Source organism: Myxocyprinus asiaticus, chromosome 24, assembly GCF_019703515.2.
Source record: "Myxocyprinus asiaticus isolate MX2 ecotype Aquarium Trade chromosome 24, UBuf_Myxa_2, whole genome shotgun sequence".
NCBI lineage: Eukaryota > Metazoa > Chordata > Actinopteri > Cypriniformes > Catostomidae > Myxocyprinus > Myxocyprinus asiaticus.
In genome coordinates, this window is record NC_059367.1 from 37,476,485 (window position 1) to 37,548,573 (window position 72,089).

Here is a 72,089-nt window from a genome sequence, read left to right on the forward strand (position 1 = left end):
TTTATTTATCTTGGTTATTGTTTATTTATAAATATACTATTGATCACAGTTAGTTCATGTTAAAAATACATTAATAAACAAATGTTAACATATACTACTTTAAATGTTAAAACAGTTTTAGTATATGTAAAAATTAGCATTAACCAAAATTGATTAATGCTGTTTAAAAAATGGATAGCTCCAACCCTGAATTGTGATTGGGTTATACTGCATTTTTCTTTTGTTCTAAATAATAACTATCATTTAGAGTAGTTGTCAATCAATATAGGGTTTTTAGTCACAACACAAATGATTTAACTTTTATATTGGTAACATCCATAAAATTTGGTAACTTGCAATTGTTTCCTTAAAGGGATAGTTCACCCAAAAATGAAAATTCTCTCATCATTTACTCACACTCATGCCATCTCAGATGTGTATGGCTTTCTTTCTTCTGCTGAACACAAACAAAGGTTTTTAGAAGAATATTTCAGCTCTGTAGGTCCATACAAAGCAAATGAATGGTGGCCAGAACGTTGAAGGTCCAAAAAGCATATAAAGGCAGCATAAAAGTAAACCATAAGACTCCATTGGTTACATCCATATTTCCAGAAGCAATATGATAGGTGTGGGTGAGAAACAGTTCAATATGTTTGTCTTTTATGCTATAAATTCTCCTCCCTGCCCAGTAGGTGGCGATATGCACAAAGAATGTGAATCACCACAAACAAAAGAAGAAGAATTTGAAAGTGAAAGCGGAGATTGATAATAAAAAATGACTTACATGTTGATCTATTTCTCACCCACATCTATCATATCGCATCTTAAGAAATAGATTTAATCACTGGAGTCTTATTGATTACACTGACGCTGCCTTTATGTGCTTTTTGGAGCTTCAAATTTCGGTACCCATTCACTTGCATTGTGAGGACATACAGAGCTGAGATTTTCTTCTTAAAATCTTTGTTTGTGTTCAGCAGAGGAAAGAAAGTCATACACACCTGAAATGACATGAGGGTGAGTAAATGATGAGAGAATTTTCATTTTTGGGTGAACTATCCCTTTAATGAGCTATTTGATCTAACCCTTAAAAATTGTTTTGTTGTGGTAAACTAATTTATACTGGTTGATTCAGTGATGTTAAAAAATATATTTTTACTTGAATCAAACCAGTTAATTTAAATGTTCCCATGTGAAGCACATTATTAGGTTAACATTAAGTCCATCACAATAAATAGATGACGATATGCCTCTCTGATTTACATTTTCTCCTCTCTTATCTCTCCCTGTGTCAGATCTCTTTCCAACAACAATCTACAGGTTCTTCCCAGAGATCTCTTCAAACACCTAGACATCCTCACAGACCTGTATGTACTCTTTCGTTCTTTCAACAGGGGAACATTTTGTATATCTTTTCATGGTATTTCTCTCTTCACTCTTTCCAGAGATCTACGAGGGAACTCGTTCCGTTGTGACTGTAAGATCAAATGGTTGGTTGACTGGATGGAGAAGATCAACACCTCAGTTCCAGCCATATACTGCGCCAGTCCTTTTGAGTTCCAGGGCCGACGCATCCATGACCTCACCCCGCGTGACTTCAACTGCATCAGTGCAGGTAAGCTCAATTAGTCGATCTAGTGCATAATATTTAAGATCAGCTAAATCTAAAAGCTATCTGAAACTGTTATGAAATTTTACCTCTGTTTATGTAAAGATAATTGATATTTGGCAAGTTGACATTTTCAAGGAGTTTCAACTGTGTCCTGCTGTGTGGCATGCTCAATTTCATTTAAAACTTTTTTAAACAAGATTATTCAAAATTTTTAAATAGATGAATACAGTGACAAGACAGAGTATGTGAACTCTTTGGAATTACCTGCATTTATGTATACATTTGTCTTAAAATCTGGTTACAATAATGAACAAACAAAATCTGTTTGAACTAATAACACACAAATTATTGTATTGTTATTGTACATATTGAATAATGTTGTGGACCATGCTTCACAAAAAAGAGATCTCAGAAGACCTACGATCAAGAATTGTTGCTTTTCTTAAAACTGGAAAGGGTTACAAAGTTATCTTGAAGAGCTTAGATATTCATCTGTCCACAGTTAGACAAACTGTCTATAAATGGAGATGATTTAGTACTGTGGCTACTCTCCCTAGAAGTGGCCGTCCAGACAATATGACTCAAAGGGTACACCGCAGAATGCTCAATGAGGTAAAAAGAACCAGCTAAAGACTTGAAGGAATCATTGGATCTGGTTAACATCTCTGTTCATGAATCTACTATACTGAAAACATTAAACATGCATGGTGTCCATGGCAGGACACCACAAAAGAAGCTGCTACTTTCCAACAAAAACATTGCTGCATGCCTGAAGTTTGCCAAAGATCACCTTGACACTACACAACACTATTGGGAAAATGTTTTGTGAACTGATGAAACGAAGGTTCAATTGGTTGGGAAGAACACGCAGTACTACGTATTGCGTAAAAAAAGGGCACAGCATACCAACATGAAAACATCATCCCAACAGTGAAGTACGGTGGAGGCAGCATCATGATTTGCGGCTGCTTTGTTGCTTTAGGGCCTGGACCACTTGCCATCATTGAGGGAAAAATTAATTCCCAAGTTTATCAAGATATCCTACAGGATAATGTCAGGGTGGCTGTGCGCCAGCTGAAGATCAGTAGAAGCTGGGTGATGCAGCAGGACAATGACCCTAAACATAGAAGTAAATCCACTACAGAATGGCTTCAAAAAAAAAAAAAAAAATCCACCTTTTGGAGTGGCCCAGTCAGATCTTAACCCAATAGAGATGCTCTGAAATGACGTCAAGAGAGCCGTTCACACTAGACATCCTAAGAATATGGCTGAGCTGAAGCAGTTCTGTAAGGAAGAATTGTCCAAAATTCCTTCTGAACATTGCGCAGGTCTAATCCGCAGCCACTGGAAACGCTTGGTTGAGGTTATTGGTGGCAAAGGAGGATTGACCAGTAATTAAATCCATTAAATAATTAAATATTTTTCCACAGCACTGTGAATGTTTAACGGGATATGTTTAAAAAACATGAAAGATTATAATTGTTTGTGTGTTGTTAGCTTAACATTGTGTTTTGTCTATATTTGTGACTTTGATGAAGATGAGATCACATTTGTTGACCAATTCATGCAGAAAACCAGCTAATTCCAAAGGGTTCACATACTTTTTCTTTCCACTGTATATATCTTAATTCTTGTGGAATTTTTGAATGTTTAAAAATTCATTTTTCTCAAGCTTGGCCATTTAAAATAGTGATGGCAAAAATGTTTATTAATGTCTTTGCATGTCTGCATTATTTAACAAAATATCTAACCAGTTTGCCTTACTATACTGTAAACAGCACAAATATTTTTTAGCAAAAAATAAATAAAACCACCTGTGGTTACTATGCTAGGACACCTGTTACCTTGAGGGGAACTGACTTCATGCATCCACTAAAAATCACCTTGAGATCAGTTTGCTAAAAGCAATTGAAAAAAAGGCCTAGCATAATTCGTTACACATACCACTTGGTGTAATATTTTGTTATGAAATGCAATTAAATTCAAACCTTTTAAGTTTGGTTTAAATGTTTTTAAAAGTATCCAGATTCTTTTGGGGGGCACTGTACATTGTAACCTAAAATCATGATGTTGAATAAAAAACGTTAATGGACATGTTATATGTTAACTACTCATTTGCAGAGCTTTGTCACATTGTTCGCTGGAATAATACTCTTCCTCAAATCATTGCATTTACTCTGATATGAAACCTTTTATTAATCCAGATTTTGCAGTATATGAGACATACTCCTTCCAGTCTCTGTCTGTGGAGTCATACGAGTATAACGATGACCAGTATGTGGTTTTTGCTCAGCCCAACACTGGAGTCTGCACCGTGTTTATTTGGGATCATGTGAACATGCTTTTCAAGACACATTACAACATCACATGTAAGTCAAGAACTACAGAGCTGTAATTAGATTTTTTTATTGCTTACTTGTTTTATTAGATAAAAACCAGTACAACCAAGTCGGTGGACTTTAATCAAATTAATTACATGCTGATTAATTAATCAAATTAATAATGATAACTTATAATGATATAGACAGTATATAGGCCATATATATTGCGTTATTGTGGCAGATGAGTAAATTATTGATTAGATACCACAAAAAGTGGCTTTAGAAGTAAATATATTGTTTGTTTTTATTCCGATATTACTGAACATGAGCCTACTTTTGACAGCAATCCATTTTATAATTGAGATAAATCCATTTTGTGATATTTTTGTTTGTTGGTCTATGAACATATGAATCACACCAACACTTTTGGAACATCTCACTGGTTTTGTGTCAAATTTAAAGTAGACACTTTGTGTCTCAAAGACTTTGGTTTCTTGAGGCGCGCTGACCCCCAGCTGCCCTCTTCCTATATGGCTCGTAAAACTCGAAGTTACATGTACTTCAAGATTGAATTTCTGCGATAGAAAATAATTAATGTTATTTTGGAATTTACTATTTAATGATTAATGTTGTAAATTTTTTAACGTGCTATTTTTATATATATTAATAACACTAAGTTTACACGTTAAATCGACAGTCCTAAACATAATTTTTGGTGGTGTAATAATAGTGTTTGGTGCCAGTGAAATGGAAGTGATTGTACATTTCCATGTCTCACTGTTTGTGATAAGCTATAAGCTATGAGGGAATTTACATACCTTATTTTACAGTTATATAGCTATACGGAGAATCAAAAGTAAGCATCCCTATGCCCTACTCACTCCAAAGAGCCTTGAAGAGAACTCTGAAGGGAGTGTGGCATTAATGTCATGTACCATACGCTAACAGTGAACGTCAAATGAAACCTTCCATTAAACTGGTGGTGAAGGTTTAATGTGAACATTATGGGACAATGTTCACAAAAACAAAATCTACACCTCTCCTTTAATGTATGCCTGCATTAAACAGAGTATTATAGGTCTTTAACCAAAATGTAAAAAGTAATTTAAAAAATTTTAAAATAATCTACCTTCACCATATAGTTGACCCTTAGCTGATGCATGCCATCTAATTTAATTAGTGTTTTAAGCTAGATGTTTGAAACCAACATACAAATCCACCACTAAAGAAAAACACACATTTGTGAACTTTTGACTCAAAACCTTTTAGTTAACCCTCCTATGGTATTTAGATATTTTTTACCTAAATACATTTTCCTCATTTAATAAAAATGGTTTCAATACAAGACTTGGTGACTTTTCCTCCATTTGCAATCTAAACATTTAAAATAATAATAATAATAATAATTGGGCTTGATTCGATAAGTATTAAATGGTCGTAAAAAAAAGTTATATCTTTGGTATTCGTGGTCAAAATTGACTGACCATTGAACATTAATGGGAAAGACCAAAAAACAGAGCACTTTTTTATCTGTCAAATACAATCAATAAATCAGCTACAATACAGAAAATAACAGACATAAATTACAGGGTGAGACTCTAAAACATCCTCAATGCAAAACATACACACCCACTCTCACACAAACACACACAAATGAACTGGTGAGACTATAACACACTCGCAATGCAGAACACAGACACACGCGCACACACACACACACACACACACACACACACACACACACACACACACACACATGTTGGTGCAGCTATCATTATGAGGACTCTCCATAGACATAATGTTTTTATACTGTACAAACTATAGATTCTATCCCCTAACCCTAACCCTAAACCTAACCCTCACAAAAAACATTCTGCATTTTTAAATTTTCAATAAAACATCGTTTAGTATGTTTTTTAAGCGATTTGAATTATGGGGACACTAGAAATGTCCTCATAAACCACATTTATAGCATAATACCCTTGTAATTACCAGTTTGTAACCTAAAAAAAAGTCCTCATAAACCACTTAAACCTGCCCACACACACACACACACACACACACACACAGAATGAGGGCATCAATAAGTGGAGTGCTACACCCATCTTTTGGTCATTTTTGGCATTAAAAGTCATCTGTTGTTTTCCAGCTGATGATAGCAATCTGACACACTTGACATTATTATGCATTTACTTTGAGTTATTACATTTTTATGTTTGAAATATTGGTAGAAAAATGCTTATTCTGTGTCCTCTCTTTGTAACACCATGGTTAGGTGTGATTGCAAGCATAATGACATTAACTGCAAAAACTGACACTTCAAATAAATTTAAAAATGCTAAACTTTGACAAATAATAGTTTGATAATGTCTAAATATATATCCAAATGCATATCTTGTGATAAAATATAAAATAAGTTTACAACAAGCCATCAGACTACACAGTAGGTGGCTACAGCCATCTACTGGCTGTTACTGGCATGACATGGTTTTCAAGTCATGTTAGTTATATCTTGTTCACCAGATGGCAGAAATTTGCCTACAATTTATGTCACATTCTCATATTTTCTTCATGTTTCAATTTATATAAGTGTAGGTTCTGAATAAAAAATAAATAAATAAATAAATAAATAAAAATTCAAATATTTTGTTATTTGTATATGCAAATTAATTGTACAATTTAGAAATTGTAAATTTCTTTTGGAAATTTATGTAAATAACATCAAAATAGCATAAAATTGTATTGTTCTTATTTCAAGGAAGAAGAAACGGTATCATTATCATCATAAAAAAAAGGGTTACACATCTGACACTTCTGGTCAAAAATGACCGCGAATACCAAAGGGAGTTGCCATTTTACAATACCATAGGAGGGTTAATGAGATATATAACCCCTGTGACAACTTACCAGGTCTCCCCTACTACTCAAAATTATTGTAATTACCACTCAAGATGTCTCGAAATTCATATGTGTTATCTGCATTTTAGCTCGTTCTGCTGTCTATTGTAAATCTGTGGTTATCAACAACGATCTTTACATGGTTGTGGCCCAACTCTTTGGAGGATCCCATATCTACAAGTATGTCTATTTACACTTTTGTTTATATTATAGACTCTATTGTGGACACTCATATATTGTCTGAATATATTTAATGTTTACCATCATAATGTAGCTCTAGAGAAATATATTTTCTGGTCATTGTTTATTATTAGTAATTGATTCTAATACCTCAGAATTTATAAATTATTTATTTTCATATCAATATTATTATGACAACTGATAATGTTGTTGTTGTCAGATGGGAGGAGGGCCCATTGCGATTCGTCAAAATCCAGGACATTGACTCCACCCGTGTCCGCAAACCCAACTTCATTGAGACTTTCCAGATCGAAGGAGACTGGTATTTCGCTGTAGTCGACAGCTCCAAAGCTGGTTCAACCAGCTTGTATCGCTGGAACAATAACGGCTTCTACTCACACCAGTCTCTCCATCCCTGGCACCGGGACACTCATATTGACTTCTTAGAGGTAGATGGCAAACCTCGCCTCATACTCTCTAGCTCCTCGCAGCCCCCGGTTGTGTATCAGTGGAACCGCAGCCAACTGCAATTTGTCTACCATTCCCAGATCACTGATTCAGGTGACGTGCAGATGGTGAAGCACTTCTGGGTAAAAAAAGTGCTATATCTCTGCCTCACACGCTTTATAGGAGACTCAAAGATCCTGCGCTGGGACAACCAACGGTTTGTAGAGATTCAAACCCTACCGTCACGTGGGTCTATGGCTGTGTATCCATTCAGCGTTGGAGTGAGGCAGTACATTCTGCTGGGGAGCGATTATTCGTTCTCTCGGATTTATCTGTGGGACGACCTCACACAGAGGTTCCAGCCTTTCCAGGAACTGAACGTGCTAGCACCTCGAGGCTTTAGCCTAGTCTCTGTCGACAACAAGGATATTCTATTAGCGGCAAGTTTTAAAGGAAAAACTATGGCATACCAGCATCTAGTTGTGGACCTCAGTGCAAAGTAGGCTGCTGGAGATGTTGAACTGGGGTCTAACGGGCCATTCAGACCGAACACGTTCTTGTGTTACAAAAGCTAGACACAGCGGCACGCATAAAATAAAACACAGGAGTCTTAAGACACGCTTTACTTGACTGGGCGCTCCTGCGTGATACTCTTAAAAAAAACAGCTGGATTCGGCAGACTGGTCAATGACATCCGTCTAATGCATATTTATATATAAAAAAGACAGTGGAAAAGGTTCAGATGGACACAAAAACGCCTCCGGTGTGAACGGCCCTTAATGGAATATTGCGGGTTCAAAACAAGTTAAGCTCAATTGACAGCATTTCAGGCATAATTTTGATTACCACAAAAAAATGTAATAAAAAAATAAATACAAATAAAAATCGACTCATCCCTCTTTAAAAAAAAAAAAAAAACACAAATCTGGCTTACAGTGATGCACTTACAATGGAAGTGAATGGGGCCAATCTGTAAATGTTAAAATGCTCAGTTTCAAAAATATAGCCACAAGAAGTAAACAATATGCGTGTTAATATAATTTTAGTGTGATAAAATTGCTTACTAACCTTTTCTGTGTAAAGTGGTATCAAATTATGACATAATGCTGTAAACCCTAAAAAAAAATGTAAAAATTAATTTACTTAAATTATACACAAGTTTTAAAAGAAGAATTCATCTATGTGAATTTATACAATTATAAGCTTCACATTTTTGCCTTTAAATCCTCCAAAAATTGGCCTCATTCACTTCCATTGTAAGTGCCTTACTGTAACCTTGATTTTTGCTTTTCTTTTAAAGAAAAGGAGGGATGAGTTGAAATATTTTTTTATTTTTTATTTTTATTTTTTTTGTGGTAATCAGCATTATGCCACAAATGCTGTCGATTGAGCTCAACATGCATGAACCCAGAATTTTCTTTTTAGGCTGTAAATGTATAAATGCCAAGGATTGCAAAGGTCCTACATTTCTGCTTGCACACATTAATTAATTCTGTCATCACTAATTATCCTCACTGACACATTAGTTCACATTAGAGCCATTACTTACTGTAACAGTGACCAAATCCATCATTCACACATTGGACCTCCAAAGGTAAACATTTGCCATGTGTATTGCAATGTCTCACTCCAATAGGTTGTACATTGTTTAGCTGTTTAATATAAAAAAGTGAAATTCTATTTTTTGACAGATGTTACACCATGATTCATGTATAAGCATAAAGTGAATACATCAGCTAATACTTGTAGAATAGTATGTGTTTTCAATAAAAACAGCATGTACATTTGCTTTTACCAGTTGAGCCAGACTGTTAAAGAAATAAGGCTTTAGCTTTAAGGCTTTATCTATGCACAGATTATTCTCTGAAAACGCTGGATCATTGTAGTTGGAAAACAATATTTTGAATTACAAATTGGTAGCTATTTGTAAACACTCTGCTGTCATCAGCATGTACTGCAATAAACAACTATGGTAACCATGGAAATAAAGTTGAAAAATCTGTTTTATTTTGCACAGGAGTTAATTTGTCCCACAATCTGAACCATGCAGTTGTTTTTTTTGTTGTTGTTGTTGTTGTTGTTGTTGTTTTATGAAATGAATATTTTCTGGCTAGGTTCTACTTTGTCTTTATGGGAGGCAGCTTAACCGAATTGGCCTGACTGTTCTGCTTCTGCTGTTTTTGGGCAGTTGAACCAAAGGCAGAAGATGTTTGTTCTTCCTTTGATTTCTTGTAAATGTAGAAAAGTAAAGAATCAGGCCTTCTGCCACACAGCCTTGAAGGGGACACTTCTGTTGATTTTAGTTTCATTAAGGAGAAAGAATTCTTTTGGCGCTGAGGCACTTTTGGAAGATGATTGAAGCCAATATCTTCCTCCTCCTTCTGGATCAACTCTTGGCTCTGACGCACAATTTCAGGAAGATGAGGTATAGTATTATTTTTATCTTCCTCTTTCTTTCGCCTTTCTCCAGAAGAACTCTCCTGTCGCAAGTGATTGGTCTGCAGCACAACTTCTGGAAGCCTCGTATTGGCATTCTTATCTTCTTCTTTTTCCTTTGGCTTCCCTCCGGAAGAATAATTATTTTGCCGCAAACGATGGGTATGTGGCACAACTTCCTCATTTTGCTTGGTGTTCTCTATGGAGGAACCATTCTTCTGGAGCAACCGTTGCCTCTGAGGCACAGCTTCTGGAAGATGTTGTCCCAAGTTGCCTTTTTTATCTTCTGCCTTTTTCTTTTTCTTTTTCTTCCCCCCAGAAGAATTACTGTTGTGTCGCAAGCACTTCCTCTTAGGAACAACTTCTTGAAGATGCTCCAAGCTGCCATCCTCCTTTATATTTGTCTCCTCTTCAGAAGATGCACTCTCCTTGAGAAACTGGCTCTGAGGGTTAGATTCTTGAAGATTGCCTTCGGTTGTTTGCTCCCATATGCCAGAAGCATATGTCTGGTGAAAAATCAGAGATGCATCTTCTGTATGATGTATCAAGCAATTTTCATCATTCTTCTTCCTCCTTAAAAAATAATCAGGCTTGACCTGAGGCAACTGTGGTTTGATTGTTTTGTCTTTGCTTTGCCCCAAGCCTCTAATTACAGAGTTGGGGACATGACCATCAGGTGCCAATGGCCAGATGGGGACCACCTAAGAGAGGGAGAAAAAGGGTTCAGTACCATCTTGTATATAACATTTAAGCCAGTGCTCAAAATGGTAATAAATTAGGTGGTGATACTCTTGGTTGCATATAGGCCGTTTTGACCGCATCATCACGTAACATTAAAGACAGTTTTGTGTGGACTTTGTGACAATACAGAAGATATTTCTTATTAAAGGTCATGCAAGCACACATAATGAATTGCTGTTTTACATTGGATTGCCACAGACTGACGAGATTATTTAATTAAATGTTGCTTTTAAAAACTTAAAAACGTAGTTAATGCATCTACATTGTCATTAAAACTGTCTTGCCCTGTTGTGTGTGATTTCTAAAACTGTCACATGTAGGCTTAATTTTGTTTCTTTCCTTAAATGTGATGTATGTAACATTTTTTTATGTCAAAATACATTCTACTATCCCAGTTTATTGTTCATTGACAACTATAAGTAAGCCATTCGTGTGTTTACCTCACCCAAAAGTATAAACACTGAGCTTACCAGGCACTATCAAAACATTGATGTTTATATTTTGAGTGACCTGCTCAGCTCCACCCATCCCTTTCTAGCGCAACCTATAGCGTGATTATGGGGAATGGCTACTTGAACTAGCTGTTCAGCTGGGAGAGGAAAATAAATTTAGCTTCGCCTACAGGTGTTAAATCCAAAATTCGAAGACTTGCTAAAAGGCAGAGACAAAGAACGGAGGAAAACCACAGTGAACATTGGCGTCACATTTACAAGGTGGATGACACACAACACTTACCACCAGCACCAATGATGAGATCACTCAGGCTAACGGGAGTGCCAATAACAAGAAGTCACGCAAGTCTCTAATACACCACTATCTCGCCTAGGGCGTCAGAATGGTCAGAAACAGCGTTGTTGTTACGCTTACTAGTTACCAGAAGTACCATCATACCTCATGTGCTGGATCCCCCGCACCACACACCCAGTTGCCGTTTAATCCGGCAATGTAATCGGACGACCTGATTCCTCATCCACACTCATCCAGTGTGCATGTTTTAGTGGTATTTTTCATTACGACGTTAAACGCTTATCACCTTTTATTTAGTACCTTTTATTATTCTGAGTCTCTAGAGTTTACTCAGAATGGTGCCAAAAACAAAAAACCATCCAATGTGCGGCAGTTCTGCGGATGGAAATGTCTTGTTGATGAGAGAGGTCACCGGAGAATGACCAGACTGGTTCTTTCTGACAGAAATGCTACAGTAACTCTGATAACCACTCTGTACAATTGTAGTAAGCAGAAAAGCATCTCAGAATATACAACACGTCGAACCTTGAGGCGGATGGGCTACAACAGCAGAAGACCACGTCGGCCACTTTATTAGGACCATAGTGTTCCTAATAAAGTGCTCAGTGAGTGTATGCTTGGTTATCGCCAAAACTCTCTTGATTTTGTTCTAGATTAATAGTCGTTGGTGGTTCGGTTGGACTGAATGAATGCTGGTATTCTAGCAATGATGCCATGTAGTGCTGTCTCGGAAGCCTGTCGGAAACCAGTTTGCGGAGGTACCTTCGTACGCAATGCTGTCAGTGCTGTAATTCACTGACTAAAAGGTCAGCGAGGCAACAAGGCAGGATTCGGACCCAGCCACATGGGAAGTTCAATTCATTTTCGTGAATCTGAGTGTTTGGACAGTTTGTGTAAATGAACCAGTTAAAATGAACGATTCACCAATTCACTTAGCCCAATCGTAGAAGTCACTGAGTCTTCTTTATATATATATATATATATATATATATATATATATATATATATATATATATATATATATATATAAAAGTGGTTTATTAGTTGTATTAGCTGTAAATAAATTCGTTCAATTCAGTAGGCTGTTTTATCAAATTATTAGTTCGTTATAATGTTGCCATAATTCTGTAAAATATAGGCTATAGTCGATTTATAGTGGAATTTAATAATAGGCCTATATTTTGAAAGTTAGCTACATTATTAAAAACATTTTCTTCCTTTAATAGCTTCAATGTATAGATACTGTAAGTTAGTCGCGACGTCATTTTTCTGTACTTTTTTTTTTTATTACATTTCTTTATTTATTGTGCAATAGAGTGAGAAGGCTCATGTTTGATCTCGCATAGGGCACCATGACTAAGCCCGAAAACTGGATAATGCTGCCTTCGGAGGCTGTATACAGAGGTAGGATGAAAATAAGATGCTTTTCGAGCTGTTCTGAGATCAGTTTCCTTAAGGGTTCCATTCATTCAAAAACGCTGTCGGTTAAGCCGTTAAATGATTAGGCAGCAAGTCAGCTGCCTACGTTTTCGGATGCATCCCACGGTACGGAATACTAGCACTGATTAAAGCTGCCATACTGTCTTATGAATGCATATAGTTTGCCTTCCGAGTATACATAGACTAACCATATTCGTAACCGGACGTGTCCACCTCTTCTTGTTTATGTCCTGTAATGTAGACGGTGGATGAGGATGGTGTATTCCGCTTATTCTATCCATCTGAGCTATAAGAGCTGCTTGCATACAATGAGTCCCAGAAGAACTTAGAGCAAAAACCAGCGAACCAGCCCTTACTGTACTATGACGTCAGAATTCTTCTCTTAGAATCTTTTGCGTCATGAAGGACAGCTCTTGGCAACAAGTGCCTAAACGCCTGCTAAAATAATCTTTCAAGTAAATAAGGCGACAAGATCACTATTGAACTCAAATTACCATCTTAAAAAAGCGCTTTTTGCTTTATTTTTATGTTGTTCACACGCACTATCGCGTTGCATTATGAAAAAGCAAGCTTTGTGAAGTTAACAAAAATTCATTTGACAGGAATGGTAAAATTATCATACAAGGTATTAAATGTTAATTTACTGTAAAATGTCATTAGTTGACTTAACTTAAAAATGTGTGGAAACGTATTACCTTGTAGGAAAATTCTAATATTTCTATTTAGTTTAAATTGTTTTTTTTTCTTTATAACAATAAACAGAAATAATTTAGTGATTAGTCCTGAAGCTATCACACATTAATAATGTCTATTTTCTAATTATTTGCAAGAAATTATGCTAAAAATAGTGTCATTTAAGATGTTTAAATGATGTGTCAATTTATGTTTCATGGGTATAATAATAACAATAATGTAAAATTAGTTCTAAGATATTGCAGTTTTAATGACCTCACTGTAAAAAATGTCTGTAATTTTACGGTAAAAGACTGTAAAAATGCTGCAGTAAAAATAAATAAATAAATAAATTGGTTAACCGTAGTTGCTGTAAAATATACGTAAAAATTGTGTATATATATTTGAAAAGACAAAACATGGGGGTCCTGGGTAGCTCAGCGAGTATTGACGCTGACTACCACCCCTGGAGTCCCGAGTTTGAATCCAGGAGCGCTGAATGACTCCAGCCAGGTCTCCTAAGCAACCAAATTGTTCCAGTTGCTAGGGAGGGTAGAGTCACATGGGATAACCTCCTCGTGGTCGCTATAATGTGTGGTTCTTGCTCTCGGTGGAGCGTGTGGTGAGTTGTGCGTGGATGCCACAGAGAATGGCATGGGCCTCCACATGCGCTATGTCTCGGCGGTAACGCGCTCAACAAGCCATGTGATAAAATGCGCAGATTGACGGTCTCAGATGCGGAGGCAACTGAGATTCGTCCTCCACCACTCAGATTGAGGTGAGTCACTACGCCACCATGAGGACTTAGAGAGCATTGGGAATTGGATATTCCAAATTGGGGAGAAAAAAGAAAAAAAAAAAAAATGTAGTTTTACAGTAAAATGTTGTAAAAAATTAAAATTTAGATGTAAAAAGTATGATTTTCCTGTATAATTAATGGTAAAAATGTATATTATGTTTAACAAGAGAGTACATGTACTTTTTATGGTCAATTATTGGTAAAATTACAGTAAAAAAGAAAGTAATCGGCTGTTCCCAGAATTCCTATGACCCACTTCATTTCATTAAATTTTATGGGAATAGTTGTTTCTTCTTATTTTTAATATCAGTTATGTACATTGGGGTGTTCTTTGTTATACTTGATGTAGTTTATTTAATGTTTACTACATTATTTTAATTTCACATGTGTTACCCTGACGGTGTTTTGTGTTTGTGTGAGTGATACTGAGCTCTGTCTCTAAATTTTTCTGGTCATTGCTCCAGGAAGGGTCTCTATTGATGAACTTATGTCAACATGTGCCTTTCTGTAATTACTACGGTGATTAGCAATACCTTATAAAGTAAAAAGCAGATTTTTACAGTTTCAGGTTAATATATTAAGTTTATAATTTAATAATATAAACGACGGTACTGCACTGTAAAAACAACAGTTTTAAACTGTACAATTTACAGGTTGTTTACATTTTTACTGTTTGTTTGTTTTTTATTATTATTATTTTATTTTTGTTTTTTGTAACATAATTATTCTGGTAACCACAGCTGCCAGTTTTTGTTTTTTGTAAAAACAATGGGATTTTTCTTTTTTTCAGTGCTGCATTGGTAGGCCACAAACGTTTTTTTTTTTTTTTTTTGTGAGATTGAGGCATATAATAAAAATACACAAGTACTACAATAACAACAACATGTAATAATAAAAATACTATTAAGCTAATAACTTGGTGGTTTAATTAATGCTTTATTTGTTTGTCTGTTATTTGTCTATTTATTTATTCATTCATTCATTTATGGCATGATGGTTTTCATGTCAACATTCCTGCTTTACATTTTCTGTTGTACTGTCGGAAGTTGAAAATTATGGGAGATATCAGCAATCCAACTACTTTATATTGATATTTCATCTTTGAACCAGTGCTCAAATAAAAAAATAAAAAAAATAATAACAAAAATCAGTTCTGGTACTCCCCTTGAATTAATTAATAAATAAATAAATGTATATGTATTTGTTTATAACTATATATTATTTATCATAATTATTTAGGCTTTATAGGGTCTATTTACATAGCCTATATAAATAATGTAATTTAATTCAGCATATAAATACATTGAGATTAATCGCATTAGCAACAAAATCATGAGATTAATTATTTTTTATTACCAGCAAAGCTCTATAGATATAGATGTCAGAATATGTTCATTAATTTTGTTTTAGGTAGCCAAGATCTCGAACTATCACTACTGATGTAAGATTTATTGTGTTCAATGATGATCTTAAACAAAAAGTGAAATAAACATAAACCACTTTAATATGTATTGTGTGAATTTGTGATTTACTGTATACCCATTTTTCTAAAATTACGACTGTCCCACAGTTATCAAAACTAAGTGTAGGCTCCTGTTTATAAAGGAGACAAGTGTCTCAGTGAGGAGAATGCTTGATATGAAATATGGGACATTTGATTTGTGAAGAAATCAAAGACTTTTCAATCAATTTGACCAAATAATGCAAAAAGTGTGAAAAAAATATTATTTAATTGAGTGTATCATTATTGCGTGCCGCACCTCGGCCAGTGCCTTCAGTTCAGTCCAGCTGCGCGATCATCAGCCGAGAGCCAACCATCATAGATGTTTCACCCAAATAATCCCAGAACATCTCTTGGTAGTGGTGGGGCAGCGGTCAGGGGCGGTCCTAACCCTCCGCTACTACCTGCAGGGGCGGGTCTTCATCCTTCACTCGGATCACACCCTGCTTCAGTGGCTCCACCGCATGAAGGATACCAATGCGTGGATCACTCGTTGGTACCTGGCACTTCATCCCTTCAAATTTAAGGTGGTCCACAGGCCAGGGCCACAGATGGTTGTGGCTGACTTCCTGAAGTTGGCAAAGGGAAGGGCACTGGAACTAGTGCTGCAACTATCAATTATTTTGATAATCAATTAATCTAACAATTATTAGTACAATTATTTGACTATTCTGTGATTATTGCAAAGATTAATCATTAGCTCTTAACCGATTATTCAGCTTGTGCCCCGACTTAAAAGGTTGTATTAAACATGCTTACTAACAATAAAGAGGACAAAATCATCTTTTAAAAACACCTCTAAATGACATTCACTGAATTAGGGTAAAAAATACTTTTTTATTAAGTTTAATTCAGTAAAGAAATTCACTGCAAAAATCCTATTGTCATCAAGAGTTTTTGTCTTGTTTTCCATTTAAAATTGTCTAAAAATCCTTAAAACAAGATACATTTACTTGAGAAGCAACATATAAGATATTTAGACTTACAGACTTTTGATATTTTTAAATATTTGTATTTTTAATTTTATATTCAACATTCTCAGATAACAATTTTTTCTTCTGCAGTATATCTGCTAAAGTAAATGTTGTTTTAAAGGAGTTTTAGATATTTATATTGGAAGCATTGGAAGCCAAAACAAAACAAATCAAGAATGTATTTTGTTTCAGTGTATAATGGGGTGAAGACTACTCTCTCTCACCTTTCTGTTCACTTCAATCTTTCTTTAACTCACAAAAAAAAAAAAACTCTCTCTAACTCCAATTTTCTTCACCATAAGAAATGCACAGTGACACATATATTATGATTCAATAAGTCGCGAGCAATCACGTTATAATCTAGCTGCATTAAGCGTGCGAGCTCGAGGGATGTCACACAACTCATAGAAGAGGCGCTGCTGGCGCAGAGAAATGCAAGTTTCGGAGTTTGTAGTTATTTACATGATCTGCTTCCATATTATTTGAACTTTAATAAAGCTATAACGCATTAAATATAACTGCATTTAAGATGTAACGCCGGGGTGTTTCCTTTAAAGACGCTCGGCACGCAAGTTTTGCTTCAGCAGAGCGGCAGCTCCAGCTCCACTTATTCCACAACGAGAGTGCTTCTGTATTTACTTATTCTGTATTTTTTCATTACCATTCCATCATAATTTGCGATCTACATCACCTGAATCTGTGAAAGTTTAGAGTGCATCTGGACTGTGAGCTGTGTAATTCTGTAATTCTTCAGTCAGGCGTGAACTGCTGGGCTTCTCTTGCATGTCATCATTAGAGTTTCATATGATCTCATGTTACGTTAAATGAGATCAAACGACTATTCAACATCGAAAATTTCTGTCGACAATTTTTTATTGTCAGCGTTGTCGATAACGTCCACTAATCGTTTAAGCCCTAACTGGAGCCAGGGGGTCAGGAATTTGCTAGTTAGCAAGTCCCTGTTAGCACCTGTTGATAGATGCTGGAACTACACCACCCGATGGCAAAAAGCATGTTTCTCCATAGACAGCCATTCAAAGGTAGCCGTGTTTTATGACAAAATAAAAAAAAAATTTAATTATTTAATTGCATTATAGCACATCGCCATCCGGTGATGGATTGTTTTTGAAGGGCTCTTAAAAGCATGAAATTGATTTATATTTACCCCTATCTATAGACCTTTTTTACAGACTGTGATGACGCGTTTCTGCCTTATTTAGCAGTGTAAATCTAGCAAACTTTTTATATGATAATTTTTTTAAATATTGAGTGTAAGTTCATAACATTATACTTTTGTGATGCTCCTGTTCGACCCGCTTCGTACGGGACTTGTACCGGTGTCTCCGGCATGGGAGGCAGGTTTGCTAACAAGGAGGCTAAAGCCTCTAGCATCAGGGGCTAGTGCACCTCTTGAGATCAGGAGAGTGAGGTTTATACACATTGCACAGCTATCTATCAGCTGGCCACCGTTACACTCACCCCCCTAAACCTCACTCCCATCCGGGTCACGGCACCATTGTGACACTCCTGTTCTACCCGCTCCATAAGGGACTCAAACTGGGGTCTCTGGCATGGGAGGCGGGTGCACTAACAAGGAGGCTAAAGGCTACAGCCTGTAGTGTCAGTCACTAGTGCACCTCTTGAGGTCAGGAGAGTGAGGTTGATACACACGAATTACCACAGCTGCAAGGGGGTTTCTATTACAGCTGCTGAGACAGTGACAGTAAATTTGGCATCTTCTCCCATCTGACTGTCTTAATCCACTTCTCACTATTTTGTTTTTGTGGATATATTCTTTTGCTCTTGGAGCAAATGGGTAAGTGAAAATAATATTTGCTGTTATCTCCCATTCACTCCCATTCACCACTGTCGAAGTTTACCCTGCAAACGTTTATTTCCAAACCCCGAGTGTGAAAAGACGAGTGATCAGTCACGTGACACCCGATCCCGGAACTGAGCGCCCATGAGCAAAGATGGCAGCCTCTGCGCTAGCTGAGCACTGTTAATGAGGATGCTAATGGTTAGCTCTCTCCAGGTACTTAATAGCTCCATGAGTGGAACGCAGCACCGTAATAGTTTTCGGCCGCGAGGTGGCAGTAAGGTTCAATCAGTAGTCTTATGACGGGAAGAGGGAAAAAAAAACACTGTTGTCTTCCGGGTGACGTGTTCTCGTCATTGACATTCTGTAAAACGAATCTCTTCGTGTGCCTTTCCTCCCTCGCCTGGCCTTTAAACAGCATGTGGACTCCCGCAAATGGATGTCACGCCAAATACTAAGGAGTTTTTAGCTGAGAAGTTTGTCCAGTTGCAGGAACTTGAGGTCTGGGCTGGAACGATTGCAGAATCAGTTGTTGGCTGTCTCAAAACCGAGAGAGTTGCCTACCTAGACAGCACATGGTGCATCATAGACGTGCAGCTCACTAGGCTTTGAATGTTTTCATTCATCATATGTATCGATCCAATTATATTTGATGGATAAAACGTTTTTTGCATGGTTTTGCAGTGTATGTTGATCTTTTGAGTTTAATGGTTTATGTTCCAGACCATGAAGTTATAACACTTTAATGTGAAATACTGAGAGATAGTGCGATATAATGCATAATTCTTCCCGTTGAGTGCCTGAATGTTTACTTATTAGTTGAACCCGGACAGGGTTGTTGACATGAAATGCCAAGTAATGTCATGCAGTAGGACCAATCCTTTGTCTACGTCACACGCGGAAGTGGTGGCAGAAATCGTCCGCAAACAGAAAACTATTATCGGATTCCGTTGTTGAAAAATTATTTTGAGGGTCCCGTAGATGGCTGTGGCTTCAAGACATCAACAGAGCTGACTGGACTGAGGAGATCATTTAAGCTGACGTCTTTGCAGCAAACATTTATAGCGACAATATTACAGATATGTTATTAACTCATCATTATAATAATTGTGTAGCTAATAATATTTGTGTATTTATGATGGTTTTGTGTCGTATTTTCGTTTAATCGTCTAATCTGTCAAATCTAACACAACAGTCTAACGGCTTTCTGCCACCGCGTACTGCGCATGCGCTGAAATCTTTGTAAACAATAGGATTGGTCTATATAGACAACTTCATCTAAAACATTTTCTCATTCCTGTATGATTATTGGCCTATACATGCAGGTTATGATCTTTATAATAATTGAGAGACTAAATGGTGTATTTGTTCTATTTACTATTGTTATTATTATTATTATTGTTATTATTATTAATTGATCAAACCACATGATTATTTAGGCTAAGTGAACTGTAAATCAGCTACTAAAAGGTGATAGTATTTAAAAACTTTCAAAAAATGGTTATCAGTTTCAGAACTTTCAATATACACTTTACCATGCATTATTATGTACATTTTACTCTAAAATCGTGAAAAAAAAAAAAAAAACGGTTTGTGATTTGTCAACTACAAGGGTTCTACAGTCATGGAAAACCTGGAAATATCACGGAAGTTTAAATTGAGTTGTCTAGGCCTGAAAAACATTTTTAAATACATGGAAATATCTGTGGTAAATATCCTTTTTTTTTTTTTTTTTTTTTTTTGTAGTTATGCGCTGCTCTAAAATATTTAAGCGGCAAGCTAGATATTGCTCTTGTTTAAAGTAAAACTTGCTCAAGTCATAGAGATGTTTGTCTTTCCAAGAAATTGTCATTCACAAAATTGGTGTGAATTATTATTTTTTTAATTTTAATTTTGTATTTTTTGTTATTGTACTTAGGTTAATAACATGGTAAGATACAGAGCATACAATAATCAATTATATTGTTCAACAGTTCAAAAAGTGTGAAATACAATAAAGAACAAAAAAACAACAATAATAATACAAAACACTTCATGTGTGGGCAGGTACATGAATTTGAAAAGCTTTAGAATTTGTATTGTTTTCATAAGTTCCTGATTTTGTGTTCTCATGTTTGAAAGGGTTTCAAAATACATCTTAAGATCAGTGTTACAGAAGGTAATATATGAGGGTTTTTTCTGAGTTACTCTTGTCTTGTGAATGTAAAACTTTGCTAAATAAAAAAAAAAAACAAAAAAAAAAAAAAAAATATATATATATATATATATATATATATTTGTAGTTTTAGGAAAAAAAACATGGTTTTAAATGTAAAGATTTGTTCAGTTTTATTGTCATGTCCATTTTAAAGTCAATCCAAAACGAAATGGAGAAAGGGCAATAAATATTCAATAACTTCCACCGATGTGCTAATTGGTGTGAATGATACAGAAGCAAATTATTATCATTATTTTTTAACTGGAAAGGTCATCGAAAATGTCATTGGTCAAAAACCATTGGAACCTTGAATTACCCTCATGCACGTCTTCATGATGCATGGCAGTAATCAATGAAACTGTCTCTTTCATTCACAGCACGATGTCCGTTTCAGTACAGCAGAGAGATGTGTGGTTCCCCCCAGACTGGGAGGATGATGAGCGTATGGCTTTCTTATTCTCTGCCTTTAAAGAAAACCGAGATGTAGACTGTACAGACTGGGATGGGAAGATCGACTTCTGGAGCCCTCTGATCATTAATCACTGCAGGCGACGCGGATCAGTATGTGTGACTCTGCAGGACCTAAATGACAGTTTCAGAAGAAAGGGGACTGTACCTTTGGGCTTGAGTACTGTAATTCAGAGCATGATCAGGTATTTCACTGTCACCTAAAATAGAGTGGATTTCATTGTGGCCTCCACATGGCTTGCATCAGCATTGCCCAATACATACACTCTATGTAGTGAATTTCAACTTTGACCCTGTTGTCGCTGACCTTTCATAGAATCAGCCAATGATTACTGGATAATTTGCATACATGCAAAGTCTGTTTCTGCAGTGACAGGTCCAACTAAACACTGTAGTAATTTTTACAAATTTTTACCTCACTAATGATCTCTTTTTAGAGCATTAAGAAAAGAGATGTTGAATGTTTTATCATTTATTTTTATTAATAAATATTGTGTTTCCAAACATCCAGATAGAACTAATTAAAAATTCCCCAAAAACATCCGTAAACATTAACGTAAATCATTTTCTGCAATTAATGCATCAAAGCAATTGGCAAGACCTTTTTCTCTTTCAAGTCCAAATACATGTTTTTAGTGTTTACTGAGCACACCTCACGCTTTCTTGCCTTATAAAACCACCCTTCTGTGGTGCTTGTCATGTGGAGGGAAAAGCGGTGTTTGACACAAGCATTGAGTGGAGCGTTGATGCCCCGACGCTTAAAGTAATAGTTCACCCAAAAATTTATTTCTTCTGCAGAACACAAACAAAGATTTTTAGAAGAATATCTCAGCTCTGTAGGTCCACACAATGCAAGTTAATGGGATCCAAAGCTTTGAAGCTCCAAAAAGCTCATAAAGGCAGCATAAAAGTAATCCACTTGACTCCAGTGGTTTAATCCATGTCTTCTGAAGTGATCCAATCAGTTTTGGGTGAGAACAGACCAAAATATAACTTCTTTTCACTGTACATCATGCTATTGCAGTCTCTAGGAGTGATCATGATTTCATGATTAAACTATTGGAGTCTTATGGATTCTGTTTATGCTGCTTTTATGTGCTTTTTGGAGCTTCAAAGTTTTGGACCCTGTTGACTTTCATTGTATGGACCAACAGGGCTGAAATATTCTTCTAAATAGTTTGTGTTCTGCAGAAGAAAGAAAGTCATACACATCTGGGATGGCATGAGGGTGAGTAAATGATGAGATAATTTTTTATTTTTGGGTGAAATATCCCTTTAACAATGCATGCAAACATGCATATTTGTGCATAAAATCCTGTGTGCGAATGTTTTACACAGAAATCATGATTCATGATCATCAGTTCGCACTGAAATGTTTTCTAAATGTATGACAAAATGTAGAACCCAAATCACATGTATGCAAAAATCATAGACGCCTGGGGACCTTAGAAGCATGGAATGTGTTAAACCGAAAGGTCATATATATTTGTCCAAATGTGACATTTCTGTTGATGTTCTTTACTTTGCTCTGTATGACTTAATTTGAAGTAAAACCATTGAAATACAAAAAAGAAGAAAAAAAGGATTAACACTTGTATGCAATTATTAGTGAATGAGACTCAGTGTCTCAACGAAATTTGAAACTTGGATCAAGATGATGAATGATCATATTTATTAAAGGTATGGATTTTGTTTGTCCTTCTAGGAGTGGGAAGGTGCAGAAGGAATCAGAGTATGCTGCAAATGTAGACTTGGGCTGGTTGTCATGGGGTGTTGGACTCTTGTTGGTTCGACCTCTGAAATGGACTCTGTCTGCTCTGCTGGGCAGTGGGAGAGTTCCTCTAGAGGAGTCGTTTGTTGTGATAGATCTGGTAAAAGTAAGTGTGTCTCCAGTCAAATTGACAATCATTTAAAGTGAAATGGCAACTTTATCTCCTTGGACCAGAATAACTTTCCCTGATATATTTGTATCTAGCTCAGTTTTAGGGAAAGCTCCATCATGATTGGCATGAATCCTAATAATGGTAAATAGCTTTTAATTAATAACTGTGTTCATGGTTCTACAGCAGTGGTTTTCAACTGGTTTTGTATTAGTATTGGACCCAGATTTTAGATTAGTTCAGGTGGCGACCCAACACCGTAACACAATTTCCTTAAAATCAAATATCGAAATGTACAAATTATACCATGAACTGCATAGGTCCAACAATATGCAACATTATAGAGCACAACAGTCTGGTTCCGAAAGTAAAAATCCCACTCATTTTTCCACAGAAAAATTTATTTTCTACGATAGCTTATAAACCTTTAAAGACAGACCTATAGTGAGATACAAAGTTGTTCATCGATGGTATATGCTTCCGTTGAAGCCATCAGTCCTTGTTATTTCAACTTCATTGCTTAAAAATCGTGCTTAATTGCGTAATTCCTGGTGACCAACTACATTACCCATAATCCTTAAAACCCACACCAATCAGAGAACAGCAGCCAACAAAGCCCGCCAAACTAGTCCAGCAACGAGCGTCATGATGCACTGTGAATGACGCAATCGAGCCGGTCTTTCTACACCCTCAAACTACATATATATTTGTATTTGTCAGAATATTTCGCAGTAAACCTAAAATATTTAGAATATTGTTTCTATACTTACAATCAACAACTTAAAATCAATAGTTTAATATATTTTAATAATTTTTTTATTAGATTACGTCATTCACAATGCTTCTTGGGATTGTAGTTTGTACCCTTGTGAAAGACGGTAAGTACACCGTCTTGTACCTTTGTCTTTTTGTCAGATTTTTAAATACTTTTTTTTTGCTTCAAATCAAAGTTTGTAATGCTGTGATTCACCTTGGAGCTGGTTGGTTTGGTTCATGGCTTACAACTCTTTTATGAAGGATTTTATGAAAAGTGTGTGGAAAAAATTAATGGGAAAGATACTTTCAGAACCCATACTTTTGCGCTCTATTGAGCGTTAAGTTTCTAAAATTCTCTTGAATACTGATGGTTTCACATTCTTGGCACTCAATGAGTGTGTTTACATGCATATATATAAGAACTTTGTAGTCTGCACAAACATGTTAATGATTGATTTTTGAGGATGAGTGCATGCAACCTGTCCATGTTGGTATCTGCTTTATTTGGCCAGCTTCTACCAAGTGACAGACAAAGTGACAAAATACTGCAGTTTATTTGGACGCACAGCTTTTGACGTCAACAACAAAAGATATGGGAGGCATTTTTACCTCCCATTTAGTCTATTTATTTTGCTATCCTAATTTTACCCGATTATATGTTTAGTTGCTTTTTATTATTTGCATTTAGCATTGTTTTTTCCCTATGGTCTACGAACCCATCAGAACTGCGATGCACCAGTTGAGAATCACTGCTCTAGAGATACTTAGTATAACTCATCTTCATCTTAGCATTAACATACCCAATCTTTGAGGAGCATTCTAGGATGCTCAGAACATGATTAAAACAGTGTATATGTTATTTATATGGCCTGTAGGTAGTTATCAGTGAGAGCTGAGAGTCGGCTGTTTTCCACTTGTAGGAAAAGGCAGCAGCACTTTTGGCGGCATATCGGAGTTCTCCGTTAGCAGAGCGCTCTCTGCTGTCTTTCCATGAGATACGTGCTCTCTCCTCTCACATCTGTCCTGATGAAAGCACTCTTTGCATGGCCCTGCTACAGCTACAGAGGGAAAAACATGTCACCGTTTCACTCCATGAGGGCGAAAAGGTGTGTTTGTGTTCATGAAAGAACCTGCTTACAACCACAAAGATTTCAGAATAGAAAAGTGGTGTATTTTCTGAACAATATTGAATAAAGAAAGAATAACTGTTCACTTGGACACTTTTGGCCTCTTAAGTGACACTTAATGTCTGAATTTCATATACAGTTTGAATAAAGCACTGAGGAAGGTTTGCTATCTTGCAGTAAAACTTAAACATATCTCACATATAGTGGTGTGTCATCTTTTTAAACAATATACAAATTTGTGTATACATTTACAATAATTCTAGAGCTTTTCTTGAACTAACTTCACGTTTTTTTAGCCAATTTTTTTTTTCTCGATTTCAATTAACCAGTTGGTGTCAAGGTGACTTTTAGTGGAGGCTTGAAGTCAGTTCCCCTCAAGTTCACACAGGTGTCCTAGCAGAGTAACCACAGGTGTAGTTCATCCATTATCTATGGACTTGTTCCAAGTTTGACAACCAATAAGTGTCCAAATACAAACAATAATTTTGAACTATATATATATATATATATATATATATATATATATATATATATATATATATATATATATATATATATATATATATTATAATTTGCAACCTTACGAACTTCATTTTGTAAAAGGTTTGCTTAAAGTGTGTTTGTACTGTACTTGGTTTGGTAATATGTTACATTATTCAAAGATACATCTCTCTCTGTCTATATATTTACAGTATGTGTGTGTGTATATGTATATATATATATATACACCGATCAGCCACAACATTTAAACCACCTGCCTAATATTGTGTAGGTCCCCCTCATGTCACCAAAACAATGCCAACCCGCATCTCAGAATAGCATTTTGAGATTGTATTCTTCTCACCACAATTGTACAGAGTGGTTATCTGAGTTACTGTAGACTTTGTCAGTTCGAACCAGTCTGGTCATTCTCTGTTGAACTCTCTCATCAACAAGGCGTTTCCATCCACAGAACCGCCGCTCACTGGATGTTTTTTGTTTTTGGCACCATTCAGAGTAAATTTTAGAGACTGTTGTGTGTGAAAATCCCAGGAGATCAGCAGTTACAGAAATACTCAAACCACCAACAATCATCCATGCGATTATCTAATCAGCCAATCGTGTGGCAGCATTGCAGTGCATAAAATCAAGCAGATATGGGTCTGGAGCTTCAGTTAATGTTCACATCAACCATCAGAATGGGGAAAATATGTGATCTCAGAGATTTGGACCGTGGCATGATTGTTGATGCCAGATGGGCTGGTTTGAGTATTTCTGTAACTGTACAGCTCGGTACAATTGTGGTGAGAAGAATAGCATCTCAGAATACTATTCTGAGATGCGGGTTGGTGCTGTTTTGGCGGCTCAATTTTGGAATAATGTACAGATTTTGATCTTATGGAAAGAAATTGGTACTTTTATTCACCAAAGTGGCATTCAACTGATCACAATGTATAGTCAGGACATTAATAACGGGAAAAATTACTATTACAATTTGAATTTTTTTTTTTCAGAACTTGTTAAACTACTTCAAAGAGTTCTCATCAAAAAATCAAATGACAGCTTTGCAGATCCTTGACATTCTATCTGTCAGTTTGTCCAGATGCTCAGGTGACATTTCGCTTCACGCTTCTTGTAGCACTTACCATAGATGTGGCTGTCTTGTCGGGAACTTCACACGCACCTTACAGTCTAGCTGATCCCTCAAAAGCTCAATGGGGTTAAGATCCATAACACTCTTTTCCAATTATCTGTTGTCCAATGTCTGTGTTTCTTTGCCCACTCTAACCTTTTCTTTTTGTTTTTCTGTTTCAAAAGTGGCTTTTTTTTTGCAATTCTTCCCATAAGGCCTGCACCCCTGAGTCTTCTCTTTACTGTTGTACATGAAACTGGTGTTGAGCGGGTAGAATTCAATGAAGCTGTCAGCTGAGGACATGTGAGGACATTATTTCTCAAACTAGAGACTCTGATGTACTTATCCTCTTGTTTAGTTGTACATCTGGCCTTCCACATCTCTTTCTGTCCTTGTTAGAGCCAGTTGTCCTTTGTCTTTGAGGACTGTAGTGTACACCTTTGTATGAAATCTTCAGTTTTTTGGCAATTTCAAGCATTGTATAGCCTTCATTCCTCAAAACAATGATTGACTGACGAGTTTCTAGAGAAAGCTATTTCTTTTTTGCCATTTTTGACCTAATATTGACCTTAAGACATGCCAGTCTATTGCATACTGTGGTAACTCAAAAGCAAACACAAAGACAATGTTAAGCTTCATTAAATGAACCAAATAGCTTTCAACTGTGTTTGATATAATGACAAGTGATTTTCTAGTACCAAATTAGCAATTAACATGATTACTCAAGGATAAGGAGTTAGAGTGATGGCTGCTGGAAATGGGGCCTGTCTAGATTGGATCAAAAATGACTTTTTCAAATAGTGATGGTGCTGTTTTTTACATCAGTAATGTCCTGACTATACTTTGTGATCAGTTGAATGCCACTTTGGTGAATTGAAGTACCAATTTCCTTCCAAAGCTTTTGGCCACCAGTGTGTGTGTGTGTGTGTGTGTGTGTGTGTGTGTGTGTGTGTGTGTGTGTGTGTGTATGTGTGTGTGTATGTGTGTGTGTATGTGTGTGTGTATGTGTGTGTGTATGTGTGTGTGTATGTGTATGTGTGTGTGTGTGTGTGTGTGTGTGTGTGTATATATATATATATATATATATATATATATATATATATATATATAAGGGCTGCGAATCGATGAAAATGTTTTAACTAATAAATCGCACAATTTTCTGTGATTAATTGCAATTAATCATGGTATATGGTATATTAAAACAAACATTAAAATATAACCATAAATATATTTAATTTTTATCTTGTCTCAAAGAACTTGCAAGAAATTGGTTAGTCATCACTTATATTAATTATTCAAATATGTATATGTTAAAATGTTCAGTTTGTATATATTTAATTATACACATTTTTAGAAGTATAAATCTTTGATACAAGCAGTGTTGGGTGTTATTCAATTACAAAGTAAATAGTTACTGTAATCTAGTTACGATTTTAAATTCTTGTAATCAAATTTGTTACTGACTTTCAATTAATTTATTTACTTTTAAGTAATAAAGTTATGCTTATTTCTAATATATTATTTATATAGAAAACATGAATTATGGCCCCGTAACGAATCATTATGAAGGAAAAATGTTTAACTTGTGTGTAACAGAACGGAAATATAGACATTAATTCAAATATGTTGAAATACTTTTTCAATGAAGTAATTAGTGAAGTAGTCTGATTACAATTTCAGATAAATAATTAGTAATTTTTACCGGATTACTACTTTTAAGTAACTTACCCTACACTGGATACAAGTGCATATATACAGTACATGCCATAAAATCAGTAGACACGCTGTAATTAAAAGTTTGGCAAAATCTTTTAGTGTTTTCCAATGGACTTTTTTAATTATAGGATCAAATGGGCAGATTCAATTTATGTATATAAAGCTTTATTGGCAAGATAAACTTTAGTGTACACTGCCAATGCATTTTTAGACACTATACAGTACATACAGATATAAAAGAGATCGCTTTTGACACTGGTCAGATAACAGTGAGTGAGCGTTTTCAAGCTATACCAAGAGACACGGCAGCTTGTCGCATCACTCCCACACCTGGCTCACCACTTGCGGGTCAAGTCTCCATTCTCCGTACAGTAAATCCACTGTCGTGTTTATTATGCCCGGCACATGCGTCGCGCATAATGAATAAGCGTGCACTGCTCCACACAATCCATTTCTGTGCTAGGATGTGCAGTCGAGTCAAGCGTGTAGCCGTGTACTTCTGGAAATTTATACTGTATATGCCAATTTTAAGTGAGAAAAAAAAAAACGGATACTGCATTAATTGTTACATTTTTTTTTTTTTTTTTTTTTTTTTTTACACGTTAAACAGTCAAATATTAATTGCAGACATTTCCCAGCCCTGTTATTTATACAGTGTATTTTTAAATAACTTTCTGACTTTTGCCTCTCTGTCCATAAGCTGGTGAAATTTAGTCAGACAAGGCAGGGCCGCGTGTCTCCCGTCAGCGAGGTGGACCTGGGCATTTATCAGCTCCAGCGCAGTGAGAAACTTCTGGAGGAGAGGGTGGAGGCGTTGGGACAGGAAGCGGAAAAGTGAGCCAGTTCATCCAAATTGTATTGACATTATTTTAGTAAGATGTCATGTTCTGCAGTTTTTGCAATGCTGCTCTAGCTAAATTGTGTGTTGTGTGACATGTACAGGTGCAAACAACAGGCAAAAGCTCTGCTTAAAGAGGGGAAGAAATCCCAGGTATAAGCACACTATATATCCTTTTTGTGTTGTATACCTAACTGATTTAATACTAATAGACAAGAAAAGTGAATGCCCTTTCTATTCATGTCACAGGCCCTGAGGTGTTTACGTGGAGGCAAGCGGGTGGAGAAGAAAGCAGATCGTCTCTCTGCACAGCTTGAGACAGTGAAGGGGATTCTGGAAAGGATAGCAAACTCCCAAACCGATCGCCTGGTGAGACGCACAAACACAAAGACGCATTGACAGTCTGGTGTGAGTGACAACACACGCTGTGCACCATTACTAGCCAATGTCACCCACACTTTTTACATGCAAGACAGCAATGGATTGAAATTCCACATGCCTTCTTTTTTACTTCCACAATTTTTTCCAGCTGCTTAAAGTGTTGAAATTAAATTTCTGTTGTCATTTACTCACCCTCATGTCATTTCAAACCCATATGCTATTATGTTTTCTGTGGAGCACAAAAAAGAGAAATGTTCAAGAATATCCACGCAGCTCTTTCCATAAAACAGCAGTTTATAGTGACTACTGTTGTACAGCTTCATAAAACTACGGGATCAGAAAAGTAGTCGATACAACTTTCGATATGACCAGAGCAGAATGTGAGTTGCCTAGATATTGTTTTTGGGCAGTTCGAACATGCCTATAATGATAACATTTGAATGTGAAGTTTTTTGTTTGTTTTACTTTTTTTTTTTTTTTTACTAAAAATCATCTTATGATGTTTTTTTTTGTGTGTATTTTTGGAGTATTGACTTTGTAGGAAAATAGATGTGTAACTAGGGAAATGCTACGGTTAGGGTTGCTACCCGTCCCATAAAAATATGGGATCGTCCCATATTTAAAGATGAAATAATGAAATGATTTGTCCCATATTTAAGCTGGTCCAATGGAATAATGGCAGAATCGTTCATGATTTTCCATTTTGTTAATTTAACCTTAATATTCATTGAAAATTTTTGCCTACGGTGGGTAAGGGGCCCTCTGAAAACGCTAGGTTTAGTCCATTTATGCACCGCTGTTGTTACAGCCATCAAAGCGTTGCATCAACATTACAAGACAATCACTGTCAGACATTAAACCTTCGACTGTGAGTAATATTCCTGTATTCGTGAGTTGCTTTGGAGAGTCTTTACTGATTCTGTCTGACGCTTCTTAAATAAATAGTTTCAGTAAAAAAGGTTTAAACTGCTTGATGTCATGAACTAGATGTGTACATGCATGCGGTATTATTTTGCAGGTCTGCTATGACCCTGAAGCACTCCGGTTAAATTGAAGCACGTCATTCTGTGTTCAGGATGCGCACAAGCGGTTTTGTGCCGTTCTGTAAGTTTAGCCTTTTTATGTATTGAATATCTGTTAGTTAGCATGATGAATTGCTGCACTTAGCGTCTATATATATATATCCCCCTGAAACGCATCAGATCGGGATCACGTGACCATAACGGAGTCTAATTACTCTTAATTATCCTTATCAACGACTAGTCGACTAGTCGTTCAATCAACCGACCGACTAGTCGATTATGAAAATTGGCAGTTTTGCACATTCCTAACTCTCTTTTGCATTCCCCCGAAAAACAAAATAGCATATGGAATTTGAACAACATGAGACTGAGTAAATAAAGGCAGAATTTTCACTTTTCCTTAACATATAGACTATTTTGCTGTTGATGCACAACACAAATATCACATTACAATATTGAAGCCTATGCATTATGCATTACTGAATACAGTGTTTTTATATATATATATATATAAAATAGGTGATGCAGGCATACCAGGCTGGTGTGGCGGCTCTAAGAATCTCATTGAAGGGTGTAACTGTGGAGCGGGCAGAGAACCTGGTTGATCAGATACAGGAGGTGATGTATTCGAAATTTGCATTGTAGCTATGAATGGTTTAATACTATATGCTATGATAGTTACAATATAGTTCAGCTTTTAAATACAGGTTTTAATTTTGCATTGATGCTTGTTGTGTTAGTTGTGCGACACTCAGGATGAAGTTAACCAGACTCTTGCCAGTGGAGCGCTGGATTCTGGTATGTCACTTTCACTTGACATTTTTCACTATTCCTTGGCTGATGCTGTGTCAAAATGAATAAATCTATAGCTAATGAAAAGATCTTTAAGATTTATTATATATCACCCATGTTCTCATGGGTGTGGTGAAACTGGATTCCTAAGCTCTTATATTCTCAATTCAACACATTCATTTGATGTCATCTTTCTAATTGTTCTGCTATGATTGGAATTTCTGCCTTAAAGGCATCTGTTACTCATGAATTAATGGCGATAACGTCACCATGCTTTCACAGCTGAATTGTATTGAGCCTTAACTATAAATTCACCTTAAAAGGTAATGCTTCATGTGCTCATACTGTAGGTGGGGACTCAGAGGAGCTGGAGGAAGAGCTGAAGTCATTATTGGAGAAAAACGATGTGCTACCGGAGGTCCCCACACATGCTGTTTCTCCAGCAAGTAAAACGGGTATCTCAGATGATTTTCTCCAGTCTTTGCCCTCGGTGCCTGATGGCAGCCTAAGCATCACAGACGAGGAGTTGGAAAGAGAACTAAGTCAGCTTTCATTCTCTGACACAGGTTTCTTAGATCTTTTCTTTGAGCACTACTACCGGTATTATTTTGACAGGTTTTGCAAAATTTCCTTTTTGCCTACTTGTTAGGCTTGACAGCAGGTTGTAGATGTTGGATACCAGCATATATTTGGCATCTGAAATAAGATCCAATCAAAGTGTTATATTTGTAATATTTCATTATCAAGTTATCTTATAATGTATAGCTATACAACAGACATGAGTCTGCTGATGGAGGTTGTAAAATGTCCCTGTTTTGAATGTTTTTCTTAATATTTTTTTCTCTCCATTCCTCAGCTGTGCAGAAAGGAAACATTTCAGTTCAGAGGAGGCTCGAGCCGGCACAGTGACGTTTCAGTACAAGTATCCACTAAAATGGAAAAATTAATCGTTATACATTGAGAAAGCCATTAAATACATGTGTCCATTCATTGTAACACGCCCTTATAGAGCTGCTCAGGTTATAGTCCAAAAACCCAGAAGTCTAATTTGCCATGGGTTCCCTATGGATTGTCCTTTTGGGTTTTTGAACTTTTGTATAAAATAAGGTCTGTGGTAAACATTACTTGACGATACGTGGATGGTTTGTTCTACAACATAAATTCACGTTTTAGAGTTGACTGTGTGTAATTGATGTTGTAGAACAAAACGTCCAGGTATCGTCAAGTAATGTTTACCACAAACCTTATTTTACACAAAGTCAAAAACCCCATTATAAAAACACATAAGAAAATCCGAGGGATCCCATGGCAAATTAGACTTCCGGGTTCGCCTACAAATTGACGTCATGGCTGAACAGCTCTATTCATGTTTGTAATAGCATGTTTATTTTTGTTTTTTAAACAAAGTTTTAATAGTGGCCTTTTTGAGTTTGTAAAGTCTGTAAAATGTATTCTAATAAAAATGACAAATTATGATGCCAAATAAAAGTATATTCTTAGTGCATATTGTTTTGAGGAATGAGATGTACAGAGAGATGTGGATTTTAAATCATAAAAACAATTGTTTATATCTGTATGTTTTTTTTAATGCAAAAGAGCAAGACGTGTTTAGTTGACTAGATGCATTCTATAATTTACCAATAGGAATTATCTGACCAGCCCCTCATTATCATATTTGAGGAAGGAATACAGAAATAAATGTAAGGAAATGAAAGAAGAAATAATTATATAAATACAGAAATGTATAAATGCAGAAATAATTGTATAAATAAAGAGAAAAATGCAATGTTTTTCAATTATCAAGTTTACATTTTTTTCAGCATTTTTGTATTTCTACAACCATTTACAGTCATGGGAAAAAGAAAGTACACCCTCCTTGAATTCTATGGTTTTACGTATCAGGGCATAATAAAAATCATCTGGTCCTTAGCAGGTCTTAAAATTAGGTAAATACAACCTCAGATGAGCACAACACATGACATATTACACTGTGTCATGATTTAACAAAAACAAAGTCAAAATGAAAAACTGAAAAACTAAGTACACCTTATGATTCAATAGCTTGTAGAACGACCTTTAGCAGCAGTAACTTAAAGTAATCGTTTTCTGTACGACTTTATCAGTCTCTAACATGGTTGTGGAGGAATTTTGGCCCACTCTTCTTTACAACGTTGCTTCAGTTCATTGAGGTTTGCGGGCATTCGTTTATGCACAGCTCTCTTAAGGTCCCACCACAGCATTTCAATTGGGTTGAGGTCTGGACTTTGACTGGGCCATTGCAACACCTTGGTTCTTTTATTTTTCAGCCATTCTGTTGTAGATTTGCTGGTGTGCTTGGGATCATTGTCCTGTTGCATGACCCAATTTCGGCCAAGCTTTAGCTGTCAAACAGATGGCCTCACATTTGTCTCTAGAATACTTTGGTATACAGAAGAGTTCTTGGTCGACTCAATGACTGCAAAGTGCCCAGGTCCTGTGGCTGCAAAACAAGCCCAAATCATCACCCCTCCACCACCGTGCTTGACAGTTGGTATGAGGTTTTTGGGCTGATATGCTGTGTTTGGTTTTTGCCAAACGTGGCGCTGTGCATTATGGCCAAACATCTCCACTTTGGTCTCGTCTGTCCAAAGGACATTGTTCCAGAAGTCTTGTGGTTTGTTCAGATGCAACTTTGCAAACCTAAGCTGTGCTGCCATGTTCTTTTTAAAGAGAAGAGGCCTTCTCCTGGCAACCCTTCCAAACAAACCATACTTGTTCAGTCTTTTTCTAATTGTACTGTCATGAACTTTAACATGCTAACTGAGGCCTGTAGAGTCTGAGATGTAACTCAGTTTTTTTGCAATTTCTCCGAGCATTGCACGGTCTGATCTTGGGGTGAATTTGCTGGGACGTCCACTCCTGGGAAGATTGGCAACTGTCTTGAATGTTTTCCACTTTTGAATAATCTTTCTCACTGTAGAACGATGGACTTTAAATTGCTTGGAAATGGCTTTAAAACCCTTCCCAGATTGATGGGCAGCAACAATTACTCGAAGATCATTGCTGATGTCTTTCCTCCTTGGCATTGTGTTAACACACCCCTGCATGCTCCAGACCAGCAAACTGCTAAAACTTCAGCTTTTAGAGAGGTGGTCACACTTGCTGATGATCAATTAATCAAGGGCATTTGATTAGCAGCACCTGGCTACTACTTAGCCTCTTAATTCCTATGGAAGCAGTAAGGGTGTACTTTTCACACATGGATTCTCTATTTTGGCTTTATTTTTGTTAAATAAATCATGACAAGGTGTAATATGTCATGTGTTCTTGTTCATCTGAGGTTGTATTTACCTAATTTTAAGACCTGCTAAGGACCAGGTGATTTTTATTATGTCCTGATACATAAAACCATAGAATTCAAGGAGGGTGTACTTTCTTTTTCCAATGACTGTATGTATTTTATTCTTTTTATATTTATACCTGCATTTATGTCTTTAATTATTTTGCTATCTCCTTGCAAACTAATTTATGTTCATATATATGTATATATAATATAGGATTACATAAAACTAAAAAATAATAGGAATGCTAAAACAACAATATAATAAATTCTAAAGAAAATGTGTTTAAAGATCTCAATTTAGAGCGTTACTCTTAATCATTAAAGGGATTGTTCACAAAAAATAAAATAAAAAAAATTATCTCATTTACTCACTTTCATGCCATCTGAGATGTAGTGTATGACTTTATTTCTTCTTCTGAACACAAATGAAGATTTTTAGAAGAATATTTCATCACTGTAGGTCCATACAATGCAAGTGAATGGTGACCAGACATTTGAAGCTCCAAAACTCCCATAAAGGCAGCATAAAAGTAATCCATATGACTCCAGTTGTTTAATATGAGTTTAATATGTCTTTTGAAGGGATGCAATCACTTTGGGTGAGAAATAGACCAATATTTCAATAATCACTTTCAGAATGTGAAAGTGGAGATTTATAGGACTTAAATATTGGTCTGTTTCTCACCCACACCTATAATGTCGCTTCTGAAGATATGGATTTTACTACTGGAGTCTTATGGATTACTTTTATGCTGACTTTATACAGTACGTTTTTTGTTTGATTTTTTCTCCTTGAAAGCACTTGTCACCATTAACAAATTCATTGCTCACAAGTATTGTATGAACCTACTGAGCTGAAATATTCTTCTAATAATCTCGTTTGTGTTCAGCAGAAGAAAGAAAGTCACACACTCTGGGATGGCATGAGGTTGAGTAAATAATGAGAGAATTTCCATTTTCGGGTGAACTGTCCCTTTAAATAACTATAAGCATAAGTGTATTCTATTTTTAACACGAAATATTCAAATCTATGTATCTTTTTTTAATCTGTTTTAAAAAATGTAAAATTTCTCAAGGATAAAATATTAGTCTACTGAAACTGTTTTCATAACGTGTTTCATAACGTGACGGATTGGAAACGCGAATGACGTCAGTGTGCAAACAGACACAAGTTTCCGGTATCTATGCGCATGCGCACTGACTGGCTCTACTGCTGAACTGAACGGAACTGTTGCTCGGGAACTACCGAGAATCGGCGACTTTCATTTGGGCACACATTTACTGTGTTCACTACATTCTGAGTTACAACCGCTACATCTACGTGTTCACCGAGAGAATTTTAATCCGCGGAGTCTTGAATTTATAAACTAGCAGAGAATGACTCGGTTACGTACTCATCCGTCCTAGATTTAGCCGCACGGTGAGAACATATGCCTGCGTACATACTGATATTTATCCAATCAGACAATCCTGAAATCCATTTGACAGCTTTTTATTAGGCCGCTCTGTCTGTCCACAACAGCACATGTTAGCTATCAAGTATCAGAGATGCGTTCATTTATTTAAACGAAGCGCACAGCTGATGAAACAGATATGAACTATGGCTGCGTTTCAAAACCTAGTGAGCTGTCTACCTAGACAGCATTGTTGGGCTTTTCAGACACATGTTTTGTTTTAATTAGTACGTTCGAAAAGCTATGTAGGCAGCTCACTAGGTTGTAAGCAGTGTTGGGTGTTATGCATTACTAAGTAATTAATCACTGAAATTAAATTATTTTTCATTGAAAAAGTAAGGGATTACTCTTAATTTTTCAGTAATTTAATTAGTTACTTCTGATGTAATTGCGTTAAATACTGTATAGACTCTATTTAATGTCTTATGTTAAAATGTATGTTTTCTCATTTAATACTGCCACCTTAGATTCTTTGGCCAGTTCATTAATAATTTATTTGATTTTATATGATTTATTTGAAATAATTAAAAGAAGAGTTTCATGTCTTTCCTTGTATTTTTCATCTGGTCAAAGTTGATGAGGGTTTTAGAAAGTAATTAGTAATAAGTAATGCAATTATTTTTCAGACAAAGTAATTAGTACAGTAATCTAATTACACTGTTGAAGATGTAATTAGCGGTTAATAATTAATTATTTTTTAGAGTAACTTACCCAACACTGGTTGTAAGACACCAAATTAGACTAATACAATTGTACATCTGTCCATTACAATTGAACTGTCTCCTTGTTTCCTCATGTCAAGGTATGCCACTTCTGCTCAACACACCTGCACACACGTTAAATCCCCTGATGATGGATAACATGAAATATAAGGTAATGGAGGACTGCACCTGTACAGAGAAGAGGCTGCGCATGAAGGCTTGAGTTCATCCACCTCACCTGTTCATCCACACCAGCAATGGGAAGGCAAGTACACAGCAAAAGTGGGTTGGAATAATAAAATCGTAACGGCACTATGTTGTCAGTTCATGTAATGGATTCTCTTGGGCTCTCTGTCTCAAAACCTAGTCTGAATTTACACAGACTTAAATGTGGCACATTAGGAGGCAGCCCTCTAAGAACCGTGGTGTCTACCAAAGTTTTTAGTCTGTAAACTGAACTAAGACTGTCCACCGTTTTAGATTTCTCATTTATCATCTGTTCTCTCTATAGGATTAGTATTTCCTGCCTGTTTCCAGCATCCTGGCACTTCACCCTGTCTCCGTTGGTGCTGCCCCGGTTCCTGTTGCCTTCCTTCAGGCAGTTGCTGCTGCTGGGTCTGCTGGCTGGAGTAATGGGGCTGCTGTACCTGCTGCTGGTCACGGGGAAGGGCCAGTACAGCTGGATAAGAGAAGATAGGCACTACCACACGTAAAACACCAGTTCTGAGTTACATTATTTAGCTTTATGCTTAAAGGTGCACTCAGTAAGTTTTTGTTGATGTTTTCTTGGACTTACACTGACACCTAGTGGTGTGGATGCAGCATCATTTAAACGCAATAGTTTTCAGTAACTGATGTCAATGTAGAAATTCACTATTCACAGCCAGCCATGATTAATTAAATCCCTGAGTGAAAGTGTCCAATAACAGGACGATTACTGACATTAAGCGAGTAGTATTCGACAGGTCATGTGATTCTAACATGGCCGCCCCCATGAGGGGACCCTCTCCATGTAGAACAAAACTGTAAGTAGTCATGGTTTTAGATGTATGTTTCAAAATTACAATTAATTTCTGTTGAAGTAAAACTTTTTAAATGAGGAAAAAAAATTACTGAGTGCACCTTTAAGGCTCAGTCACATTTACCTTTGCACAGCGAAATTCAGCAGACCTCACCGCTAAAATGATATTCTTGTTCATTGTGAATATTCAGTAAAATATATTTTACTCTAATGAGAAGAATCTTTGACAAAAGTGAGAATTACAAAACTGTCTGGATGCATTCTGGTAACTAAAATTTGGGATAAAAAAAAATGTGCTTCATTCGCATAAATGATGCCAATGCTTAAAATCTAAATGGACCTAAAAATAGGGTTAGAGTTAGTTTTTTGGGGGGTGAAATTTAACCTAGCCATGTTTCTGACATGTTTTGTGAGATTCACTCCTAGTGTTTTTATTGTGTAAAACGTTGTTTGTAACAAGGTTTAAAATGGGCAAGGAAAAAATTGCTCGGCGGTTCCCAGACACGCCGTCGCCTGGTCCTCGACCACTCCTCCACCCTCTGGCGGACAACAGCCGCTCCTCCCCGGGCGGACCGGAGCGAGTCCTCCAACCCCTGGCAGATGGAACGCCCCTCCGTGTTCTGGCGGCCTGGAGTGAGCCCCTCTGCCCCTGGCAGCGGCTCCACCGCTCCAGGCGGCCGGCAGCGAGCCCCTCCTCCCCTCGCGGACGGCGGCCATTCCTCTGCATCCAGGCGGCCAGCAGCAACTCCTCCGTCCCCCGGCAGCTGCTCCTTTGGGAGGACGGCAGTGGCGAGGACTCCACGACAGCGCATCCCTCCTCCCTCCTGGGTTTCGGCACCAATGTAACTAGGTTTAAAATGGGCAAGGAGGAGGCGGGAACTGTACTAACCATCAAAATAATGTTTAATGAAAACTTAAAAAGACAAACAAACACACGGCAGCTGCGTGTGGCTCTCTCTCTCTCTCTCTCGAACTGCCTCATCCGGCTCGGCTTTATCCCTCTCCTCGGCTGATTAGCCCGACTGGGGGCCGGCCGTGTGCACTCACGGCCCAGCCCCGCCCTCCTCCTCGTCACACAGTGCTTCACTGAATTCTCATATTTTTATTATTGTTCACAGTTGTGCATGTCATTCAGTCTAATCATGACCTTACGGTGTTTTGTCCCCACTAGACGTTTGGGTCGTGTGCCGGACATGGAGGCCACGGACATCAATAACCCCAACCTGAACTATGGGCTGGTGGTGGACTGTGGCAGCAGTGGTTCCCGTGTGTTCGTATACACCTGGCCCCGGCATAACGGCAACCCACACGAACTGCTGGACATCAAACAGATGAGAGACAAGCACAGGAAGCCTGTAGTGATGAAGATCAAGCCAGGTCAGTATTCGGGATGTGCCAGGGTGGTCGACTAACAACTGACAAGTCGATTAGTGAGGTTGACTACTAACATTAATATTTTTAGTGGTGGTGGTTTTAATGGGAGACGCAATTCTCCAATTAATTGAGAGACGCAACTTATAAGAGAGAGTTTTTGCATGATGTTAGATTGCTGTGCTTAACAGTCAGCACAGTAAAACCCTCTGCAAGAAGTTTCATCTCTTTAATACTTAAGGTTTAGTCTTTTTATGTGCTGCTGTTAAAGCAAAACACAGCATCAACAATACATTTCAAGACTATCACTGTCGAACTTGAAATACTCTACTGTGAAGTAATGTTTCCATATCTGTGAGGTGCTGTGGAGAGATTAAAAGTCTAAAACTGCTTAAATAAACAGTTGCAGTAAATAAGTTTAAACTGCTTGATGTCTTGAACAAGATATGTACCTGCAATATTATCTTGCAGTTCTGTGCTGTTGAATGCACAGCAAGGATCGCCCTGAAGCACTCCAGTTACACTGAAGCATGTCATTCTGCGTTCAGGATGCGCACAAGCGCCTTTTTATTTTTTACTATTCTTACTTGTGCAATAAGATGTTCTAGTTATTTAGCCTATTTAATTGTTGAATATCCTTTAGTCACTATGTTGATGTGCTGCACTTAAGTGTCCATATATCCCTCTTAACCCAGGACCCCCCCCCCAACACCACCCAGACCACACCAACCAATGATTAGATTAGATCAATTGACAGCCCTAATTATTATCCTTTTAACCAACTAGTCATTTAAAAAAACGACGACTTGTCGATTATGACATTTGGTAGTTTTGGGAATGAATGAACAATGTTAGGAGTAGGTAAAGGGCCAACCACCCCCGGTGAACGCTGGTTGGGGTGGGGAATGGTGTGCGTGCAAGTTTATTGTGAATCAAACACTGATCAATAATGAAACCCTTTGTAAAATGTCACAAAATAATAAATACAAAACACTGTATTGGTTTTTGGTCTCTTATTGCACTATACAGCCTACTAGCATGTAAAGTCAACATCAGCTAAAAATGTAAACTGTATGTCAAAATCTGTTAATATAGCTAAACTCGATTATTCAACACGACTAAATATCTGCAAACATGCTTGTCTGAAAGCTTTTCAGTTGTCAGATGTTTTTAATTTCGACAGAACAATAGAAGCATTGTTCAGTTTTAGAAAGGACCTTACTGGGGTTATGATGTTTCCAGCACTAAATGCACATTCAAAAGCAGTGTTCATCACAACAACAAAATTACAGACAACATTGAGGTGTTTTTTTAGATTTCATTAATAAAGAGGAGATGAAAAATATGCATTATGAGGGTAATTAAGCAATCTTAAAACATTTGATATAAATATGGTGAGAAATAACACTGCAAGACAATACGAATGCTCTAACAATGTTTTATATGTAGAAAAACCTTGTTGAAGAAAATCTTGTTTATTCAAATGATCCAGTCATAGTATTTTGAGGATTGCCCCGTCTGAGCTGCATGAGCTGAAAGAGTTGACTGGTAAACTGAAGTGCTTTACTAGCGGGTTAATCCCCTTTTTTTCAAATGCATTTATTATATATAAAATTAATTGGCTATATAAACAAAACATTACAACTTACTGAAGCGAATGCACAGCTGAACTTGAACTAAGTGGTGAAGAAGATGCGTAACTCGTGTTGTGAATAGGCCGTTGCTGTAACCATGCACTACGCTGGGCAAAATCTTTATGTCTCTAAAAAAGAAAAAAACAAAATTGTATGTCTCTACCATGAAGAATCCACAATATTGTAACAAAGGATTTAAAGGGACAGTTCACCCAAAAATGTAAATTCTCTCATTTACTCACCCTCATGCCACTCAGATGTGTATGACTATCCGTAAAGCTGCAGGTCCAGACGGCATTCCGGGCCGCGTCATCAGAGTGTGCGCAAACCAACTGGCTGGTGTTTTTATTGACATTTTCAACCATTCCCTCTCCTTGTCTGTGGTCCCCACATGCTTTAAAACGTCCACCATTGTGCCTGTACCAAAGCAATCCAAAATCACTTGCTTAAATGACTGGCGTCCTATTGCTCTGACCTCCATCATCAGCAAATGCTTTGAGAGACTAATCAGAGATTACATCTGCTCTGTGCTGCCTCCCTCACTGGACTCACTGCAGTTTGCTTACCGCAACAACCGCTCCACTGATGATGCCATTGCATCTACACTACACAATGCTCTCTCCCACCTTGAAAAAAGGAACACTTATGTGAGAGTGCTGTTTGTAGACTACAGCTCAGCATTCAACACCATAGTGCCCTCCAAGCTTTATGTGAAACTCCGGGCTTAAACAGCTCGCTGTGCAGCTGGATCCTGGACTTCCTGTCAAGCAGACGCCAGGTGGTTAGAATGGGCAGCAACATCTCCTCATCACTGACCCTCAACACTGGAGCCCCACAGGGCTGTGTTCTCAGCCCACTCCTGTATTCCCTGTACACACAAGACTGTGTGGCAACACATAGCTCCAATGCCATCATCAAGTTTGCTGATGATACGACAGTGGTAGGTCTGATCACTGACAATGATGAAACGGCCTACGCTGGTGTCAGGAGCACAACCTCTCCCTCAACGTCAGCAAGACAAAGGAGCTTGTGGTGGACTTCAGGAAAAAAGACAAAACACAGCCCCATCACCATCAATGGAGCACCAGTGGAGAGAATCAGCAGCTTCAAGTTCCTCGGTGTCCACATCATTGAAGAACTCGCATGGTCCATCCACACTGAAGTCGTTGTGAAGAAGGCTCATCAGCGCCTCCTCCTCTTCTTGAGACGGCTGAGGAAGTTTGGAATGAACCGCCACATCCTCACACGGTTCTACACCAGCACTGTAGAGAGCATCCTGACTGGCTGCATCACCGCCTGGTATGGCAACAGCACCACCCTCAAACGCAAAGCCCTGCAAAGGGTGGTGCGAACTGCCATGCACATCATCGGAAGTGAGCTTCGCTCCCTCCAGGACATATATACCAGGCGGTGTGTGAAAAAAGCTTAGAGGATCATCAGAGACTCCAGCCACCTGAGCCATGGGCTGCTCTCACTGTTACCATCAGGCAGGCGGTATCGCAGCATCAGGACCCGCACCAGCCGACTTCATGACAGCTTCTTCCCCCAAACAATCAGACTTTTGAACTCTTGGTCTCTCACGATCAATATACATCAGCACTGCACTTTATTAATTTTATTATCTCATACTGGACAGTCATAAATTATATTCTCTCTAAACAACACACTGGCAACTGACTATCAACCGAAAGCCTGAATGTCATACAGTACAATACAACCTACTGTACATTTTATACTATATATACTATTTTTATTGTATACTGTGTATTCTATATTGTGTGTATTGTATACTGTACATTTGTATATTATTATTTGTATATTGCGTTATGTGTAATTATGTGTATATCAGATATGTAAATTGTGATGTGTAAATCTGATGTTTATTGTAAATTGGTATATGTCTCATCACTGTCATGACTGCTGTGTTGCTCGGAACTGCACCCAAGACTTTCACCCACTGTTACAATTGTGTATATAGTTGTGACAATAAAATAAAAGTGATTTGATTTGACTTTCTTAAGATTAAAAAAAAAAATAAATAAAAATCTACAATCTATAGGTCCATACAATGCACAGTTGCATTGCAGTTCTGGAATGGTGGCCAGAACTTTTCAAAATGCACAAAAAGGCAGCATAAAAGTAATCCATACTGGTCCAGTGGATTAATCCATATCTTATGAAGCAATATGATAGATGTGGGTGAGAAACAGATCAAAATTCAATTCCTTTTTTACCAGGACTTTTACTATACACGTTTACATGCACATCACCGCAGATGGCACTACACCACTGGGGTGGGCATTTGTCACGGTGATCCTTGCAGCCCCTTTTCTGGTTCTGAATCCACCTAACGATTCCGGTTCCTTAACCTTTCCATTAATGATTCTGTAACTAGTGGAGAAGTTGCTTGCACAATTCTGGGTGGTTGCCAAGGTGTTGCCAATCTTAATATTTTCGTACCGTGTTCTGTCCACAATGCCATAAGAATGCAGACCATCAAGAATGTCACACAAAATAATTGTTCAAATTTTTTTTAACAATGGAACTGGTTCTTGAATCCCAACCCTCAGCATGAAGTAAAACTAGGGCTTTCAATTTAACATGTTAATTTAGTTCATTAGAAAAAATAATTAAATTAATTAAATTATTCATACCTCCTTACCAGTACGTAAATCCCATAAGGGATTTTCCTACCAGTTCAATTTGGGCAATCCATGCGTGAAGTAACACTAAGTAACTACTACAGGCAGCATAGTGTAATTAATTTGATCACATTTTCTTTAATCGATTAACAGGCCTAGTTAAAACTAAATGGAAAAAATACACCCCGATGTGCAGTATAACCATATTTCGTGTAAAGGTCACCCTGCAATTTGAAAAATGGGCTTCTGTACAGTATGTGTGGACAATTGTTTTGTTCCTAAACTTGTTTGTGTGTGTGCAGGTATCTCCGAGTATGCATCCACACCAGACAAAGCCAGTGACTACATCAGCCCTCTCCTCAGTTTTGCTGCTCAGCACATCCCGAAAAACAAGCACCAGGAGACCCCTCTGTACATCTTGTGCACTGCAGGGATGAGAGTCCTGCCTGAAAGGTGTCCAGTCTGTTCATCCCACACTCATACAAATACAATTCAAACCATGGATGCACACAGTGCAAGAGCCACCACATGTGCTAAGATTGTGTTTGTTTGTAGCCAGCAGGAGGCCCTGTTGGAGGATTTGCGGACTGACATTCCTGTGAATTTCAACTTCCTGTTCTCTGACTCCCATGTGGAGGTCATCTCAGGCAAACAGGAAGGTAAGAACCAGCCGTTCTTAAAAGCAGGAGTTAATTTGAATGGTGCACACACAAGAAGACTCATTAGTGGTATTTGCCAAGTCAAGCATCACTATCACTATTGTGCATAATTCCGCTTATGCGCATCCCGGACGCAGAATGATGAGCTTCAATGTAATCGGAGAGCTTGGAGTAGCAGGGTAGTCCTCGCTCCACATTCAAAAGTGCATAACAATAAAATAATTTAGGGATGCACTGATCACAATCGGCAGGTCATAGACATAGAGATAACAGGAGTCCAAAAGGAACAAAATCCCAGAGGCAGTTTGTTGTTAGTGATCGACCGATATATCGGCGAGGCCGATATTCTGAGTTTCTTAATTATCGGCATCGGCCGATGCATTTTACCGTTTGGCCAATTTTTTTCTTAGGGCCATGAGGGTGCTGAGAATTGCCTGCTTGAATGTTAAGCGTCTGAGATCTTTAAATGGCCAATCACTGTTTGTACAACTAGTTTGATTCTGCCTTTTGTGAGAAAATGCGATTACTAATGCGCACATGCCGTCCATGGTTGCTGGACTTCTGTGTGTACTGTTATATCCTTCCTAATATATTATCAGTTTCTTCATTTGTGAATAAATTACTAACATTTTATGACTAAACAGAAATCAGAAGAAACTGCTATCTTCCATTTAAAAAATAAGATTGTATTTTAAAGATTTTTTTTACAAAGTTAAAGTTTAGTGTAAAATTTAGTAAATATAGTGCTAAATAAGAGTTTTATTTTTTTACAATTTTATGTTTATGTTATACTATGTTAAATTGTGTGATATATCAGCATTAATAAACCCATATCATTCGACCACAATTTGTTGTGCAAGCAAAATCCCAATACTAACCAGAAAACAATTGGGTGCATAATGCAGGACATTTAACTATAAGCAAACCCGAAACACCTGCGACTTATTTTGAAATGGCAAAGAACTGACTTTAAGCTTTTTAAAGCCTATATATTCACCAGATGAAGGGGTTTTGTTAATGTATGTCATCTGATAAGGTTTAATGAGGAATTAGGTTCATTATTATTCACAAGTTAAGTTGGAGACATGATGTATGTGCTGGTACGTTTCCATATACCTGCATTTTTCTTTGCATGCCCTTGCTTCAATTTAGAACACTTGATTATTTAATCAAAACAACAAAATATGCTTTGAAGTAAGGATAAAAATATAAATGAACATTGTAAATGATGAAAGATTTAGATACAGCAAATCCCCACGAGGTGTCAGTGATTGTTTTTATTTCACCTCTAAATGCCGCTTTTATTCTGTAGAACCAAGACGTTCTAACTGTAGAATCCTCCAGTGACGGACACAGAGGAATAATAAAAATTGGTAAAACCGATATATCGGTCTGCCTCTACTTAATGTGTGTGTGAAGCAAACAAGCATGCTCTCAGTGTCACTCACTCCCAACATGTACACTCTCAATCTCATCAGTCATTCATCCTAGCGATATGTTGTGAGAACTGTGATTTAAATAAAAGATAGATGTCAACAAATCATTGATACTAATGCTTTCTCGGTGGAGCAGTTTTGGAGCTTGAAATGGATATAACTGTCTTATTATGTACTGTATCTCTGCTGTGTGTGACGATTTCATGGTGTTTACCTGTTGCCAGTATGTCACATTGACCTTTTGATAGTGACAACAGAACTATTTATGACTTTTTTTATTATTACTATTTAAATAAAGTTTAAAGTTAGCATTTCACAATTACTGTAAATTGAATGTAATTTTACATTGTGGGGCATTAACATATAACTACAGCATATAACATGTAAAAGTGTGGCAGGGGGCATTTTAAAAACAAATATCGGTAATTGGTATCGGCATAAATGTTTTTTTTTTTCCTGCAACAATTTTTTAAAGTAATCAGTTGTCTGTCAGACAACCCACTATAAAGAATCAGCAACAGACTCTATAAATATAGAGTGCTTTAATCTGTCCGCAACACCTCACAAATAAACCTGTGGATTATACATAATAATGGGAACATTACTTACAGCAGACAATTTAGGCCCTGTTTCCACCTGGTATTACGATGTGTCTCAGGTGATTCGATCACATGTGGTCAGGTGAGACACATCACTGTTACACCTGGTCATTTAAATGCATCTCCTGTGACCACTTGTGTTTGGATTTGGAGGGAAGGGTCTCTGTTTGATGACGGCATATCAATTACTATGTCATTGTGTTAATGTGTGATAAAGCGCAACAGTCAGAAAAGACAAAGAAAGTGCAAAGTTTCTCCCAGATGCGGTTGAAATTGAATCTAAGCACAAACGCAACATGTCAAGCAGAATTATCTGTTATTTTAGTGTATTACCTGTATTAAAGGAGCTTCAAGTGTTCATGCTTGTTAAATGTGTTGATATCAGACACACTAAAGAAGATCCATGAAGCTCTTGTGTATGTATCCACTTTTTTTAAATGTACCAATTGGACGGTTATTTCCTTTTAAAGCCGCTCTTAAACGGCAAAGTTTAAACTCTTGTTTTAGCGCAGCGGTTGATTGACAGGTGAGGGGTGGTGCTTCACTGTTGCCAGGACACATGCAGAACGGATTAGCGTTTACACTTCGAATGTTATCTGGTCACGTGCGTTTTTTTTTTACCACACTCGTATGTGGTTTTTGAAATCCGATCACAAAACGTTTTGGATCCTGTTTACACCTGTATTTAGGACTGACCACATGTGATCAGATCCCCTGAAATTCATCTTAATACCAGGTGGAAACGGGGCCTAAAAGTCCCATAGTGACTGAAATTAAAATGTATTGTTCAATGCGGTAAATTTGTACACGAGCACTACTTTTAATAAAGAGGATTAATGGGGGGCCTGGGTAGCTCAGCAAGATGCTGACTACCACCCCTGGAGTCACGAGTTCGAATCCAGGGCGTGCTGAGTGACTCCAGTCAGGCTTCCTAAGCAACCAGTTGGCCCGGTTGCTAGGGAGGGTAGAGTCACGCTCGGTTAACCTCCTCGTGGTCGCATAATGTGGTTCGCTCTCGGTGGGGCGCGTGGTGAGTTGTGCGTGGATGCCACGGAGAATAGCGTGAAGGCTCCACACGCACTGTGTCTCCGTGGTAACGCGCTCAACAAGCCACGTGATAAGATGGATGGATTGACGGTCTCAGATGAGGCAACTAAGATTTGTCCTCCGCCACCCGGATTGAGGTGAGTTACTACGCAACCACAAGGACTTAGAGCATATTGGGAATTGGGCATGCCAAATTGGGGAGAAAAGGGGAGAAAATCAAAAAGAAAAAATAAAGAGGAATAATGGAGATGCAACTTTTTTACCACACTTATACACGCAAAATCACAGCTCGCTGTTAGCATGCTTAAACGTTCATAGAAGTTGAATCTGTCAGATCATCGCTTAAAAAAAGCACCACAGCTAAATCTATTTAACTCATTCGTTGGTTGTTGGACAACTAGTGGAACATCCTGTCCCATTTGTAGTATTTGTACCTTTATATGGCTTCTGTCTGCATGTTTTACATCCATCAATTTCAGTAACGCTCAATTCAGATGCTCCCAAACAGCCGATTAAAGTCACTTTTTCGTTGGATGAGTCTAGTAGATCGTATTCCTCTGTTATATTTTGGAGTTCATGTGTAGCCCTAGTTTCGCGTGGAAAGTTCACATTCAGTCCGCAATACCTGACCAAGCACCATGCGTAACCATAGTAACAGCTGCAAGTCATGGGAATGAACAAAATTTTGAAATGTCTCTTGATATTTTTATAGATAAAAAATGTTCTTGTTATTTAATATATAAAATATTTTGTCGGCTAGGAATGGCTTATTTTCCGTGCAGCTTCCAGATTTATTTTTAAATAATTATAGATATTTTTAAAGATCCTTATCTGGTAATTATGTAGCATTTATGTACAATTGTAGCGATGATACATATTGTAGCAATTATGAAGCTAATGTCTTTGAATAAGATTCTTTTATTGGGCTTTCAGCAAATATTGAAATGCAATTAAGTTGATTTATTAATGGACATTTAATAAATGACGTTGTCAACCACTCAGAATTGTGCAAGCATCTTTTGCATGGGTACTACTCATACAAAGTTACTTAAAGGAATATTCCGGGTTCAATTCAAGTTAAGCTCAATCGACAGCATTTGTGGCATAATGGTAGTTACCACAAAAAAATTTGACTCGTCTCCTTTAAAAAAACATTTACAAAAAAAAAAAAAAAAAACGAAAATCAAAGTTATAGTGAGGGACTTACAACGGAAGTGAATGGGGCCAATTGTTTTTTTATGGGGGGGGGGGAGTTTAAAGGCAGAAATGTGAAGCTTATAATTTTATAAAAGCACATACATTAATTCTTCAGTTAAATTTATCACATTAAAATCATTTTAACATGCATATTATTTACATCTTGTGGCTATACTTTTGAAATAGTGAGTATTTTAACATTTACAGATTGGCCCCATTCACTTCCATTTTAAGTGCCTCACTGGAACCCAGATTTTTGCTTTTTTTTTTTTTTTTAAAGAAAAGGAGGGATGAGTCAAAATGATTTTTTTGTGGTAATCAATATTATGCCACAAATCCTGTATTTGTGTTACATTTTACATGTTACGATTATTAATTACTATAGTAATAAAAATAATATGTAAATTCAGGTAATCAACAAAGTAACAACGTACATTGTAGTTACATACAGTTAATTAGTATTACTCAGGTAATTACCTATGTAAATGCCCAGTAACATGAACACTGACCAATCTACTTTTTACATTTTTTTGACAGGAGTATATGCATGGATAGGAATCAACTTTGTTCTAGGGCGTTTTAATCATGTCGAAGATGGTAAGTGTTTTGTCTGATACTTTGTCTCATAAGTAATTAATAATAATTTACCACCTGCAGAAGATTTTGCAGCATCCCTTTTCTCCTTTCCTCACTCTTTTGTGTGTTTTTATTTATTTATTTATTTATTTTTTTGCTTCTTTTTTCTTGTTTGTCAGAAAATGAGGCAGTAGTGGAAGTGCAGGTTCCTGGCAGTGACCAGCAGGAGACACTAGTGCGCAAACGTACGGCCGGCGTGTTGGACATGGGTGGCGTCTCCACTCAGATCGCTTATGAAGTGCCCAAAACTGTAAGCTTTGCTTCTCCACAACAGGTTATTATCTATAATAATTTCCCGTATTTTTTAAGTTGAAAGATTGTCATTCTCATTCTCTCCTTCTTGTTCTCCTGGTACTCTGTTGTCCTTGGCCCAGTGCAGTGTTAAGTCACGGTGAATTTGTTGAACTGATGTCTTGGACAGAGATATGCCTGCTGCATGCACATATAGCAGCATGGTGATTAAGCTTTGAGAATTGTACTAACTGCTCTTCAACACAGAATTATGTACTAAAGGGGCCATATCATACACTTTTGTAGCACTGTATATTGTCTCTCAAGTCCACTTACGATACTGGTCAAGGTTTATTGCACCAAAAACAGTCAATTTGTTTTCAAGTTACCGTTTCCATTTCTGTACTGTTTTCGCAGCTAAAATTTAAATAACCAGCCTGGGTGAACTGGAGAGGGAGTTTGTATTGTGAATGTTAGAGTATGCCACATAATACAGCAGTGAAAATCATGTTTTCCATGTTATGGCCCCTTTAAACAGTATTTGATGATTTAATTAATTCTGGTGGAGTGTAAAGTGCCAGTAATTAACAAAATATTCTCTATATTAGGATAGATAGCCCTGGGGGCCTGGGTAGCTCAGCGAGTATTGATGCTGACTGCCACCCCTGGAGTCGCGAGTTCTTATCCAGGGTGTACTGAGTGACTCCAGCCAGGTCTCCTAAGCAACCAAATTGGCCCGGTTGCTAGGGAGGGTAGAGTCACATGGGGTAACTTTATGGGCAGTGGTTAAGGCTCTGGGTTACTGATCAGAAGGTCGGGGGTTCAAGCCCCAGCACCGCCAAGATGCCACTGTTGGGCCCTTGAGCCTATCTGCTCCAGGGGCGCCGTATCATGGCTGACCCTGCACTCTGACCCCAGCTTAGCTGGGATATGTGAAAAAAAGAATTTCACTGTATATGTGCAAATGTATAATGTGTGAATAAATATAATTAAATTAATTAACCTCCTCATGGTCACGATTAGTGGTTCTTGCTCTCATTGGGGTGTGTGGAAATTTGTGCGTGGATCGCGGAAAGTAGCATGAGCCTCCACATGCTGCGAGTCTCCGCGGTGTCATGCACAACGAGTCACGTGATAAAATGCGTGGATTAACGGTCTCAGAAGCGGAGGCAACTGAGACTCGTCCTCCACCACCCGGACTGAGTAACCGCGCCACCACGAGGACCTACTAAATTAGTGGGAATTGGGCAAGCTGCTGCCATGAACGATAATAAGGACCGTTTTACATCTTGCGGGGTTTTCCCTTTGCCTTGTCACATATGAAATGCCACATTAGCAGTACAGTACACAAACTTTTCATATTTGCCATACCACATTCGCCACTTTAACTGCTGAATCAAGTTTATTGTGACAACACTAGGGGTACTTCTCAATCGGAAGGCTGCAGCCTCGTTAGGCTGGATATCTCAGCTGTCATGTCATCAAGCACCGTTGAAAATAGTCTCAATTGTGAGGACACTTGGAAGACTGCCTCATTTTGCAGCCTTCGTTTGCCATATTTTGGAGGACACGTCGGGTGTATCCTTTGTGACCTTCAATCACCCACAATCCTTTGCACATGTCCCAAATTATTTTAAAAAAGGCCGGAAAATGAGTCGCGTGACCACAGAGGCGGAAACCTTTTTGACGTAGTTTTTATTCACATTTGCAGCAATGATAATATGTAGAAAATAAAAAATGCAAATAGTTTAGACAATACAACAAATTAGAAGATACAAAGCACAAAAAAATATAAATTAATAAAAGGGCAATGACATGAATTTGCAAAGCTTTAAAAGTTTTTACAAGTCTAGGGTTGTTTAATATTTGAGAGAGTTTAAATATAAATTCTAAGATCAATGTTGGAAAATGTGTTATATAAAGGCTTTTGTTTTGAGTGACAAGCTTTGTGAATAAAACATTTTGCTAAAATAATTAAGGGATTAAGGACATATTTCTCGTTTTCTGATGTACAGGTGCTGGTCATATAATTAGAATATCATCAAAAAGTTGATTTATTTCACTAATTCCATTCAAAAAGTGAAACTTGTATATTATATTCATTCATTACACACAGACTGATATATTTCAAATGTTTTTTTCTTTTAATTTTGATGATTATAACTGACAACTAAGGAAAATCCCAAATTCAGTATCTCAGAAAATTAGAATATTACTTAAGACCAATACAAAGAAAGGATTTTTAGAAATCTTGGCCAACTGAAAAGTATGAACATGAAAAGTATGAGCATGTACAGCACTCAATACTTAGTTGGGGCTCCTTTTGCCTGAATTACTGCAGCAATGCGGCGTGGCATGGAGTCGATCAGTCTGTGGCACTGCTCAGGTGTTATGAGAGCCCAGGTTGCTCTGATAGTGGCCTTCAGCTCTTCTGGATTGTTGGGTCTGGCATATCGCATCTTCCTCTTCACAATACCCCATAGATTTTCTATGGGGTTAAGGTCAGGCGAGTTTGCTGGCCAATTAAGAACAGGGATACCATGGTCCTTAAACCAGATACTGGTTGCTTTGGCACTGTGTGCAGGTGCCAAGTCCTGTTGGAAAATGAAATCTGCATCTCCATAAAGTTGGTCAGCAGCAGGAAGCATGAAGTGCTCTAAAACTTCCTGGTATACGGCTGCGTTGACCTTGGACCTCAGAAAACACAGTGGACCAACACCAGCAGATGACATGGCACCCCAAACCATCACTGACTGTGGAAACTTTACACTGGACCTCAAGCAACGTGGATTGTGTGCCTCACCTCTCTTCCTCCAGACTATGGGACCCTGATTTCCAAAGGAAATGCAAAATTTACTTTCATCAGAGAACATAACTTTGGACCACTCAGCAGCAGTCCAGTCCTTTTTGTCTTTAGCCCAGGCGAGACGCTTCAGACGCTGTCTGTTGTTCCCATGTCTTGCATACGTCTGTGCGTAGTGGTTCTTGAAGCACTGACTCCAGCTGCAGTCCACTCTTTGTGAATCTCCCCCACATTTTTGAGTGGGTTTTGTTTCACAATCCTCTCCAGGGTGCGGTTATCCCTATTGCTTGTACACTTTTTTCTACCACATCTTTTCCTTCCCTTCGCCTCTCTATTAATGTGCTTGGACACAGAGCTCTGTGAACAGCCAGCCTCTTTTGCAATGACCTTTTGTGTCTTGCCCTCCTTGTGCAACGTGTCAATGGTCGTCTTTTGGACAACTGTCAAGTCAGCAGTCTTCCCCATGATTGTGTAGCGTACAGAACTAGACTGAGAGACCATTTAAAGGCCTTTGCAGGTGTTTTGAGTTACTTAGCTGATTAGAGTGTGGCACAAGGTGTCTTCAATATTGAACCTTTTCACAATATTCTAATTTTCTGAGATACTGAATTTGGGATTTTCCTTAGTTGTCAGTTATAATCATCAAAATTAAAAGAAATAAACATTTGAAATATATCAGTCTGTGTGTAATGAATGAATATAATATACAAGTTTCACTTTTTGAATGGAATTAGTGAAATAAATCAACTTTTTGATGATATTCTAATTATATGACCAGCACCTGTATATGAGTTTTCTAAACAACGTAAAGTATCACATGGTTCTAAGCTTATGGTTCGCCATGCACACTTACTAGACCGTCTCATTCAAACGCTGAATACTGAGGTGGATTCTAGCCAACAGCCTCCGAAGGACTGGTCTAGGAAGGACACAGCCTAACTAGGCTGCAGCCTTCTGTTTGAGAAGCACCCAATGCCAGTATTCCCCACACTCTGTGATGTCATGACAGTGCTGCTCAAGCCTTAAAGGAGCCGTGCGTCTTTTGCGACATGAGCGATCGGTTTATGCAATCAGCCAAATTACCGATCACAGATCGAGTCATGGTACGTGAATATTGGCCGATACCGATTGGTAGCCGATCGATCAGAGCATTCTTAAACAGTAGTCCCACCTCTAAAAGAACTATTTTTACAGCTTCACAGCTCAAATGGCACTTTTTTGGCAAAAGAATTTAATACAAGCACTTTAACAAAAAATACTAGCAGCACATTTTGGCTTTTAAAACCCCTTTTGAAATTATTGCCCCATCAGCTTCCATTGTAAATGCATACTGTAAACATGTTTTCCTTTGCTTTTTGGGACTAGTTCAAATAATTTTGTAGTAGTGGGTTTAAAAAAATTGCAGTTCGGTCATAGTATTTTAATGTTGCCTAAAAGGAGCCTCTCTTGTTTCTGTTTTCCACTCTTATTATTCTGTCTGTGTTTTGCTCTGTGGCATCAGGAGGAGATAGCCAAAAATTTACTGGCGGAGTTTAACCTGGGTTGTGACGCACACCAGACTGAACATGTGTATCGTGTTTACGTCTCAACATTTTTGGGTTTCGGGGGAAATGCAGCTCGTCAGAGATATGAGGAAAACCTCATCAGCAACACACAAATCCAAAACAAGTAAGATCAAACATATCTAGAAAATACTGCAGAATTTGGGATGTTAATATGAAATACGTTTGGAAAGTTGTCCATTTGTAGCTGTATGATTTCTAGGTATTAATGTAAACTAACAACCTTTTTTTGTTTGTAGAATAATTCTCATTTAATGAGAAATATAAATATGAAAAATTCTGGCACACACAAAAAATACATAGCTAAAAATAAAATTAAAAATTAAACTAGTGAAGGCAAAAATGTATTAAAATCTTCAAAAAATGATAACCAGTTACAGGACCTAAGATAATTTTTCCCTTATCCATTCTTATAAATTGTAATCTCAAATCTTGATTTTGTTCAAAAAATGTCCATGGACACATTATGCGTCAACTACCCAGAGTCTCTTCCCCATGTCTCTAGGCTGCTGGGTCAACATCAAGGTGAAAGCGCCGACTCTCCTGTCCTGGACCCCTGCTTGCCACCTGACCTCCAGGACGAGGTGGGAACTCTAGACCAGAGAGTTCACCTGAGAGGCACTGGAGACTTCAACCGCTGCCGCCTCCTGCTCCAGCCATTTCTAAACCACACCAATGACACCAACACATCACTTAATGGAGTCTATCAGCCACCCATTGACTTCCACAACAGCCAGTTCTATGGCTTCTCTGAGTTTTACTACTGTACTGAAGATGTACTGCGCATGGGAGGGGACTACAACTCCACCAAATATGCCAATGCAGCTAAGGTACACATTCTGGTAGGATAGGGGCACATATAAGATGCTGACTTAGATATTCATCATTAGTTCTGGCTATTGATACAGATTTCCATATTCGATTCCAATTCACATGTGTACATTTGAGTTATGATGTCCACTTTGCTTACATATGAAAGAAATTCTCTCCCAGATAATGCTGTTAATTATACAGGGGACCTTCTAACTTGGTACATTACGAAAATATACATTTTACTAATTATATTTTATTAGTTTTACATAATTTGTCACATTTTTTCTTTTTAAAAATGATCAAATCCATGTATTCAATAAATAAATATGTTATTATATTGCATACATTATATTTTGTTACATGTTTATTGTTTACATGCATAATGTATACTATTTACAAAGTATTTACATTGATTTGTTGAGCGCGTGCTAAAAAACGGTACGGTCTCTTTATAAAAAAAAAAAAAAACGGCACTGTAAATGAGAACATTAACATATTTCTGTCATAAGTTGAATCGTGCTATTATTTTGTCATGAAGAATTTTCTGTTTGTGTGTGTTTTTTATGGTAACTTCACACCTCCAGAAAAGCGGAATAGCCCAGTGTCATTATTCAAGTGCAGAATGTAGCGATTTAATTATATAAAAATAGTCTGCAGGCACGTTCGACATCCCTACCCAAGTCAAATACATTGCAAAAGCTGTTTCAGATTGTTTATAAATGTATTGTTTACCTGATCCATCTCATTTCACAGAATTACTGTGCCACCCAGTGGAAAACTCTGAAAGAGCGTTTTGATCGGGGTCTGTATGCCTCGCATGCTGATCTACACAGACTGAAGTAAGCTTAAAATGTAAAACCTTAAAAAATTTCTTTTCTTTTTTTGTTTTTTTTTTCTCCCCAATTTGGAATGCCCAATTTCCAATGGTCTCTAACTCCTCGTGGTGGCGTAGTTACTCGCCTCAATCCGGGTGGTGGAGGACGAATCTCAGTTGCCTCCACGTCTGAGACCGTCAACCCGTGCATCTTATCACGTGGCTTGTTGAGCGCGTTACCGCGGAGACATAGCGGGTGTGGAGGCTTCACGCTATTCTCAGCGGCATCCACGCACAACTCACCACGCACCCCACTGAGAGCGAACCACATTATAGTGACCACGAGGAGGTCACCCCATGTGACTCTACCCATCCTAGCAACTGGGCCAATTTGGTTGCTTAGGAGACCTGGCTGGAGTCACTCAGCATGCCCTGGATTCGATCCAAGCAGTATTTCCTAATTGTTTCCTAAATCAAATAGCATGTTAGAATATACCACATCACAACTTCATGCTACACAATGCAGCACAATTTCAGTGATCAGCAAAAAGAAAATGGATGTACAGAAAGCTCCTCTTCTCTTGCAGATATCAGTGCTTCAAGTCTGCATGGATGCACGAGGTGCTCCACTCAGGTTTTGCGTTCCCGCCGGCGTATGAGAATCTCAGGACGGCCCTGCTGGTCTATGATAAAGAAGTGCAGTGGACACTAGGAGCCATTTTGTACCGCACACGTTTTCTACCTCTAAGGTACAATATTCTCTCTCGATTGACTTCAGTTGAACATTTTAAAGCTAAAGTGTTTAACTTTTTCTGTGTTAAAATACTTTCTCATATCCCAGCTTTATATCTAGAGGTAACGATAAGTAAGCCATTCGTATGTTATTTTGTCTAGCATAACATTGTCTCGACCAATGGTGTGAGTTGGGGGCGGGCTATCTGTTTGTTTGACCAACAGCAGATTGGGGGGTAGGGGGGCTATTCAGAAAGACACTAGTGGTGAAGAAGTTTCACACATCAGCCTTAAATACATCCACTTGTTTTAAGTCTTGTTGAAAGTACTGTATTTTTTGGTTTTATAAGTTGTTGGGTTTTTTTTTTCTTGGTTATGCAGGCATAAATTATTTCATTTATTTTTATTTATTTTTCTCCCCAATTTGGAATGCCCAATTCCCAGTGCGCTCTAAGTCCTTGTGGTGGTGTAGTGACTTCCCTCAATCCGGGTGGCGGACGACGAATCTCAGTTGCCCCCGCATCTGAGACGTCAATCCGCGCATCTTATCACGTGGAGACATAGCGCGTGTGGAGGCTTCATGCTATTCTCCGCGGCATCCACGCACAACTCGCCACACGCCCCACCAAGAGCGAGAACCACACATTATGGCGACCACGAGGAGGTTACCCCATGTGACTCTCCCTAGCAACCGGGCCAATTTGGTTGCTTAGGAGACCTGGCTGGAGTCACTCAGCATGCCCTGGATTCGAACTCGCAACTCCAGTGGTGGTAGTCAGCGTCTTTACTCGCTGAGCTACCCAGGCCCCCAATTATTATTTTTGTTACAGTTTGCAGCTTTTTAATATTTTGTCAACTTAAACTACCAGACTTTCAGAAAACATTTTTATAATACCTTTGGCACATAAATTAGCATCAGTCACCTATCATTTTCTCCATACGTTTTGCTCACGTAGCAAAGGTATTATCTAGGGCACTTTGTCTTTAGGTGGGACAAAAAGCACGTTTATTTACATGGATAAAGTGTTAATTATTACAGCAAGAATTCACGGGAAGCTGTGTGTTACAGTAATTTTACCACAAACAAGAGAATTGTTTTGAGACATTTGTTAATATAGTAATTAATCACAATAAATTCTTCCCCTAAGTAATCTATTTCATCTGCGTAACTGTAGACTGTTTATGGTTGCATACCAAGTAGCAACTTGGTTTTTTACAAGTTTTCCCTGAGGATTCGTGTTTCGCAGAAGCACAGTACTTAGTAAGGATGTCCCGATACCATTTTTTGGAGAACGATTGCGGGTACTGATAATTCCTTTTCGGTACTCGCCGATACCCATACCTGTTTGTTTGTTTTTTTTTCTGAATTCCATATCAACAGTTTATTTCAATTTTATCATCAAAATGGTGTCTAAATAAATTCATTAAAACTTTCATCAAATGAAATAGAATAATACATTTTCAACATAATATTGTAGCCTATTATTTTAATTAAAAATGAGGTGCTTTTATACAGAACCAAACAGCACAATCCAAAAAAACAACCACAATAAAAAAAAGTGGTGGTGGTGGTTCAACCTATTTGCCTGTAGTACCTATCCAGAATTTACTTATCCACTTCAGTGGATGAGAGATGTGTGCCTGATGTGATTTATTGTATTTCTTCCTCAGGGATATTCAGCAGGAGAGTCTGAAGGGTTCTCACACCCACTGGCATCACAGCTTTTCCTTCATGAATAACCACTATCTCTTCCTGGCTTGTTTTCTGGTGGTGGTTTTGTCCATCCTCCTGTACCTGCTCCGTTTGAGGCGCATACACCACCGCTCGACACTCCACCGTGGTGCCTCTGCTTCCGTCCAGTGGCTAGAGGAGGGCCTGGGTTCACCAGACCTTCCAGTTACCCTATAGGGTCTGGACCATGTAAATCACAAAAACAGACGAATCGCTGGAGGAGTGTTTTCACTTTCGTGTCATATAAAACTCTCAACAAGCGTCTCCAATGAAGGTGTTTTGTTTTGTTTTTTAAGTTTTGTCACTTAACATGGTTTTGCACCCCAACAAGTCCCTCTCCTACAGTCGTCATTTCCCTCACTGGCCAGTACGTCAATGTGAAGACTATTCCTATTGCAGTTTCACAAACTGTTAAAATAACATTTTCAGGCAAGGCTAGTGAACTTTTTCCCGTAATGTTTATACGTGAAGATTACAGATTGTTGCCCGGAAAAGACTATGCCATGATCTGGTTGCCTCTGCTCAGATATGATATTAATATTTGTTTATTTATTACTTTTCCTGAGAATTCTGGGGCTTTTTGTCACTTTCAGTGTCACTGTCAATGTGTAAGGAAATCGATAGCATAGAATAGTGTTTATATATGTGTCCTCAATTTGATTTACTGTACAGTATATGCCCCATAGTTTGGACACATTCGCCTGAAACTCAAGATTCCACACGTAATTGAAAATTATTAGCTGAAATGGTGGTGCCAAAGAGAAATGGAGTTATATCAATTTGAATTGAATATTAAATTATTTTAGCACCAAAAATACCACAGTGGGAAGGGTTTTGTTTTTCTTTTACTCTTTTGGATTTTAAACACTGTAGTCGGACGGATATTACGATAAAAAGCGAAACTGTTCTAAATATCCCTTAACTAAAATACCAGGCAGATTTTGAATGTTTTAGCAAATTCGATACTGTTCAAAAGTTAATGGCTATTTTTCCAGCTGAAAATTGTTTTTTTCAAAAAGTGTACATATTTGCACGAATGTAAAGACTGAAAGAGAAAAGGACAAAAAGCACAAAAAGACATCATAGCACATATTAAAATGTACACCGACCAAGGACGGTCTCTGGGATTAGTTGTAGGCCAGCTCGAATAGAGTTTTTTTTTTTTTTTTTTTTTTTTTTTTTTTACATTTTATTTAAATTCTGATTCTGTCAAAATGATTCTGAGAGATAGCGGTAGACTGTTCCACAATTTAGGGCCTGCTATAGCGAAAGCACGATCACTCCTCGACTTTAATCTGGATTTAGGGACCATCAAGAGTCTCTGATCTGATGATCTTAGACATCTAACATGTGCACTAGTATTCAAAAGGTCAGAGAGATAAATAGGTGCCAATCCGTTTAAAGCTTAAAAAACAAATACAAGAATTTTTAAATCGATTCTAGTGTTACAGTTTCACAGTTTCAAAATGAATGCTTTATCATAGGTACTACAGTTGTTGCTTGTCTGTGAGTGTATGTGGGATTGTGAGTATGGGTATGTATGCACACCTTGATTGTTTTATTTAATTTTCTCGTAACACTTTAACATTAGTTAACATGAATGAACAATACTTTTACAGCATTTATTAATCTTGGTTAATGATAATTTCAACATATCACATTCAATGTATCATAACATGTTTAAAATCAAAAGTTGTATATGTTAACATTAGTGAATGCACTATGAACTAACCTGAACTAACAATGAACAATTGTATCTTTACACCAATTTGCATTAAAAAAAAAAAGACAGACCCACTTTTTATTAGGTGTCTTTAACTACAATGTACTTGAGCATTTGCTACAATGTACTTATGAACATAGTGTTGATGGATTGTACTTGCATTTAAAGTATATGCATTTATTTACATCTGTAGTTACACTGTTAACCTTAACCACTCATCCTAAACCTAACTGTACCCCAACCCTTACCCTAAACCCTAACCCATACCCCTATTCCTAAACCTACTCATACCTCAACCTCACTAGCAGCAAATGTGAATCTTGTGAGAATTATTGCAGAACAACATGTAGTTACACAATAAATGCATTGTATTATGTATTTTAATGTTAGTACATAGTAGTTAAAGACACCTAATATAAAGTGACCACAAAGATTAATAAATGCTGTAAAAAAAAAAATTGTTCATTGTTAGTTCATGATATCTAATGCATTAACTAATGTTAATAAATGTAACCTTAGTGAAAAGTGTTAACTTTTTCTTTTTTTCTTTTTTTTACCATCAGCCATCATTCATTTGTATAACTCCAGAGGGAGGGGGGACTACTGTAGATTGTGTTGTATAAACCTGTAGAGGTAATCTGATAAGAATCAGTGTAATATTCTTCTTGTTTTCATGTCTTAGGTTCAGCTCACACCTTCTGTGTAACAGAATGCTTATGATTTAAAAGCAAGAGTTAGTTTTTGTAACTTTTCCATTGCCAAGGTACAAGTACTGTGACATTAAAAGTCTAATGTGGCTTTGTAAGGACGTTTTATGACAGGAGTCCAGTGATAAATGACAAACCATGCACCTATGAGCCATTTGTATGATGATTGTTTAAACTGAGTACTCTGCCCTGACCAAACATGCGCATCCATGTATTTGAATTTTTTCTCTTGCCTTTTATTCTCTTTCAATTGTTTTTCATAAATTTTCACCTCTGATCTGAGAGTCATTGCTTACTACTGTCTGTTGTTGGTATTTATGAATGCACAGGTTACTTATTCAGACAAACTGTTCAGAAGACGAAGTTGCACGCAAGAAACAACCCTGTCAGTGTTGATAAAGAGAAATTAATAATTGAAAATGTGTTGTGGGCTTATTTCCTTTTTTATGGTGCTTGCTTGGGTAAAAAAAAAAAAAAAAAAAAATCTGTCTATCCAGTAGACTTTGAAGGAGCGACCCAAGACATACAGTTGTGGCCAAATATATTGGCACCCTTGGTAAATATAAGCAATGAAGGTTGAGAAAAATGTCTTTATTGTTTACCCTTTAGATCTTTCATTAAAAAAGTAAAAAATAAAAATAATCTCAAACACGTTGGCCACAATTATTGGCACCCCTAGAAACTCTTATCAGTAAAATATATGTGAAGTATATTCCCTTTTTGTTTTGTTTTTTGTTTTGTTTTTTTTGTGCACCCGGGTGACTAGGAACATGAAAATGTTCAGCCATGACTGGGCATAAATATGAGGTAACACACAAGCCAAATTCTCTTAGTCATCCATCACAATGGGTAAGACCAAAGAATAAAGTTATGATGTGCAGCAAAATGTTGTTGAGCTTCAAAAAATGGGAAGTAGCTGTAAGAAAATAGCTAAAGCATTGAAAATACACATTTCCACCATCAGGGCATTAATTAAGAAGTTCCAATCAAATGGAGATGCTACGAATCGGACGAGTGTCTATATTTTCTCCACGTGCAGAGAGGAGGATGGTTCGAGTGGACAAAAATACTCCAAAAATCACAGCTGGAGAATTGCAGAAATTAGTTGGGTCTTGGGGTTAGAAAGTCTCCAAAACTACAACCAGACATCACCTACATCACCACAAGTTGTTTGGGAGGGTTTCAAGAAAAAAAGCCTCTGCTCTCATCCAACAACAAACTCAAGCATCTTCAGTTTGCCAGACACTAACTGGAACTTCAAATGGGACCGGGTTCTGTGGACGGAGAGAACAAAAATAGAGCTTTTTGGCAGCAAACACCAGCCAAAAAGCAGATGGGTATGGTGCACACAGAGAGGTAGCCATATGGAAAAGTACCTCATGCCCATGGCTAAATATGGTAGTTTTTATGCCAGAGGTCCTGGACATCTTGTGTGGATACATGGCATCATGGACTCTATCAAATACCAACAGATAAAAAATCTAAACCTGGCTGCCTCTGCCAGAAAGCTTAAAATGGGCCCAGGTTGGATCTTCCAGCAGGACAATGATCCAAAACAAACATCAAAATCAACACAAAAATGGTTCACTGACCACAAAATGAAGGTACTGCCATGGCCATCCCAGTCCCCTGACCTGAACCCCATAGAAAACCTTTGGGGGGAACTAAAGAGGAGAGTCCACCAGCGTGGACCTGGGAATTTGAAGGATGTGGAGAGATTCTGTATGGAGGAATGGTCTCCGATCCCTTGCCATGTGTTCTCCAACCTAATTAGGCATTATAGGAGAAGACTCAGAGCTGTTATCTCGGTAAGGGGAAGTTGCACAAAGTATTGAATAAAAGGGTGCCAATAATTGTGCCACTCACACTGTATATTTGACAAAAAAAAATTCTTGTTTTTTGATAAAACTTGTGTTTTCAATTGTTTGATATCCATTAGAGGATATATTTTTGTGAATATTTTGAATGAAAGATCAAAAGGACAATCAATAAAGACATTTTTTTTTCACAGCCGCCTTTGCTCATATTTACCAAGTGTGTCATTATTTTTGGCCACAACTTTATCTAGGATCCAGAATATCTTAGAGACTTGGGGTGGGCTCTTTTGATGTCATTTAGCAACCATTTAGCAATCACATAGAAACCACTCAGAACACCTTAGCAACACTCTTAAGTAAAGGTGCCGACTTCTCAATTACATTTGCTGTCTTAAAGAAAAGCAAGATTTTTCTTCTTGACCAAAGTGAGATGCTTTGAAATCATGGTGGTAACACTTTCATTAACCTTTTACAGCACTTCTTGGTTAATGAAAATTTTATACACTAATACATTTTTAACACTGAAAGTTGTACATATTAACATTATTTAATGTTAATGCATTATGAACTTACAATGAACCATTGTAAAAATATAAATTAACATGCCGATGTTGATAATTTTCCCTTCATGTTACTTAATGCATTAACTGATGTTAAGATATAGAATGTTATTATAAAATGTAACCATCAGGGTTTATCATAAACTGTATGTTTGACTAGACTAAAAGATAAGTGGAGAGTTTTGCAACCAAGATGACATTTATTTACGATGTATGTTGGACAGAGAGGTCAACCCCCTCGTTTTCCTCGTCTCTCAGAGCTGTAAAGAGTGATTGACCTCTAATGTTTTCTCTTTTTATGTTACAAAACAAACATGTGAACAAATTAAATGACCAACCATGTGGTCTTCAGCTGTCTGATGCGACTCCACTTATGAAAACATCATTAGGCTACAGTACATTTGTTAACACAGCCAAATGTATTTTTGACTGGTTAAATTATGCACTCAAAATGAATGTTATATATTTAGTCATTTAAAGGTTTTAAGGATAGTTTCTACATGCTTGTCTAATTTAAAGGAATATTGTGGGTTTAGGTTAATGTTAACATGAAATTAAAGTTAATGATTACGGTTACACTTTACAATAAGGTTTCATTTGTTAACATTAGAAAATGCATTAGGTATAATGAACAAACAATAAACAATGTTTTTTTACAGCATTTATTAATCTTTGTTAATGCTTGTAAATAAAAATACGATTGTTCATTGTTAGTTCATGTTAACTAATGTAGTTAACTAATGTTAACAAATGGAACTTTAATGTTAAGTGATACTTATTAGTCTTTATAACTGAGTAATTTCTATGGTTTTTCTTACCGTTTTTCAGAGTTCCAAAGCCAACTTATTTTCTTATAACTTCTTTTAAGTGTCCATATAGACTATAGGCTTGAACGGGTATGTTGTGTTTTGATTGAAAAAGATCAAAGGTCATGAACAGGACATAGATGGCCAAGGCTGGTTACTCCTATCTGACTTCATGTTGAAAAATGAATGGTTTTATTGTTGATTAAAAACTTTGGGTTGTACCATAGTGGTGTGTGGTTTGATGGTTCCAGATTGTGTCATGTGTCTTCCACCAAGCATTCAATGTGGTAGTAATGGTTATATTGTCTATATAACTAGGGTAAGTTTATATAAATAGAATATGCTGGATATCTAAATGTTGAACCATGTAATTTTCAAAATCTTGCCGGGGAAGGTTTGAGTTATGAATCCAGTGGTAGATGTAAATTAACTGTTGAGAAAGTAGGTAGAAAGTAGTTTGGAGCTCCAAATTGTTTGGGCTCTGGAGGGTTGGTAATTTTATTTTGTGCTTTTTATCCTTCCAATAAAAATTAGATATTGCACTATTTAGAGAGGAGATCCAGTCTGGGGGTGCAGGGTGACAGGGATCATAGAAAAAATGGTAATTTATTTTTGTTAATTTTTATAGATGATACACAGCCAATTAGAGATAGGGGTCATTTGTTCCATCTTTCCGAGGTGTTTTATATTTCTTGCAGTCGGAGGGCATGGTTGAGCATAAACAGGTCATCTAGGTTAGGTGAAATATAGATTCTGAGGTATTTTATTTTTTGGTTATGCGCTCAAAAGGGTGAATCTCTACCTCATTATCCCAGGTTGAAAAAGAAAGACTAAAGGCTCTATTCTCTGCGTAGCACAACGTCTTATCCAATTTTTGCAAGAGCGCTAATTTTAAGTGCAATTTTTGTTCCAGCGCAGGTGGGTGTGGGTGGGAGTGTTTGCGTTACTGTGGGTGTATGCGCGCAAACTTTGGGTGTATTGTATGTAAATGAAGTGCCGCAAAGTGCAATTTGCTATTTTCCTGAGAAATAGGTCATTGCACTAAGACATTTCAATACCACATCTGTTTTCAGTCCAAAATCATTTCCTACATTTGCAGTTTGGGGATTCCACCAGCAGATAGTAATAAAGTTCATGTCCAAACTCTGATAATATAGTGGAACATCAAATTATGTCCATGAATGTCACTGTTGTAGCCGTTATATGAAGCAAAAATTTATGAGATTTGTGTTAAACTATCTTTAGGTCATTGTTTATTTTTCAGTTGTTATTATTATTATTATGTTTATATTTACAATTGTATTTATGATCTAATTTGTATTGGTATTTTTCCACCTGTTGTCGTAGACGTCGTCAGTTACTGCAAAAGAGGCCGGTGGAAGAAGTTGGAGAGGGTAAAATGTTTGAAAATGGTTGGATTTTTTTTTGGCCACTTTATTATTTTGATTATATTTTCATTTCATTTGAAGTGTGATTTAAATTTAGAAATATTTTTGGTTTCATTTTTTTGTGTTTCGATAAATAATTTAAACGTGTGTGCAGAGACAATCACTGTTAATACTAGCCATGATTTGTGTTTCAGTAGATGAAAATTATTAATAATAGTTACATTCTCTATAATTTAATGGAGTGTAAATCCAAATACTGAGTGTATAAAAGGAGCGTGCCACAATCATAGAAATATGCCTGATATTCAACAAGGCACAAAAGAACATAAGTCCGTATTTCATTTCTTCTAATTTATTGCATACAGTCTATTTACACTACCAACTTCTTTGGAATGTGTTGACTTTGTTTATATTGTTGGTACTTGACTGTGAATGGACTATATAATAGGATGCAGACGGAGGTATAACCGGAGAAGAACCTTAGAATAAAATTGCACTTGACCCAGCCTATTATCGCTTTGCGTACGTAATTTCACCAAACCCAATTGCGCCTAGACTTAGAGCATGCATAAGAGTAAGGCAGCATAAAAGTAATCCATACGGCTCCAGTGGTTACATTTATTTCTTCAGAAGTGATATGATGTAGGTGAGAAACAGATCAATGTTTTTACATTGGTAAACCGTAAATTCCCCTCCCTGTCCAGTAGATGGCAATATGCAAGAAGAATACAAATCACCAAAAACAAAAGAAGATTGTGAAAGTGAAAGTGGAGATTTATAGTAAAAAAGGATTTAAACATTGATCTGGATTTAAACATTCTCACCCACACCTATCATATCACTTCAGAAGACATGGATTTAACCACTGAAGCATATGGATTACTTTTATGCTGCCTTTATATGCATTATGGAGCTACCAAAATTTGGTCACCATTCACTAGCATTGTGAGTACCTACAGAGTTGAGATATTCTTCTAAAAATCTTTGTTTGTATTCTGCAGGAGAAATAAAGTTATATACATCTGGGGTGGGATGAGGGTGAGTAAATGATGAGAGTATTTTCATTTTTGGGTGAACTATCCCTTTAAGCTCTGTCGACAGCGCTTGTTGCATACTATCAATTACCAAAGAAAATATTTTAGATTCGTACCTCAGTGTGTAAAAATAAACAAAATGTGTGTGTACAGGTATGCACTTACAATGGAAGTCTATGGGCCAATTGTTGTACCGTTCATTCATTCATTCATTCATTCATTCAGAAGACTGTCCTTACTGTCTTCTGCTAGCCTGGAGATAATAGAGGGGTCCTTCGATTATGTAACAGTGAAGTAAATAAACAGCAGCAAATGTACATACTGTCCTGTACACAGTAACTTTAGAAAGTTTATTCAGCAGACTGTATAATCTGCATATAGGGAGAGGTGGCCCTGTGGAGCTCAGATTTCATCCTGGGAAGAGTACACTGCTGGTGAAACAACAAATAAATTCATGATGGATTAAAGTGATTTTCCGGGTTCAGTAGAATTTAAGCTTTATCAACACTGCCTGTGAAGTGCTGTCAATTTCGACTCATCCCTCAATTTGTAAAAACTAAAGTCTCGTGTACAGTAAAGCACTACTAAAAGTCTGAGGCAAGGCATCTCACTGGATTAAACATTAAAATACACACTTTTAAAAAAGTATAGCCATAACACTTAAACATTAAGGAATATTAAAGGAATATTCCGAGTTCAATACAAGTTAAGCTCAATCGTCAGCATTTGTGGCATAATATTGATTACCACAAAAATGTATTTTGACTTGCCCCTACTTTTCTTTAAAAAAATAAAAAAATAAAAATCGGGGTTACAGTGAGGCACTTATAATGGAAGTCAATTGGGCCAATCCGTAAACATTCAAAATCTCACTGTTTCAGAAGTGTAGCCACAAAACAAAAACAATATGTGTGTTTACATGATTTTAGTGTGATAAAATCACTAACTAAACTTTTCTGTGTAAAGTTCTAACCAATTTTACAACTTCGTTGCCATGACGATGCAATGTCAACAAACCCTAAAACGATTGTAAAAATGACGATTTAAACAACTTTAATACATGAGTTTTAACAGAAGAATTAATGTAAGTGCTTTTATAGAATGCTTCATATTTCTGCCTTTAAACCGTCCAAAAATTGGCCCCATTCACTTCCATTGTACGCGCTTCAGTGTAATCTTGATTTTTGATTTATTAAAAGAAAAAGAGGTCGAATTCATTTTTTCTGGTAATCAACATTATGCCACAAATGCTGTCGATTGAGATTAACTTGTATTGAACACGGAATATTCCTTTAACATAAGACTGGTGTGATAGAATCGCAAACTAACCAAGTCTCTGAAAGTTATATCCAGTCTTTCACCTCCTGTCATGACCATGTAAAGATGGTAAACACTGTTTCGTATGATTCACGTAGTGATACCAGAAAGGGACTGTTTACATTGGGAAAAATCCACCAACAGACGTTTCTCCACATAGTACTACAGTCCCAACTCTAAAAAAAGGATGATTTAGACAACTGTACAGCTCAAATAACAAACATTTTATGTGGAACAATTACTACGTGCTTTAACAAAAATTCACATTTCGGTTTTAAATCCCTCTGGAATACCTTCCCTCTTAGACTGCCATTGTAAGTGCATTAATGTAAACACAAGTTTTGTTGGTTTTTACAAACTAAGGGACAAGTTGAAATGTTGTCCATGGTAACTGACAGCATGTCACAGATGCTGTCGGTAGAGCTTTTCGAAATTGTTTTGTACCCAGAATATTTCTTTAAACTAACTGACTGATGAATTTTTGATTCAAAAGCTTCACTTAGCGAATAATGAATATTTCTTGCTAACAAAGAACACTGAAGCCAGTTGGGAAATATTTGCTGGGATTGTCTCGCACTCTTTCATTTAGCTTTAATACACTCAAAGTATGTAACATGGCTTTTCACTATACATAGTCTACATCGATAAATATTTAGTTGCCTTACCTTCGGCCAATAATTTTTATGTTGTGTGAACAGTGTTTGCCTGTAACATGCACATGCTCATATATTCTGTCTGGCCTAACGTCCCTGTGTTGTGACTGCCAGTGATGTATTGGCCTAAAGGTAACTAAATTAGTTGTCTTGGCTGTTTGGGTAAGACAGCTGTGAAGAAAGAGGTCATTTATCTAAACCGAATGTAAATTCACCATGCAGAGACAATCTCTTTGTGAACCAGGCATGAATCAGCACTGTTCTCTGAAGGGAAAACACAGTACACCTAGTGTTGAGCTCAGACTGAACAGGACTGCTTCAACGGTGCTATTTTAGGAAGAGAACAAACCACTTGTCTACCCCTTGGAGCATACTGTATAAACTAACAGTTGCCTAATGCTGCAAATTAAAATGACCATAAAATGTTATGTACCTTGTGTTTTAATTATTTATGTAAGATTAAACTTTAATTTACAGTTCTAAAATGAGCATTTGAAATTGAGTTGAGGCACATAGATTATAGATTACTTTGATACAAAATGTTTACTTGTATTTTGTTACATTAAAGGAATATTCCCATTTTTATTCACTTCCATTGTATGTGTCTCACTGGAACCCAGAGAGACGAGTTGAAATGTTTTTGTTGTCAACACTATGCCACAAATTCTGTCGATTGAGCTTAACTTGTATTGAACCTGGAATATTTCTTTAAACTGATGAAATCAAAGGGCGTTGAATAACAGTCCATTAAGTCAAAGGATAATTTTGGACCCCTTATAAAAGGAAATGGTGCAAAATTTTCTGAAGAGTTTTACTTTGAATAGGCATTTGTCACAGTCTGGCTATGACGGTTCCCCCCTTCCACTTGCTGTGTGTCATGTCTGCGTGTGCCTGTGTGTTTCCCTCTCGTTTCTCACAGGTGCTGTTCAGCAGCAATCAGCGTTACCATAGCATAGCTCGTTAACAGATCTGCAGCACCCGTGTCCCCTTATTTTCACTCTGTCACTTGTTCCCTGCTTGTTTGTTTTGTGAGTTTCCTTGTCCAGTCTGTTGTTTTGATTTTCATAGCCCTCGGTCAGTGACTATTTACTAGTTGGTACTGATTTGGTTTGCTTTTCATTTTGTCTCCATTGTGAGAGTTTTTGTTTGTATTTTTTCTTTCTGTTAAATAAAGCCTTTTGCCTCCATCTCTGCGATTGGGTCCTTCACCTCATCTGTGATTGTGACATAACAAACGAGCCACAGACGGACCTAACAGAGATTAATTTTTTTTTTAAAGGAACTTGGTTCTCCTGCTTGCCAGCATGCAGAGCACATGAGGAAGTTGCCAGCGCTCGCGGAGGCCATTTTCCCCCAGTCGTTGCCAGCGGTCACGGCCATGGAGGCCGTTTTCCCCCAGTTGCTGCCAGCACTCACGGCCACGGAGGCCGTTGACGAGCCTGTCCTTTTCCCTGTGGTCATTGAGCCTGTCCAATTCCCTGAGGCTGTCAACGAACCTGTGCAGTCCCCTGTGACCATCAACGATCCTGTCCAGTCCTGAAAGCCATCGACCAGTCTTTTGCTCAGCCCAGTAACCAGCACCTGTCAGACACCAGCTTCCAGTCTTTTGCTCAGTCCAATGGCCAGTACCTGTCAGACACAAACTACCAGTCTGTTGCTCATCCCAGTAACCAGCACCTGCCAGACACCAGCTACCAATCTGTTGCTCAGTCTGTTCCGTGCCAAATGGCCGCCGCCCTGCCTGATCTCCTACAGCCACCAGTGTCCGGCACTCGGTCTACCCAGCGTCTGGCGCTCGGTCTGCCCAGCCCACCGCAGCGGCCACCCACCAGTCTGCTCAGCCCGCAGTGTCCATTCACCAGTCTGACTAGTCTATACTCAAACCACTCCCTAGTCCCTGTTGGTTCCTGGGCCTGCTTCCTCGTCTGCCTGATCTGTCCCTAGCCCCTCACCGGATCCGCCCTGTCTCCCTAGCCATCTGCCCTACTGGGCTAGGTTCTCTGGCCGCCCACCGGATCTGTCCCTAGCCCCTCACCAGATCCGTCCTGTCTCCCTAGCCATCTGCCCTGCTGGGCTAGGTTCTCTGGCCGCCCATCGGATCTGTCCTGGCTCCCTGGCCCTTTCCTTAGGCCTCCTCCCAGGCCCCCGGACCCCGCACTTAATCTAAAGCCACCCCCTGGCCATGACAGTTCCCCCTTCCTCTGTCTGTGTGTCATGTCTGCGTGTGCGTGTGCCTGTGTGTTTCCCTCTCGTTTCTCACAATCAGTGTCGCAATGGCTCATTAACAGATCTGCAGCACCTGTGTCCCCTTATTTTCTCCTCTAGTTACTTTCTCCTCTGTCTCGTGTTTCCTGCTCATTTGTTTTGAATTTGGGTTTCCTCGTCCAGTCTGTCGGTTCGGCTTTCATAGCCCTCGGTCGATTACTAGTTGGTACTGATTTTGTCTCAATTGTGAGTTTTTGTTTTGCATTTTGCCTTTCTGTTAAAGAAAGTTTTTTGCTTCCATCTCTGCGACTGGGTCCTTCATCTCATCTGTGATTGTGACAGGCATTATCTTAATTTTTTGTTCAAAAAGAATCTTGCTGTCTCAAAAGTATTTTCATAAGTACATTCCAAGTGTGGTGTAAAAGGCCTCTCCTGGCCAGCTTTTTTTAAATTCATTTTAATCAAAACAACCTTTCATTATTTCTTTTCACACAAATAGTTGTTTCATCATTCAATAAAGAGATGGGTTTTTTTTTTTTTTTAATCTTGATACACTTTGAGACCAGAACAAAAAGCACTTTTCCTTTCCAAAAATCAGAAGCATTTTAAAATTATATGTATTTGTCCCAAATCAGGAATTCACAACTTGCATTTCTTGTTACTGGAGTGCTGCCGACTTGAAATTTAATGTATTGTTGTGATCACATGACCCAGATGATCCTGAAATCAAATTATCTGAGAGATTAATGTTACATAACTTCTCAGTCTTTTGTGGTGTGGTGTATTATTATTCAACAAAATTGTTAAAGAGGCAGTCCAGATGCCTTTTGAGAATGTTTTACATCCTTAAACTGAGTTTGTGTTTCATTAAAACAGAAGACGTCTTTAATTTTTCTCTTGACCATAGATGGCACTTAATTTCATTCCAACACATTTAATGAATGGCTGTGCTCCTTTTGATCTTGACATTTCATCTGAATATGAACATTAATGCAATTTATTCCATCGGAAAATTTTGAGGTTAATTGGTCTAATTTTGTTGCATACTAAAATAGTGATCTGCGACATTTTATTATATTGGATATTAAAACAAATTGTCTATTTGTTAATGGGGAATTTGTGGACAAAGTAATGTATTTAGTTTTGTGGAGTGAAATGGATTTTTTATTTATTTTTTATTTGTACGTTTTTTTCTTTTTTAAAGTTAAATTGTAAAGTTAGACACTTGGCACCTCAGAATACAACACTGGTATTGTACAGAAACAATACCAGTGGCAGTGTTAATGTTATTTAATTATTATAATGTATGGGGTTATTGTTAAATAATTCCATATACACTCACTGAGCACTTATTAGGAACACATGTACACCTATTTATTCATGCAATTATCTAATCAGTCAATCATTTGGCAGCACTGCAATGCATACAGTCATGCAGATATGGGTCAGGAGCTTCAGTTAATGTTCACATCAGCCATCAGAATGGGGGAAAAATTTGATCTCAGTGATTTGGACTGTGACATGATTGTTGGTGCCAGATGGGCTGGTTTGAGTGTTCCTGTAACTGCTGATCTCCTGGGATTTTCACGCACAACATTTTCTAGAGTTTACTCAGAATGGTGCCAAAAACAAAAAACATCCAATGAGCGGCAGTTCTGTGGACAGAAACATCTTGATGATGAGAGAAGTCAGCAGAGAATGGCCAGACTGGTTCGAGCTGACAGAAAGGCTACAATAACTCAGATAACCACTCTGTATAATTGTAGTGAGCAGAATAGCATCTCAGAATGCACAACACATCAAACCTTGAGGTGGATGGGCTACAACAACAGAAGACCATGTCTGGCACTTTATTAGGACCATAGTGTTACCATAGTGAGTGTATTAGGTGGAATGAATAAATTTCAGTCAAATTCACTATTCATTGTAACCTGTAGGCTAACTGAGTGGAATTTAATTGTGGCAAAAGTTCTTAACTCTCTCAAGGAGGAAGCGGGAGACAGCGAATCAAACTCAAAAGGTATTTTTATTTTCTCTCACTCAAAAGCTTCAAACTCAAATGTTAGTTGCACTGACACACACACGTGCAGGCTTGGCTCTCTCTCCCCTCCGGTGGAT

At 37.6% G+C, this 72,089-nt stretch overlaps 3 protein-coding genes across 9 annotated transcripts in view; all 3 read left to right on the forward strand.

The window, feature by feature from the left end:
* The window catches only part of LOC127415460 (leucine-rich repeat LGI family member 3-like), an 18,723-nt gene extending 9,290 nt beyond the window's left edge, over positions 1 to 9,433 (forward strand). The window contains exons 5-9 of the mRNA XM_051654219.1: positions 1,275 to 1,346; positions 1,425 to 1,594; positions 3,796 to 3,960; positions 6,900 to 6,990; positions 7,211 to 9,433. Of these exons, the coding sequence (XP_051510179.1) occupies positions 1,275 to 1,346; positions 1,425 to 1,594; positions 3,796 to 3,960; positions 6,900 to 6,990; positions 7,211 to 7,940 (1,228 nt within the window). The 3' untranslated portion in view covers positions 7,941 to 9,433. The remainder of the gene's footprint in view (positions 1 to 1,274; positions 1,347 to 1,424; positions 1,595 to 3,795; positions 3,961 to 6,899; positions 6,991 to 7,210) is intronic.
* A 9,242-nt stretch (positions 9,434 to 18,675) lies between these two features.
* Positions 18,676 to 33,162, forward strand: LOC127415461 (charged multivesicular body protein 7-like). 4 transcript variants are annotated; one of them, XM_051654222.1, is made up of 11 exons: positions 18,676 to 18,782; positions 21,141 to 21,416; positions 22,937 to 23,108; positions 24,788 to 24,973; positions 29,023 to 29,156; positions 29,265 to 29,313; positions 29,410 to 29,529; positions 31,083 to 31,181; positions 31,304 to 31,361; positions 31,706 to 31,921; positions 32,212 to 33,162. In XM_051654222.1, exons 2-11 carry the CDS (start codon positions 21,145 to 21,147, stop codon positions 32,262 to 32,264), a joined length of 1,359 nt encoding a protein of 452 aa, XP_051510182.1. In that variant the 5' UTR covers positions 18,676 to 18,782; positions 21,141 to 21,144; the 3' UTR covers positions 32,265 to 33,162. The 4 variants fall into 4 exon arrangements, with proteins under 4 accessions (XP_051510182.1, XP_051510180.1, XP_051510181.1 ...); XM_051654220.1 differs by lacking the exon at positions 18,676 to 18,782 and adding an exon at positions 18,889 to 19,144; XM_051654221.1 differs by lacking the exon at positions 18,676 to 18,782 and adding an exon at positions 18,905 to 19,067.
* Positions 33,163 to 35,890: 2,728 nt separating this feature from the next.
* Positions 35,891 to 57,941, forward strand: LOC127415455 (ectonucleoside triphosphate diphosphohydrolase 4-like). Of its 4 annotated transcripts, none has more exons than XM_051654210.1 (13): positions 35,891 to 36,097; positions 36,934 to 37,097; positions 37,344 to 37,541; positions 39,025 to 39,230; positions 43,803 to 43,953; positions 44,056 to 44,159; positions 48,976 to 49,035; positions 49,194 to 49,348; positions 53,610 to 53,776; positions 54,176 to 54,500; positions 55,237 to 55,322; positions 55,885 to 56,046; positions 57,701 to 57,941. In XM_051654210.1, exons 2-13 carry the CDS (start codon positions 37,090 to 37,092, stop codon positions 57,936 to 57,938), a joined length of 1,860 nt encoding a protein of 619 aa, XP_051510170.1. In that variant the 5' UTR covers positions 35,891 to 36,097; positions 36,934 to 37,089; the 3' UTR covers positions 57,939 to 57,941. The 4 variants fall into 4 exon arrangements, with proteins under 4 accessions (XP_051510170.1, XP_051510171.1, XP_051510168.1 ...); XM_051654211.1 differs by having other exon boundaries at positions 49,194 to 49,324; XM_051654208.1 differs by lacking the exons at positions 35,891 to 36,097; positions 36,934 to 37,097; positions 37,344 to 37,541 and adding an exon at positions 38,439 to 38,695.
* The last annotated feature ends 14,148 nt before the right edge of the window (positions 57,942 to 72,089 follow it).

Coding starts and splice junctions, on each gene's coding strand:
- LOC127415461 (XM_051654220.1), top strand. CDS start 19,002: ATGGATGTCACGCCAAATACTAAGGAGTTTTTAGCTGAGAAGTTTGTC. Junction 19,145..21,140: donor GCCTACCTAGACAGCACATG/GTGCATCATAGA, acceptor TTTCATTCACAG/CACGATGTCCGTTTCAGTAC. Junction 23,109..24,787: donor TTGTGATAGATCTGGTAAAA/GTAAGTGTGTCT, acceptor TTCCACTTGTAG/GAAAAGGCAGCAGCACTTTT.
- LOC127415455 (XM_051654208.1), top strand. CDS start 38,454: ATGGAACGCCCCTCCGTGTTCTGGCGGCCTGGAGTGAGCCCCTCTGCC. Junction 49,036..49,193: donor TTTTAATCATGTCGAAGATG/GTAAGTGTTTTG, acceptor CTTGTTTGTCAG/AAAATGAGGCAGTAGTGGAA. Junction 55,323..55,884: donor GCTGATCTACACAGACTGAA/GTAAGCTTAAAA, acceptor CTTCTCTTGCAG/ATATCAGTGCTTCAAGTCTG.